This window comes from Phyllostomus hastatus, unplaced genomic scaffold (assembly GCF_019186645.2).
Source record: "Phyllostomus hastatus isolate PE091 unplaced genomic scaffold, TTU_PhHast_1.1 phas_scaffold_555, whole genome shotgun sequence".
NCBI classification, from domain to species: Eukaryota; Metazoa; Chordata; class Mammalia; order Chiroptera; family Phyllostomidae; genus Phyllostomus; species Phyllostomus hastatus.
In genome coordinates this window covers 6410110-6480499 of record NW_025334036.1, presented here as the reverse complement: position 1 = coordinate 6480499, position 70390 = coordinate 6410110, and the positions used below count along the sequence as shown (strand labels likewise).

At 52.2% G+C, this 70390-nt stretch overlaps 1 protein-coding gene across 2 annotated transcripts; it reads right to left on the bottom strand.

Moving 5' to 3' along the window:
* Positions 1–22665: 22665 nt before the first annotated feature.
* On the bottom strand, positions 22666–63466 carry ST8SIA2 (ST8 alpha-N-acetyl-neuraminide alpha-2,8-sialyltransferase 2). Of its 2 annotated transcripts, XM_045825036.1 has the most exons (6): positions 63369–63466; positions 40846–40908; positions 36940–37068; positions 33006–33263; positions 29764–30057; positions 22666–22951 (listed from the first exon to the last, which is right to left on the bottom strand). In XM_045825036.1, exons 1-6 carry the CDS (start codon positions 63464–63466, stop codon positions 22666–22668), a joined length of 1128 nt encoding a protein of 375 aa, XP_045680992.1. The 2 variants fall into 2 exon arrangements, with proteins under 2 accessions (XP_045680992.1, XP_045680993.1); XM_045825037.1 differs by lacking the exon at positions 40846–40908.
* Between the last annotated feature and the right edge of the window lie 6924 nt (positions 63467–70390).

The window sequence follows — 70390 nt, the reverse complement described above, 5'->3', positions numbered from 1 at the left end:
ACCCAGAACTATTTGAACTGAAATCTTACCGTGAGCCTTTTCAAATGAACCAGGTAGTTTGAATTCAGCCTGTGAACCTCCGTGAGTCCGATTTGTGATTACAGACTGTCATGGGAGATGGTTTCCTCTTTACTCATCAGAAAGGTTTCAGACACGCCATTTCCTCGTAGTCCTCAGAGGGGTGGGCTCATTCCTACATCACTCTTGCAGTGAGGAATGGCTTTCAGGGTCCCAGCTTTTTGTTGGGGTCTCCAGTTACACCATCCACTCTGAGGGGGCCCTGGGCTTTGCTCTGCCAGCTGGAAAGACACAAAGAAAATGAAATTGGGCAGGCAATGAAACCTGTCAGCTATAAATACTACCTGAAATGAAAGTCACGTCAGAGTAAGAGGTGTAAAGACACCCAAAGTGAGGAAAAGCAACGGCAGAGGAGTAGGGACAAAATTATGATAGCTTTACTTGAGGACATGCAGTGAGTTGTCTCTGAGGCCTTACACATCTCTTCCTGCATTGATTCACATGTCATTTTCTCATTCTAGAAACGTCCTTGAGTTTTGCGGCATGCTGGGAGAGGTCACCTAGTAAAGCATTTAATTCCTCTTCTTCTCCAAAAAAACATCTCCAGCCTGTGGTGGAAATATTACGGTAAAAATCAGCACACTCTAATTCTGCTGTGAGGAGACATCTGGGAGTGCCAGGCGTTGCCAGCACCGGCTGGTGGAGATGGGGGTTCTTTTACTGTATCAGTGCTCCACAAGCAGTCTTGTATATCTTTCTCGCTTGCTGCCCGGTGAACTGGTTAGGCTGCCTTATTAGAAGCAGAATTGCAGGGTCAAATATATGCTGGTTTTAATATTGGATATTATTAAATATTTAATATTATCTAATTTTCATTCAGTTACTCTCTCAGCAGAGCGTGGAAGTTCTTTTTCCTCCATACTGCAGTCAACATCGGATATTATTTTAAAAAATTTTAGCCTTTTGTAGTCCTGTAACAGTTGTTATAAGTTAGTTTTAACTCTCCTCTATTAAATATACAATGAAATTCAATGTCCAAACCTCCAGTGGGCCAGTTTTTGTCCTTTCAGATGTGTGGGTACAGGTCTAGGTGTATGTGATTTCACTGCAGTGAGGATGGTGGCTGGGTCATGGAGGAGTCCCTTTGCCATCCCTGGATTCCTGATGACTCCCCTGGAGAGGATCGTTGTCCTGCCTGCTCTCTGGGTATCTTACTGACATCTGCTGGAGGCAGGGTCTGGTTCTGTCCCTACTCCCATTGGCCAGGCCCTGCCTAGGTTCTTACTGGCCTGGGAGATCTTGAGTCTCACCACGCATTCCAGTTGGCCAGTGGCTTGGGCCAGTCCCTCTGAAACCTTTGCCTGCTGAGTCAAGACTCTTTCACTTCCTGCCTCTCTCACTGCGAGGCCAGGGTGAGGATTCTGGCTGGTCTTTCACTGGAGAAGATCCTCAAAATGTCCCAACTTACAGACGGAGGGAAGGCAGATACACTGCCCAGCCCAGCCCATAGTAGGAGCCCAGTGGCTCCACGTCCTTGCTGGAGATTGCCCTGGCCCTTGAGATTGCCAGTCATTTTGTTGAGACATCATTTTTCCCCTCTCTGCAGTAGGCAGCCACACGTCTGATGGGATCCTCTCACAAACCTAACATGCTGGAATAGTGGGTTAAACAGGAAGAGGAAACGGTGCTCAGAGTTAACCACTCCTCCTTTTCTGACAGATAGCCACCTGCGGACATTCTTCTGTGAATGTATATCTATTTTAGGGTTGGGGTAGAGGGAACCTTCCTTCTCCTGTCTTCGCGTTTCCAAGTGGTAGGACTTCCATTACAGTAACTCTCCAGCCTTTCTCTAAAGTCTCACTGAATCCTTTGAAGATTGAAGAAGAATCTGGGGCTGGGCGAGGAAGCTGGGCCTGGGAAGCTCAGCATCTGCCCTTTTCTGAGGTCTGTGGAGGGCTCGCATCCTGCCTCGGGGCTCCCTGCTGTGAGTTTTGCTTGGGCAGGATCTGGTTCTGTTGAGGGAGCCCGTGTCTGCCCCCTGTCACCTGTGATCCAGTAGGCAGGGCAGGCATTTGGGGGGTTCCATATTGGGAAGCCCTCAGTATTTCTTTCTGTCTCCCTCTCTCTCGTGTGTATTGTTGAATCCCGTGTGGATTGATCATTATGTTGTTTTCATCTTTCAAAACACAGACTTTGTAAACATTCTTTTTTAAAAAACATTTTATTTACTTATTTTTAGAGAGAGGGAAAGGGAGGGAGAAATAGAGGGAGAGAAACATCAATCAGCTGCCTCTCCCACACCCCCAACAGGTCCCAACAGGGGACCTGGCCAGCAACCCAGGCATGTGCCCCGACTGGGAATCAACCAGTGAACTTTTAGTTTTCAGGACGACACCCAACCCACCAAGCCACACCAGTCAGGGCTGTAACCACTCTTGTATGTATTTCTGTCCTGCTTCTCTGATGTGCTATTAGAATGAAATCACTGCGTCAACCGGATGCTGATTTTAGATTTGGAAAGGTCCTACCTGATTTTCCTTCAGTACTCTGTCATCAGCAGAGTGTGGGTGTTCCTTTTCCTCCAACACTGGCTATAATTAACTTAAAAAAAATCTTTGCTCATCTGCTAGCTGAAATATTGTTTTAATTTCCATTTCTTTTATTACTAGTGAGCTCGAACATCTTTTCCAATTTGTTTTCCTTCTTTAATTGGCTTGTGCATGTTCTTTGCAAAATTTTCCATTAGGGTGGGTTTTTTTTCCCCCTCTTCTTGGATTTGTAAGAGTTATTTTTGTGTTAGGCCATCTCAGTCCTTTGTTGATGGCAGATGAGTATAGTGGCTGAGAGCCTGACTTTTCCAGCTGTGACTTTAGCGTAAGATCCTAAACTCCCTTGTCACTCCTTCATCTCTGAGTTAGTTCACATTTCCCAGGGAGGAAGTAGCACCCTTTCCCTCTCACAACCCCCACCTCAACTGTACCCCTCCAGGGATGACTGGGAGAGGCGGGATTGGTAGCAGCCGGGAGAATTGGACGTCTTTCCATAATAGCGACATACCCAGAGAGGGCAGGGGTCACAAAGAGAAGAACCCGGCAACAGTTTGAAGGACAGATGTGGAAGATCGGGGGCAGCTGTTGCCCTCCGTGGGGTGCGGGGGAGATGGATGGGCTAAACATTTTTTTTGAAGGAAGTCTTTCTGGGTGTTGTCATCTCTCCTTTGTAGACTCTGATCCCCCCAACTGTTTATTAAATACAGTTCTTTTTTGTGCTTGGATTCAGGACTATATTTCTTTAGTGTCTGCCTCTGTGTGACACTGGATTTGAAGAGAGCAAGGCGACTTCCTTGGCCAGGGATTAACTGAGAAGGGGTATGTGAGGTGCATTTTTCAAAGCATTGTCCTAATCTGTTAGTAGTCTTTGTACTAAATTTATGGCTTTTTTCCATAAAGAAAAAAAATTGTTTTAACTTCAGACATTTTCAAGTAAAGTCTCCTGGGCTGTGTCAGTGATGATGTATTTGTTTCCAGGTAACAGAAGACACGGCGCAGATGGGCCTAAGCTGTGTCAGCTGTGTTGGCTCAGGCAGAAGGAGGTCTAGCAGTGGGGTGGGCCTCAGGGCAAGGACTTTGATCTTTCCATCTTTCTTATGATGCCACCTTTCCGAGTATCAGTGACATCATAAGGCTGATTTCTCGTGTCGTTATAGGACACCTGCCAGTAACAGTCAGGGTGTCATTCCCTGCCTCTTGTCCGTGTTTAGTGGGGAAAGAGGAAAAGAGAGAGTGTGGCTTGCTTGGTGGTTCTCCCCAGAGCGAAGGAAGTCTTTTCCCAATGACTCCCGTCGGACGTCTGGCCATTATCTCAGAAGGTGTCAGCACCCCATTTCCGAAGCCATCGTTGGCAAAAAGGAGAGGCTTGGGACACTTGGCTTAAATCTGGGGTTCTCAAAGTGAGGTAGCCCAGCAATATCAGCCCTTCTTTGAGAAGAAGATTCTCGGGATTCATTCTACATCCAGCAAATCAGCAACGCTGTGCTATCAGATTATCAGATTTAATAAACCTCCAGATGATTCTGATGCCCCCTCAAGCCTGAGACCCACTGGCTCAGGGCACCACCGCAGCTGAGCTGGTTTCTGTCGCCTGAACCACAGGGTCTGGTTAAGGGAGGCTCGACCTCCTGAGCAAAGGTGAGGTGCTGCGAGGGAGGAAGGGAGAAAAGGACAGCGGGCAGTACTGAAAACGTCCATGACATGAGAGATCCAAAGCCCAGATGACCCTTTAAACCTGACTTTTCAAGTTGAAAAATTAATACGTGTGCATAGTCCAGTTTTCTAATTGTGGAAAGATACAGGTGACACATGATGCTTGAGACCTTATGCTTGCTTTTTCATTCACTGTATCGGGGCATTGTTTTATATCAACACCCATAAATCTCTTCCACGCTTTCTAAAAGCTGTGTATTGTTTCATTCCATGAAAGTCCCATAGTTATCTCCATTAGTTTCCTACTGGTGGACTTTTAAATGGTTTCTAACCTTCTGCAAAGGATATCTACATCCACATAGATATTTGCATGACAGCAGATACGTACAAGTGGAGTTTTAGTTTAAAGGGAAATCCTTTTAAAATTTTGATAGATGCAAATTGTCCCTCACCAGAGGGGCGCTAATGTGCATTCCTGCCAGCAGTGCATGGGACCTGCATCCTACCAGCTCTAGCTATTACCGTACTTATCACATAAGCAAAAAATTATTTTAATGTGCATCTTTTTATTTACATTTAAATTGGCATTTACTTATTTATGAGGAAGGCTGGATTACTGTTTCATGTTTTCTTATGTGTAAAATTCCTTTTTAGATCTTTTCCCAAGGTCCTAGCCACACAGACATTCACATTTATGTGGTTTCCTGCAAGGTCTCTGGCTTTAACATCAGGCAAAGAAAGGTTTTCTCAACTTCAAGATTTTAAAGTCATGTTCTAATAGAAAAGGGATTAAACACAGCATCTCTGAGATGATTAAAGTCAGTGCTATTCCACTTGCAAAAACGGTCGTGTACCCTTCCGTTGAACACTTAATATAATCGTGTCGAGTCTGAGCTTCTGCTGGAGACCTGAGCTCTGTGTCTGTAGGCTGATATTTACAGTTCCAGGCCCTGTAGCTCCAGCGGAACACCCCCACAGGGTGCCCCCCTCTCTCCGCTGTCGTCGGAGTCCCGTTCCTAGGCCTAGTTGATCCTCTGTAGGTAGCTTTCAAATACCAGCTCCTCTGGGTCTTGTTAAAATACTTTATCAATGCCCATCTTTCTCGGCAGGGGTGACCTTTAACTCAGCGGTGCTGTCACTACCTCACTTGGATAACCTCCAACGGAAGGTTGCCATGGCGATCCTGCCTTCAGCTCAACCAAATCTGGCTTCTGTATCTTATTAAACGTTCCCTAAAAAGGAGATCACCCAGAGACACAGAAGACGAGGGTCATTCCCATGTTGCTGTAATGTTCTCTTGCCCCCTCCCCTCCCTGATGGTCAGTCTGTCCTCCTCCGCTGTGAGTCCAGTCATCACCCCTCTTCCCCTTTCCCAGTCGCAGCTGTCTTGGTAAATGCTTAAATTTTAGCGGGTGTAGGGGTGGGGGATGGGCATGGCGAATGTCAGTTTGCCTTTCAAAAGATATTTTTGCCACTCAGATCTAGCACCACCGGCAAGTGTCAGAAGTAGATGCATGATGAGGCCACGTTAGAGGCACCGATTGGATGGACTCTGTTTTTTCTTGTTTCTTTTTATTGTGGCATCTGCCCGCTTTTCCTGGGGACTGTGTTTTCATGAGACTGTGTTTTCATTAAATCTGAGGAGGTACTCTCCTTTAAACTACAAGCTCGGTGCTCCTTGTTCGGGAGGGGAGCCGGACTGCCCGGTTGCTGTGGGGGACTTTCAAGAGGCTGTTCTGGATTCTCCCCATGGTAGGAAGGAGAGGGGAGGAGGCAAAAAATCCGTGGCACTCAGCGTCTGCAGGAGGACAGGTCAGCTCTCCGTCCTCTGCCGACAGTCAGTGTGGCAAAGGGGTGACTGGGCTCCAGGGGAGTAAGGGTCACTCGTGGAAAGGGCAGGTGCTGCCATCAGCCCAGAGTGCCTCTGCTTTCAGGAGCAGATGCCGGGCAGGAGAGAGAGGGCTCCGCGGTGTAGGGTTGAGGGCCCTTGCCTCTTTCCAGAAGGTCTGTCCCACTGTGTTAGTTTGCTAGCGCTGCCACAGCAAAACACTACAGACCAGGCAGCTTAAGCGACGGGCACTTATCCCTCCCAATCCCAGAAGTTAGACGTCTGAGCTCAAGGTGTCCGCAGGGCTGGTTCTCCTGAGGCCGCTCTTCTTGGCTTGTAGACGGCTGTCTCCTCGCCATGTCTTCACGTGGTCTCCCCTCCTGGTGTCTCTGCATCCTAATCTGCTCTTCGTATAAGGACAGCAGTCATACTGGATCAGGGCCCATGCTAAGGGTCCTATTTTAACTCAATCACATCTTTTAAGGCCCTGTCTCCAAATAGTCACATTCGGAGGTCCGTCCTGGGGCTTAGGACTTCAACATACAAATGTTGGTGGCACACGGCTCAGCCCATAATAGCTACCCGCTCCTGACCAGCCCAGTTTTCCAGGCCACTCTTGCCCCATGCTGCCTTTTGGGGGCACAGCTAAAACATCCTTTTCTAGAAGCACGTCTCAGAAACAGACAAATGAGAACAGTGCCCCGAACCTTATTTTTTACTAGATGTCAGATGTTCTGATGGAATGCCGATAAAATTTAATGTTTAAATAATACAGTAATCTCCTGGTAAAAATGTACTGTTCCAATAAAATAATCAAAGTTGTAGTCTCAGTTGCTCATTATATTTTCTTGTAGCTCTTTGTTCTTCTTCAGCAGGGCCCAATTAATTCAGTGCCTGCAGAATTATTAGTTATTGTTCGTCTATTCCTGATGGTGGAAACTCCCAGGCAAGAACCACAACTGTTTTATTCACCCTGTATCCTGGCCACCTTGCATAAGGCCTGGTGCATACTTCATACAGTGAATACTTGAATTTTAATGCATTTTTATTTCCCCCTCTATTAGAAAATGCATGACTGCTGTATCAGATGCTTTTCTGGTTAGTGTCCAACCCCCATTCACATCTAGAAAACCCACTCACAGGTGATGGAGGGGGTCCTGTACTAGAGAGAGAGCCCTACCTCCTCCAGCAGCCTGTTTTGGCGCCAGAGTTCAAAACTGGTTTTTGCCCACGTTTTCTAAGGGACTAACAAAGACATTGATCTGTTAGGAAGACTTCACCACGGCTTGAAGGAATTACTTGAAAGAAAACAAAGCTTTAACACTGGCCCTGGGATTTTACTTCCTTCAGAGTGCATCACCCCTGTGGTCTCACAGGGCTCTAGCCTCTGTCTCCCTGCCACAGCCACCGTAGCAGTCTTTTGTTGAGCTCCGGGCTTGTCCCCGAGTTACGAGGCCTGTGATTCCACAGCTGAGTCAGTCTGGTGTTCTCATCCCCTCACCCCTGCTCCCACCTCAGGTCTAGAGCCTCCAGTCTCCCCCTGGCCAGGTCAGATCCAGCAGACATTAGCTAGTGCCCAGATCATCTTTGGATAGGTACCCCCTCGCTACGATGAAGACTGCCAATTACATTATCAAACCTGGAGATCCACATCCCTATGGGAACGTTTGCATCCAGGTTGTTTGTCAGGCTCGGCATGTCCCCGTTCAGGACACATGCATGGGGACTTGTGTCTGCACCCTCTAAGAGAGTCACCCCCAGAGAGGTCTTTCCCAGTGCCAGAGAGGGCCTGAGGCAAAGAAAGGCCGCAGCTTCTGGCCCAAAGCCATTAGAAATGAATGCTCCGGGCTTTGGCTGCTAGCCATCCGAGTCCTAGAAACATTGGGGTTCAGAGTCTGAGATCCTTGTTTTGCAGATCTCTTTGCCCATAAACTAGGGCCCTGGTGACATTCTAGGACATTAAGGGGCAGTGATTTTGCCCAAAAGACTCAGCTGATAGCAAGGGACAGTAAGAGCACCACCGAGGATTGGTTGGCACAAAAATGGTCTGATCTTGGGCCGCAGAGGCTTACCTGGGTGAACCAGAATATGCTCCACTGACAGGCACAGTGGAGTGGGGAGGGAGAGAGGGTCCCAGGGTCAGCCCCAGGTGGTCACTACTCTTCCCACACCCTCCCTTCACTCCACAAGCCCAGGACAGAATCAGGGTCCACCAGGTCAGGTCATAAGGACAGGAGCTCCCTGGGGACAGAGACAACGGAGGCCCGTGTCCCTCGGAGGAGGAGGGGAGGGAGTCTCGGAGAAGCCTCCCCCAGGCCTACCTGCGCAGGAAGAGAGACGAGGAAATGGGCTGGGGCGAGGCTGGTGGTCGTGAAGGTGGAATTAACTGAATTCTTTGCATCATTCGCTCTCCCCATGTGCCAGGCACCATGGTAAGAATTTTATAAAGGTTTTTGTCCCATTCTTATAGGCCCCTGTGAATCCACAAACAACCAAGTGAGAGCTTCCAAGAGACCTAGATACACTGCCAGGTTGAGTCGTGGCAAGAATTTGAACCCAGATGGCCTGACTCTAAAACCAGCACCCTCAACGACTCCGGCCCACGGGTTCACCTCCTCTCCCACAGTGGGCAGGGCAGCAATGCATGCACTGTGCACCAGGCCACGGTGGGTGGTCAGGATCCAGGGCGAAGCAAGAGGCTGTGGTTTTGGCCCAGATAAAGAGCGTGCATCACCAGATGGAACTCCCTGTCCCGTGCAGGTGTGGAAAGCACACACCTGGAAGGCGAAGACAGAGAAACATAAAAGGCTTTATTGTAGTCGCAGCTGCGACCTCAATTCCATGAGTCACTGGGGGACCCCAGGACTCTCAGGGTGCCCATCCTGAGCACATAGTGCACGTTGTGTCAGATGAAGGAAGGTGCCAGCTGCAAGGGTTCCAGCTTCCTGAGGAGCTCGGCAGGCCAAAGGCCTGGGACCCTGGGGAAGACTGGCCCTATCTGCATGGGTGACATTCTTTCCAAAAATACCCATTGCATGACCCCCTGACACACACTACCTGGCCTGCTACAAAAGAAAGGCTGCTCCTGACCAAAGGGCTCCGGTAGCACTTTTCCTTGGAAATGATTTAGGCTGGGGTTCCCTAGAACTCCACCTTCTGAGGCTTTCTGGGATGGTGTAGTGCGTATAATGCATGCAATGATGGAAACAACTCCTGTCAACAACAAGCCTGGCTGCTTTCCGCCACAATTCTGCAAGCCGCTGAGGGATGTGTCCATGATGCCGGGCCAACCGGGACCCTTACAGGTAGAAGGTAAAAAATGAGCCTAAAACTGTGGCTTGCTGGCGGTGATGCATGAATCCTTTACATTCTTTTGAGTCGTCAGTGTTTGTCCTGTAGAAGGGCACAACCCTCCTGGTCTCCCTTCAGATGGAAGGGTTCTGTTTGCCAGTTTCACCTGGGGGAGAAAAGGTGTATGTTGCCGAGACTGGTTTGAAAACCATGTGACTGAGAGAGCTCAGAGTGGATCATTAAAGTACAAGCCTTCGCTCCATAAGGAAAGATGGGCCATGTGGGTTTGTCAGTGAACTCTGGCCTTTGATCAGGAGGTTGGGTGTCTTGACCTAAGTCATATCATGTGTTAAGGAAGTTAGTCCTATCCGGGTGGAAACGATGCTGTGGAGGTGTTCACAGGATTCTGCCCCGTATTGCTTTGATGAAGTGTTACGCTGACAGAGTAGTTGCCTTTCTTGTCGGCCCTTGTTTGAGTTACCTAGCACTTTACACAGGCTTGGTTGTCCCTCTGAAAGATGCAGCAGCTTAGATGGCTGTTCAATGCAGGGTAGCCGTGCTACTGTTTCCTGTTTGATCTCAGCACAGGCTTTGGGGCAGGAACACCTGTGTTCTTGGTCTGCCATTCACTAGCTCTGTGACCTTGGCAGCTTACTTTTTGAACTTCGTCCTCTCCCTCTGGAAAGTGGGGAGGACAGAGCCTACTTCCTGACAGTGGAACCAGATAACTCACATGTAATGTGGAGCGTGATGCCTGGCACAGAGCAGGGTCTCCCTGCATCATTCCCGCCATCATCACCATCATTAGCCTGGAAGCAGATGGACTGTGTAGGTCAGTGACAGAGCAGTGTTGGAGCTGCGTGTGAGCTCTCTGGGACATTCAGGGTTGAGCTCCAAGTTCCTCCCACTGGCTCTTCTGATGACACGTGGTCCTTGGAGATTTTACCAGTGGGGCACGAACAAGATAACTCCATTAGGCAGCTTTTAGGAGAGCAGCTTCTTGCACTCTCCCTCACAGCCTGGTCTTGGCCCATGGAAGTAGGATCAGCTCTGCCTAGTGCCGTGGACTTTGTGAAGTCTGGCTCGTTCTAAACGCCAAATGCTTAGTGCATGTCCTTAGGGGAAATGGCACGAAATAACAACAGAGCGTGGCTTGAAAGAAGGAAACAAGGCATTTTGTTCTTTCAGGAAGAATGCGGAACAGTCCAAACACCCCCGTAACTAATTCATTACTTTACACCAACCAGACATCTTTTAAATGAGGCAGAATACAAATGAGTCTTGTTTTGTGCCATTAATTTCAACGGTTCTTCACAACATTTGAATCCCTGGCTTTTCTTGTGCTTTGGAGGCAGACCAAGTCAGGCTGAATCTACTTGCATTAAAAACCATTCATGGGGCCTGGCCAGCCCTGTCTTGCAGATGGAACACCATATGTTTTGGCTCAGTACCCCATATGGAGCAGTAATGCGCCGTCCAAGAATAGAATGCACCATTTCTCCACATCTGCATTTCCGGTCACCTCTAACCCTCAAGCATTTTCCATTCTGGACCTAGGTAGACAAAATCATCTGGAAGAGATTCAGAAAAGATCCCGTGATTCTGAAGGAATGGTATTTGTTTCCTCTGGCCCCTTCCAGACTCAAGACCTCGAATGCAATCGGTTCCAGGATTTTCAGTGCATCCATAACATGGTACTTGGAAGCATTCCATTTTCACTCTTCCAGGAATACGTTAGGCCCTTTAACTTGAAAACATAACATTGACTTTTTGTTAAGGTCAGCAGGCTTTACAAGTAACGAGTTAAGTGGTTCTACTCCATTCAAAGCCATTTAAACTGAATGTGATGCTTCTGGCGGGGAACCTCAGCATGGAAAAGCAGAAAGTACTGTGGCTCAGAAGAGACTAATAAATATACATCTGCAACGAGAATAAACTTTGAGTGTTTGGAGAAACTTGATGGGAGAGATTAACCAAAGATAGGTAAGAGGGAACCATTCATTTCCCCATTTATCCAGGTCAGGTGGGGAGTTTGGTCTTTTCTCTGCTATTGACCGGCTCTCTGACCTTGATCAGAGGCTAGGATGATGCTCTTTACCTACAAAATAAGGGAAGTAGGTAGAATTGGGATGGCAAATGGATTTCATCTCTCATGCCCTCCTGCATTGATGGGTATTGGCTGAGGCTGGGCTTAGTGGGCAGGGTGGTGAAAAATTACATGTGAGCCCAGGATCTGAGCACACTTATTTGATTCAGACTTGAATGTCTCTGAGGTTCCTCCCAGCAATAATGTTGTGTAACTGTGATTCAGTCTGTTCAACAGTTGACCTTAAGAAGCCTGAGCACCGTTTGGAGACCTCTTGGTGCCTGAAGAAGGGCACTTCAGCTTCCAAACCATTCTCTTAACACTCTGTACAGACTCCCATGTCCATCCGCCCATTGCTGTGAGGTTTTACTTCCTGGCTGGGGAACAGTTCTAGCAACAGACCATTTGATGTCATGGAAACACAGATACAGCTAATCTGGAATTCTGATTTTAATGAGATTGTAAACCCGAAGCAAGGGGCAGATCATGGAATTCCATCTTGTTTCACCTCGCCCGTCTTCTTGCAGTTCAAGTTTCAGTCAGTCATAATCATGGCCCTTGAGTTACCAGGTGTCTTATCTTCTAGGTTCTTGGAGACTGAGCTCTAAGAAATCCAGGGCTCCGAATTGCCAGGCCCTGCAGGCTAGGCTCTCACGCAAGCAGCCTGGACCATTACCTGTAATAGTGTATTAAAACAGGACTTTCTGCCTCTCTTTTAGCTGAGATGTCCAAGGCCAAGAACAAAACAAAAGCAGAGAAGCAATCTCATATTCCAAAGCCAGGAGCTGGACATCCATGCATGGCTTGCCAGGGGGGTGGGCCTAAAAACCAAAGGGTGCAGACCCTTAGCCCATCACCTGGCTCAGGGGTATGAAATCACTGACACTGGCTATTGGGTAGAGTAGATGTGCTGGTGGAGAGCTCTTGGTGTGTGGTGTGACCTGCCCCATACCCCGTCCCACACTGTAGGGCAAAGGGGGCAGAAGAAGTGAGAGAAGCCATCTGGAGGACCTCCTGGAAAGCTGTTCTTCTCTGGAACCAGGGACACAGTGGCCTCCGGCCTGAAATATGTCTGAGTTAGAAATGAAGGCACCACAGCTGGGAAGACCAGGGCTGCTGGGAGACAGTGTTGTGAATTTCCCACGCGTCAAACGGACATGAGGAGGAGATGGGACCTGGGGATTCCTTAAAAGGGCGGTAAGTAGATTTCTTAGCTTCAGAGCATTTTTGGAGATGGCAGACCATGGTTATTTGAAGAAGCTTGGCGGAGTAGGACCAGTGCGTATAGAAAGGGACTTTTCTCATCATCCAGAACACAGTCATCTACCGAGTATGTCTTCAGCACCACAAAGAGTTGTGCCGTGACTGGTACCGTGGCCTTCTGAGTGAAAGGGGTAGCATAGTGCGGCTCCATCATGGACTTTATTTTTTTTTAACTTAGGAGAGGAATAATGTCTTTCAATGTTTTGAGAGTTCATTTAAAGGCTTGTTTACAGCTCGAAGAGAGTGCACTTTGTTCTCTCTATAGAGAGTCATAAAAGGCTTGATACACAGAAACACGTTGTAATGTGGCTGTTTCTTCCTCGGAGACTATGGCAGAATAAAGGGAGACTCGGGGAGCATGGGGGGCACGAGGACGGTTTGTCAAAGCTGCAGCCTGGAATAGGCTTGTACAGGGTTTGTATTGCTTCCTGCAGAAATGAGCTGTTGTCTGTGCTTTCCAGAGGGAGCACAAGCAGATGCTTTGTGCTGGGGGTTTGACTTCTGATCCCCACTATAGTGTTTGAAAGATTACTGGGGCTCAGTTAATCAATGCTGCTTTAAAATTTATTCTGGGTACACGAGTCCCCATATATATATATTTGTATGTGAACATTAGATGTTATTCGGCCCTCTGGTGTAGACCTGAGGCCCACCTGAGGTAAGCTCTGGTGGCAGCTGCCTACTGTCCTGCGCAGGGGCCACGGGCCGGAGTTACAGAGCCAGCCAGCCTCCTCCATGCCATCCAGGCCCGCCTCCTGCCTCCAGCACGTGCAGGAGGGGCTGTTTGGTTTGAGCCTAGCCTCTGATTTGGTGTTTCCTTGGAAAGCCTCATTGCAGTTCTATAATGGGAATCGCATTGTTCTTAAAAATCTCTCTCAGGATGGGCAAGGACAATGCCTGAATCAAAAGCAGGCTGGGCTCCTCTCTGTGCCCCAGCCCTCGAGAAACCCTGGACTCCACATTGTGCATGCTGTTTCTAAAGAGACTGAGTTCAAAGTTACCATCTGGTACCGGCAGAAGTGTAGCTTGTGTCTCCATTCGGGGGTGACTCAGGCAGAAACTCTGTTGGCATCCACATGTCTGGGGTGAGCATATAAGCACCAGTGAAGCGCTATCGCTTCACTACATCTTGATTCCACCTTGCTTCTTCTAACACATTTTCATCAGCCTTAATGATTGTCATGTCAACTTATTACCCTGAATATTTTTGAAAAGGCACCACTTTGTAGAATGAACTTTTCCTCTGTCTTCCACCTCCACCTCCAGATATGATTCAGGGTAGATCCTGTTATTAGTTTTTCTCCCCTTCTCTTTTTTTTTAAATTCAATTTAATTTTATTGTTGTTCAGATTCCCCCTTTCTTTTTAATTGAGGAAGGAAAATGTGAGGCAGCCCACAATTCACCTGGCTGCATTTATTCCTGCCATTCACCTCTCCCTCTTGTACGTGGGGGCAGGGGAGGGGTGCGTGCTCTGACTGAGGGCCTCGTCGCACACCCTTCATACCTGTGGGCAGGGTCATAAGGACCATGCCCTTGTTCAGGATGGGAAACGGAGTCACCTGGAGACTGTGGTAACCTCGGTGGGATCCTGACTGACGCACCATTAGGTGTGGAGACCCTGTACCTCCTATCCAAGAAAGAGTACAGGACCCGGCCAACCCATCTCGGTGACGTACAGAGCTGCCACTTCTTTCCTTCTGAACTCCTCTTCTCTGTCCAGTTTGACTCCCATTAGAAGGTGCGAGAAAGTTCTAGTGTCCCTAGGAAAGACCAGGAGACATCTGGGCCGCATCTGAATGGCCTGTGCCGTTGACAGCAATCCTGGGCGACCCTGCAGTGGTTCCGGAAGGACTGCACCGCAGAACGGCAGACCTCCAGAAGCCACCCAGGCCTTCTGAAGAAGCACCTGGGAAGTCAGGGTGGAGGCCTGCCGGGGGGACTCCCCCTCGGTGCGCCAGCCTGGGAACGAGCAATGCCAAGTTGACGGCGGGCAATCCCCAGACAAGGGAGTATCTGTTGGGACTGATAGAGGACATGTGGGCAGCCAGCATCTGGGCCGCCTGGGGTAGAATACCGCTGGAGAAGGGGAGACAGTGCTGTGGGGAAATGTCATAAAATAAGGACACCCAAGCTGGCTGCCCCTAGGTGGGGGAAAAAATCTGTTCCTGGCAAGTTTCTGGAGATACAGCACAGGAGGGACAATACGGGTTACAAAAGTTACATCCTAAACACTGTCTGAATCAGGAGAGTGTTGTGGAAAGAGCAGGGGCTCAGAAGTGAGATTAATTATCACTTGTTGGTTGTATGTCCTTGGAAGAATTACCCAAGATGTCTGAATGCCATTTATTCGTGTAGAAAATGTGAATAACGTAGATAAAGCTACTTATATAATGCGGGGGAATTGTGGCTCTTAGTCTGTCCGTGACACTGAATGAGCTACCGGAGGCAGACACACGCGGGCAGGGGGAGCCCGCTCCTCACCCTGAGGTTACCGGGAGACTCCTCCTGGGGGCTGTGTACTTTGTGAGTGAACTCCCTCCCGTGGCCCAGCAGCCGGAGGGCCACCAGGCTTGGGGGGTTGTGGGAGGCTGGGGGCCAGAGTGTCCTAGCCCCGCTCGCCCTTGTGGTCCACGTGTCCGCAGAGGGAAGGGGAGCTGCCTTCACAGCACAGGGACCCAGGCCCTCGGGCTTGGTTCACAGCTCTGCTCCCTCCGTAGTAAAGTCGTCATAGAGAGAGTGGACGAGTCGGAGAGGAAGGCGCTGACGTGAGTGACTTGGCGAACTAGCGGCAAGGAGAACACTCGTTTCTGGTCGGAATGCAAACACCCCCTCTTCTCTGCATTGGTGGTTTCACTTCTTGTTTCCAGGGTGGCCCCTGCCAGAGGGCAGTTACACGTTTTTCTACCAGCCTGCTGTTTGGCTGTCCCCGTGTCATCCCCAGACACTGGGCCAAGTGGCCTGGCATGTGCACAGGGAAACGTCTATCTAGTCCCAACTTCCCCCCGAGTTTGGAAGGTGGCAGCTACATCCAGCCAGAGCCTGTCAGTCACACAGTAGTGAGCATTTCTGCTCAGTGGACCTGCAGGTGTGGGGAGGGGCTGTCTGCCGAAATGCAGGGGGAGCAGCACCCATGGGCCCCAGCCGGGTCACTTGCTGGCAGGGCAAATGCAGTCCCCAGGGCCTTGGGGTCTGCCGATCAAGGTGAAGGTTGGACCTTCCTGTGCCACTTTGGGACCCGAGGACTAGGGTTCAGATCCTCGCTCGATCCCTTTCTAGTTCTGAAATATTAGGCAAGTTAATCTCTTTCCCTCAGTTTCCTCCTCTGTGAAGTGGGAATAGTAATAGCACCTGCCTCAAAGGGGTGTCTGTAAGGATTAAATAAATTATCCTGCATAAGCCATTTAGTGCTCAATACAGGTTATCTGCTCTTTCCTGGTCCTCTGCCATGGCCTCTGTTCCCAATCTCTCTCATACTCTTCCCCTGCCTCACAGGCACTATTCAAGGTGATCCTCTGCATTGCCAGCCCTGGCTGACTGTCCTAAGATGCCTCTCCTTTATCTCATGCCTCTTCATGCTTCCGCAATTGAATTTGCAACCTGTATCACACGAGCTACACAGAACATCTGCTCTGGGTCCAGGATGCAAAACAAGAGAGAGGAAAGCCAACCCCTTTTCCAGGCTCAGCTACCATAGAAACACCAATAAGATGAGTCTGGTGTCCTGCCCAGTGGTCCAAGTGCCCCCAAAGTCTTCCCACCCCTGGGCTCTTTCCTGGTATTTCTGGGAGCAGCGGTGATATGCAAATTATTCAACAACGCAGAGGGGCCCTGAGGACTTGGAATGGACCCTGGCTGCATGCAGCACCGGAGCACAGAGCACTGGGGGTGCTCAGGGCGGTAGCTCTTGACTGACTGGCAAGAAAGCATTTTAACAATTGACGTTGCTGCACAGATGTGTTGTGGGTCTTGAGTGGCAGGCTGTGTGTCATCTGGTGCCCATCCCAGAGCTCTAGCCCAGAGATGCTCGTGAGGACAAGAAGCAGCCATGGTTGTTACTACAACAAGTAACATCTCGCCAGCCTTGGACATTGAAATGGGAGAGCACGAGCTTGGCTTTCCTTGAGCACAGCAGCTGACCCCAGTGGTCGTCTTTGCAATATCCAACTTCCATTAAGCTGTAGTTATTCTGATGAACCAGTCATCCCTTCAGATGTTGTCCAGCAGCTCCACTGTGACAACCTCATTTTAGGAATGAAGGCTCTGTGAACTACACTGAAGGGGCGTTTTGCAGAGCCAGCCCCTCGTCATGGCTCACTACAGTGTTTGGCACTGGAGTCTGGGTCAGCCCTGCTCGGGTCCATGGGGTCCAGAGGGCAGATTCCCCACTGCTTGGCTGTCACCTCCTCATTTGCTATCGTGTTGCCAAGGGCTGGCTGCTCACAGCTGATGCTGGGTCCATTCTGGAGGAGCTGCTTCCGTATTTGAACATGTTGTCATGGCTGGAGCATTTGTGTCTTTCTTGACATAGTTCTTAGAACCTTTAGGGAACCCCATTTCCTACCCCTGTTTCTAGGGGGAGGTGGGATGGCAGAGGAAATGGTGAGAAAGACTGAGAAACACCACAAGGGACCTTTAGCGTCCTCGTTGGTAAGTTCTGTTGGGTTTGGTCAAAGACAACTGGGGTACTTCTAGACCAACTGGGTGACCTGGGGCTGGATGGCTCCATTCAGTGCGTGTGGGAACTTCCCTGCTCCCTGGACTGTTGTGGTAGTCCGTGGCCACCCACGAGAACAAAGCCCCTAGGTTTTGCTTCCTGGAGGGGTGGATAGAGTGCTCCCTATCCTCCTCCCACCTTGTTACCTCCCACATTGCCCCAGCTCAGAGCTTGGGTACCCAAGAGGAGCTGCAGTTCTCTGAGATCACCCTGCTCTTGGCAGATGCCCCGGGGAAGAGCCCTGGAGAAGGAAAGCAAAAAGATAGGATGAAGATGGGAGAGGTGTTGCCACCCAGCAGCACTGGTGAGAGGCAGGATGGTGGGGGTGGGCTGTCGGCATCAGTGGGGTGCTGTGAGGGGCATTTAGGAGGCAGCGCGCATGTCTGAGTCCTATGTGACCAGCATCACTCATCCCTGTCCCTGGTCCATCCGTCCTGGACGGGGAGCCTTCATTAGGCATGAAGGGATTTATCGAACAGCAACCCTTGGAACTGTTGGTCTCTTTGCCATCTGGGCAGATGGTTCCCTACCCTGTGACAGCAGCAGCAGGAATGATTTATGAGGTCCCACAGCTCCACCCCATGGGCCTTGTGAAACCTGAATGGCTTTTGTCCTCCCCCCAAAGGGGTGCAATTTTGCCTGTGTTCATGGGCACAAGAACTGGGGCTCACAGTGAGGTTCGCCTGGCTATGAAGGTGATGCCTAGACCCGCAGCAGCCAGGACTGTGCTTAGTTAAGGTCAGTGTTTAGTTTACAATGACCAGCCCACAAGGATTAACAGTAAAAGCCCTGGTGTAGGGGGTAGGGAGACCTGGATGCAAACTCTGCTGGTCTGTGTGCCTTCACGTCATTTTTTGCCTTGGTTTTATGACCTATACAATGAGGATAATGATTTCTGCACCTGCCCAGCTCACATGAGGTTTTTGGAGTTTCTTGTGACATTATAGGTGCAAGATAACTCCATTAATTTCACAGCCTGAGACAGACATTAAGGATTTAATCCAACAAACATTTATTGAGCAACTGCTGTGTGCTACGCACCACTCCTGGTGCTGTGTTGGACACAGATGAACAAAACACAGTCCCTGCCCTTGGCGAGCTTCCAGTCTAAGAACAGTCATATAGGACAAGTGCACAGTAACTATAATACAAGGCAGAATATGATAAGTGCCATGAGAAAGGTACAAATAAAGTGCTATGGTGGTTCAGCGGAGGGGGAGATCCCAGTGGTTGGTAGATCAGGGACGGCTTCGTGGAAGATGTGGCTTCCGCATGGGTCTTGAAGGAAACAGAGGAGAGCATTCCAGATGGTGAGGACATTCCAGGAGATGAGAACAGCGAGACCAAAGGCACAGAGACAGGAAAACCGGGCACCTCCTCCAGGACCGACAACGGGCGCAGGGTGCAAAGGGAGAACGGGGCCTTATGTCTGTCACGTCACCATGAAGACTTGTACGTTACTTTGCGGGACGGGAACTTTTGAAAGTGTGAGGATGGCTGGAGGTAACAATCGCTCTGCGTGCTCAGGTTGGACTGGAGAGGGTGCACGCGTGCCCAGAGGAGACCTGGGAGAGGAGACTGCTGCCGAAATGGCCCACGTGGCAGGGAGGCCAGGCCAGTGCTGGTGGGGAGGAGCGGCAAGGAAATGCGTGCAGAAGAGCCGAAGATGCCTCGAGGGTCTCAGAACTGGGTGGTGGAGGGGATCCGGGTCTTGTAACAGAAAAAGGAGGGACCGTGGAGGAAGGGGAGGCAGAGATGGCCAACCTGGCTGCAGACGTGTGAGTTTATGGCACTGCCGGAGTAGGTGGGGCGAATGTCCAACCAGGAATGTGCGATCCAAGCCTGGAACCCGGGAGAGGGGCTGGGCTGCAGGGAAGCGTGGACCCACAGCAAGGTGCAGGGCTGCTGATGGAGAGCGGAAGGAGGTCATGGAAGGGGACTGTCTGTGTTGTGGGCGAAGCGGAGAGGCAGCAATCATGGTCAGATCTACCTTGGCTCCTTTTTAGGTTAAGGTGAGGGCATCAATAAATAAATCATAAATACATAAATAAAGAAATACATAAATAAGTGACAAAGCAGCACTGGGAAAGGAGGAGAAAAAAACACAAGGACGTGGCAGCCTGGAAACCAAGGGGACAAGGAGTGTCCAGGAGGGGTCGCTGTAGAGCCAAGTGATGCGGAGACCTTGCTGGTGAGAAAGGGCCTTTGGATGTGGCACTGCGTGGGTGCCAGGGCCGTGGAGGCCGAGTGGGCTCAGGAGGGAGGACCGTGTACGCCTGGAGATGCCTTCCCAGGGAAAGGCTGTGGGAGCAGGCTGGATGGAAGGAGTGTGTGTCGGTGGACAGAGAAGACAGAGGCCACAGAGGAGTGGCTGAGGGTGTCAGGGAAAATGTCACTGGCCGGAGGGTGGATGTTGCTTCCTCCGAAATGGGAGGAAAGTAGATGAAAGGAGGGCTGGGGAGATCAAGAGATTTTTGAGGAGAGACCTCATTTCAGCAAGCTCCATGTCTTTAGCAAAGGAAGAGGCAGATAGTGGGGGTCATTTGGGGGTTTGAGGAGAACGGAGAAGGTTTGAGGGGCTTTAGAGGAGGTGGTATCAGGGCAACTGGGGGTTGACTGAGGGTCCACAGGTGGTGACCGAAAGGGCCCAGGGTGGCTGTGTCCACTGTCATGACGAGACAGCAGATCAGGGTATGAGGTGCAGGGGACAGGCTGGGCCGGGACTTCTTGGCCCCCACCTCCCTCAGGCTAGCTGGCTCATGCTGGAGGCTGTGGTGGAATCTCACTCACACTGAGCTGTAAAGAGGCAGAGAAGGAGGGGTCACCTCCTGACTGTGTGTGCCCAGATGCAGAAGGTCAAGGAGAGAGGGGAAGCCAAGTCCCCGGGAGCACCCACCATCCCACGGCCAAAGCCTTGTGGCAGTGCAGGACCCGTGAGTTGGGGGATGGTGCCGTGTGGGTCGTCCGGGGTCCCCAGCCTCTCCTTGGAGGGAACCCGGAGGCAGGTTGTACGGGCCTTTCCACTTCTTCTCAGTGTCAGTTTAAGGAGCCAGGATGGGCCCGAAAGAAAACCGTGCTTCCAAAGAGGTCTGGCCCTTAAACTCCCCAGGGAGGGGTGCTGGCAGGTAGGTGGAGTTCAGGGCCAACTCCAGGACCTGACCTCAGGGCTCACCATTGACATGTTCTAGAATCCAAGACCGTGGTTCATCCATGGAGGCCCTGCTGGCAGTCTCGCTCATTCCCCACAGCTCCACCAGCTTCAGAAATCAAATGTCTCCTGGGGCCTCTGAGATCCTCAAGATGAAAGGCCCCAAAGAAGTGTAAAATACGATACTAATTATTCCCACCTCTCATGACGAGTCCAAACCACTCAGTTCCCACGGAGGCTGTTAGGGATGGTGCTTTCTTAAAGATTCATTTTATCCTGCAAATCCCAAACCTTAGGTTTTGAGCACACACAGGAACAGCAGGGGAAGAAACACGGAGATGCAGAGTCGTAATCCTGGTCTGGAGCTGGGGTGTCCTCGTGCGGGGTTGAGGGTCCTTAGTATCCTCCACTGGCTTCCCGTCAGCCATTGATTAGGGGCAATTGTCCTGTGCCCAGCTGTCATTGATTAATTATGTCCGGTCTCATATGCTGGGGAGCAGATCTGGGTTATTTTTCTTAACTCCCTTCACCTTCAAGATAATGGGTTTTTACTTATCTTTCAAATATGTTTTAAAACACCATTATTTATCAGGCAAGAAAACACACCTAACAAACCAAGCTGGCTGATGCTTGTCTCTACGTGACCTGTGATGCCAGCCCCTAAGTTATTGGCATCCAGCCCAGGTTGGCCCTGGGGACGTTATGTCCAGTATTTGGATACTGCCTTTGGCTTTGGGTTTAAAGAAAGTCTTAACTATTTATCTTAATAAAAGGGAAAACAGATTTTGCAAAATCCTAAAATCCTTGCCTCTGGCAGGGGAGGGGGTGGGGGGGGCACTGGGACCGTCTCCCCGCAGAGTTGCAAGCCTCAGTGTTGGAGCTCAGTGCTGGCTAGTGTGGCCGTCAGGACAGGAGAGTGGCAGGCAGTGAGGCGGACGCAGCAGCGTGGCTGCAGAGCCCCGTGGTGCGCACGATGTGGGAAGCAAACGGAGCGCTTGCAGACAAGTGGAGCTCAACGCTTCCCATTCTTTCAGGCCTCCCACTCCGGGGCTCCGGGGCCCCCCAGAAAGGCAGTTGTGTATATTTGCGAAAGGATGACATTTATCTTTGCAGTGCCCTTTCAAGATTTCACTGCGGCTTCCCTGGTGGCGGAAGGGGACAGTGCAGTCCCTCGCGTCACATTCTAACAGGGCAGGAAGGAGGCTCACTCTGAGGATGACGTCTCAGGGTCCCTCCCTCCTCAGTGGACTCAAGTCGCTTCAGAGAACATCCATTACGACGATCGTTCGGACCCTCTTCTGTCTTACGCTGGAGGTGCAGTGCTGAATCTTAGCAGGTGGTCACCATTTTTCAGAAACACAGTTTGCAACACCCCACCTCTTTAGTGTCATCTGCCTGCCCCGTCCTGGGTTCTTGGTGGCTCTTGCGAAGCCAGAATATGACCTTCCCACTGTGTCTTCTCTAGCCTTCTCTCTGGAGTGGTGGAGGCCCGTCTGGAACCGGCGGGTCACCTGCAGTGCGTCCCTTGAGCGTTTAAACTCTACCTGCGAGGGAAGGCCTTCAGGCTCAGGTGTGGCCTCTGCTACTTGTTGTCCTTGTGCTCCTTTGCCAGCGGAATGGGACATTCCCTCCTCCGTGAACAGCTCTGTTTTAGACCTCAGTCAGATTGTCTCCTCTGGGTCTCGGCTCACCCAGAATCCACATTTCTGAGGCTCGAGGCAGCGGCCAACCGACAGGTGGCTCTCCACCCACCCATGAGCCCAGAGCTCCCTCTGGTCCAGGAGGCAGTTTGTTACCCAAAGTCCTGGGACTGGCTTCTCTTCACGTTGAGTCCTCGTGCCCCCAAAGGTGGACCGCGTCTCAATTCTGGTGGGTTCTCCACACCTTCTTCCTGTGGCTTATCTGCCTAATGCTAGATGAACACCACACAGTTATAAATACTCAGGTCAATATATATATGCAGATATAGATATATATATTCTGGTCACTGTTTTACACTTTAATAAAGAAAACCACTAGCCTGCTTGTTCTAGAGTTTGTGCCACCCCGACTCCCATCTGCCTGTGGTACAGCCGTCAGGAAATGTGAGCCCCTGAGTCCTGCGGGGCGCCCACTTACGTGGCCCCGTCACACTGGCCCACAGTCAGTTTCAAAGCCCCCTGCTCGTGCAGGCTCTTGAGGGCCTTGAACTCCAGGGGCATGGTGTGGGGGCTGGCCTGGGACGTGTAGCCGTACTTGAGGCTGTCGTAATAGTGGTACTTGACGGGGCGCTGGTTCTGGTCCAGCGGGAAGGGCCAGAAGCCGTAGAGGTAGATCTGGTTGCAGAAGCGCGTGGCCAGGGTGTACATCAGGAGGCCAGTGGTGGGTCTTTTGATGTGGACTTTGTTGGTCAGCCAGTATCTGAAAAGAGAGAAAAGTGACCAGAGAAACAAAAAGCAGAAACATGAGTGAATGAGTCATCCTTTCCAGGAAGAAGAAAAGAGCGTCCTGCTGTTCCAGGGGTTGTAGAGACTGGTCAAATGACCGTTTCCCAGCTCCCTGCACAGAGGCACGACACCCACCACTCATTTAGCAATGGAGCCAATGTCCTTATGCTTTCACGTGTGTGATTCAATGGAAACAAGACGAGCCTCTTCACAGACACGAGTGCAGAAATGAGGCTCTGAGATGAAAAGTGGCTTTCCCAAGGTCACCTGGGTGACCTCAAGCTGGCAGTGTATAGAACGAGGACTCCCCTCCAGGATTTCTGACTCTAAGTTCATATTATTCCCTCTTCATAACGAGGCCCAAACAGATACGGGGCAGCCGGGGGAGTGTGGCTGGTCTAATGGACTGTCTGGGGCTATCCCATGTCATCGCCTGCTCATACATAGGAGGTGCTGGCCAGGGCGTGGGGGGCAGGATGTTTGATGCTGAGGTTGGGGCATCCTTAGAAAAGGGGTCCTTCCTCAGACCACCTCCATACACTCTACACTCAGAGAGGATACGCTGGGCTTGGGAGGACCCTGGGACGGGGGCAAAGGCAAGGTGAGAGCGTGGAGGCGGAAGATCCCAGAAGAGCAGCAGCTGCTGTTAGGATCCCTCCACACATCCTGGCCGAGCGCTCGTCCCCCTTGGCTTAACCACCTCCAGTAGCAGGAGCTCAGCACCCCCTGAGCAGATCCGTTGCACTGCAGCTCCAACTCAGTGGTTGTCAACCGGGGCTGCGCACTGGAATCCCCTGCAGCTTTAAGAAAACTAATGCCCGGGCCCGACCTCGAGGTGTAGCCCGAACACGAATTTTTAAAACCTCCTCCAGTAATTCAGATACTCAGCCAAGGGTGTAAACACTTGCTCTAGCTGGTAGGTGGCTGTGCCAAAGGAACTGAAGAATGGCACATGCTCAGACAAAAGGAGGAAAAATAGTAAGCACGTGGAACAGTCATAGAGCTTTAAGGATGATTGGGCCTGGAGAGTCCTCTAGCCCCGTCGTGGCCTGGCGGGGGATGTCACTGAGTGAGCTGGGGGGTGGGACGCATGTAAGGAAAACTGACACGTGAACTCAGTGTTGCTAAGACAGTAAGGAGTGGTGGGGACTGTGGCATCCAAAAGGGTAGCCAGTTTTACTGTTGTCCAGTGTGGTGGTGCCAGATTTTTCTGCTTTTCATCAAGAGTATCAAAAATCTGGATTTTTCAATGTAAATTCTCCAAATGTTTAAATGTTGGCAACCAATTTACAAAAATTCCAAAAATACCACCTGCGGCCCCATTGGGCGGGTCAAACAGACGATGTCTGTGGGCTACCCGTGGGTCTCCTGGGTGGAATCTGTCCTCTTTCAGACAACAGGAGAAAACACGGGGGTCCGGGGTGACTTGCCTGAGAAGACTCCAGCTTCTCACGTAGCTGGTCAGCTAGAGCGCAGATGACGTGCAGCTCCTCCGTGCCCGTCTCCTGGACCTTTTCCACCCCGTGTGCTTCTGGGAGAGTCGGGGCCGGGAGGAAGCCGGCTACAGCTGCCTGTCGACACCATCCAGGGACATGCAACCAGCTGGCAGCGTCTCTGCATGATTGCATCTCACTGACCACTCCCTGAGCCGATTCAAGCCCTGGCACCGGCCACAGGCCACATTAGGGATTTGTGGTTTGTTTACTTTCTGACAGTAAGGACGAAGCAGGGCAAGGCTTTCAGAAATAAATTTCTTTTCAGGCTGTCAGTGCTATGCCCGGAGGTGGGGAGGGAAGAATTTAATCTGCGGCGAAACAGCCAAGGAGCTCCTGGCTGGGTCTGGTTACACAGACCTGTGATGTGCCTTCCCATAGATGAGCCTTTCCCTCACGTGTCCCCTCGGCGAACTCTCTTTCTCTCTCTTTTTTACCCCCTAGAACTAAGCACATACAGTACATCACGTCTTCTTGCAAATGTTCCCTTTGCTCTGTCGTCATCTCTCTGGCTCAAAGTGACTTAATCATTTCCACATTATTATCAAGAGCTTTGTTTCTGCTTCTCCCAATGTGCTCAGCAGCCTGGGCTGACAATCCATTGCTGTGTGGGTTGGTCTCCCATACGAAACTGCACTCTGATCTCCTCAAGGGCAGGGGCCATGCCTCGTGCTCCTGTGTAGGGGGTTCAAAGGCATGTGCTCGGTGCCCGCTGCAGCCAAGGCTCCATGGCAGACAGAGCAGTGCTCGGCAAATACTCCATGTGGTCTCCTGTCTCTTTCAGAATTCCTCGTCATTGAGCTGGGGTCACATGACCAGTTCTGGACAGTAGGCTCTGACTACAGATATGTTCCTTCTGGGCTGGCGTTGCCCACGATCAGGTCCTCACTTTCTCTCCTCCTGCCTTGGAGAACTCCAGAGCCTCCTGTAAAGATGCTATCAGTTTAAGACGGACAAATCCTGGATCCCCGAGTCACTGGTTGGAAAGGAGCCCCTGCCCACACACAGTACTTTGCAAGAATGAGAAACGGACTTCTGCCATGCTGGCATGTGAGGGTTCCAGGGTCTGTTGTTGCAGCCCAGCCTCGACTCGAGTCTCCTGACTTCTCCTGCACCCAGCAAGTGTTCGACTCCAATAAAATTTTTAAAAAACGGGACGAAGAAGAAAAGGAGAGAGGAGGACGTGAGCAGTGCACGCAGCTTTGTAACTGTGGCCGGCTGGGACAGGAATAGAAAGCCCAGCCTCTCCGATCTGTGCCGGGCTCTTCACCCGGAGTCACTCACTGGGAAAGGTGTTAACCGCAAATGAGGCTCTGGGACGAACTGAGAACTCGGCGGCGTGGAGGGACTCGCTTATTCCCTGTTCTGCGTCCACAGGTAAACAAGAACTCCCGAGAGACATCTGACAGGGACACAGGGCGCTGGTTAATGAGCAGCTTGTAAGACAGGCTGGCCAAGTTCTGCAGGAACAAAACACTCTCGAGTCCCTTTATATCTTCTCAGTTGCTCTGGCCAATTTAGCGACTGCGTGCTTGGCCGACTTGGAGACCGTTTCTTTCCTTAGGATAGCAGCTGGGTGTTAAAACACCAACTAATTAATTTTGCCCTCCCAAGTGCGGTTAGCTGGGTGCATCTGGGACATCGTATTGACAGTGCACCTTTAATGGCCCAGGCTGGAGATTTTAATTAGAAGGCGAAGTAATCTCAAAGAAGGCAGTAATTATTTTTTCAAATTGGTTACCCCAGTTGCCAAAACTATTAAGCACCGTATTTTACGAGCACGGACAGCAACAAATGAGGCTTGACAAAATCGTCTCGAAAGCGCGTTCGTCCTTCTCCCTGGACGCCCGGGCTCGATACGTGGCGAGAATGGGGGCTGCCGATGTTGGAAACGGAGACCACAAGGGCTTTCTCCGAGAAGCTGAAAGCGCTTCGTGGGATGTAGCTCATTTCATCCTTCAGGAGCCGCAGTGCCTCGGAGGCGGCTGCCGAGGGACCGTTGTTGCTATTTTGTGTGCAGTCAGCAGCGAGGCCAGGAATGCAGTGCTGGGGCTCCCGCATTCCCATCGTCAGCCTTGGCCCCGTTGCCGTCCCGTCCTTGGAAGCATTCTGTTTAAGACTCTGCTGTCTTGGGGGGACCTGTCTGGACAAGGCTGCCCAGCTTTGCAGTAACGGTAAGCTGGGCATTTTGTCTCACACTTTGGGGCCAGAGTGCAGAGCTGCTCAAGCCTGGGGATGCTCGAAGCTGGTCCCTTGTTCCTAGGTCTCCATGTTTAACCGGTTAGTCAGCTAGCCTGCAGTCTGACCGTGCCACCAAGAACCTTCCAGTAACTCCGGGAATCCACAGGGCGACAGCCGATGGCCTCAGCCGGGATTGCAAAGCCCTGCAGACCTGGGCCTGAAATCCCTCCCACCAGCTGGTAAGCACCGTCACGTTGCCACGAGGGACTCCTCGGCTTCCTCCAGGACCCCATCGCCTCCCACGACTCCCGACTGGCCACCCCTCCTCACGGTCTCAGCTTCCATGTCACTTCCTGCAGGAACTCTGCCCGGACCTGCCCGGAGGGTTTCTCGTTCCATCTGCTGTTCTTTCCCCATCACAGCATTCTTGTCCCGCTGCGCTGTCATCACTTGTTCACTCGTCTTTCTCCCCTTTGATGATTTAAAATTCTGGGAGCAAGTGCATTGGCTTCCACGTGAACCCCAAGATCCCAGCATAGTGCACGCACCAAGAACACGCACAAAGCGGGTGCAGCTTCACACGCCTTAATGAAACAATGAATGAAAATGAGCAAGCAGAGGCTGGTGGCTCCCCCTGAGGGAGTGGGCAGGGCCAGGGAAGGAGATCACAGGAGTTCTGTGTGGGGGACCAGCCCACACAGGCCTGGCCTCCCTCTCACTCTTCTAGGCAGCCCTCGGGTCTGCACGTGTGAAAGGCCGGCTGACAGTGTTCTAGACAGCATGTCGCCAAAAGGAAAAAGGGAAAACATGATGCCGGTTACTTGAGGGGTTCCCCCTGCCATAGGGTGGGACCCCCAGGGAGTCAAGAGACTGTATAGGCCCAGCCAGACCGTTTCTTGGCGGGTGGGGTGTGGGGGGTGGGGAAGCTTAAATGTTTTGGCTAGATTATGGGATTTAAACGAATGCCACTCCCAACTGAAAAATTATATTCACCCTCACCTGTAATTAAAGGAATCTAATTTTAAATAATCAGATGCCGTTTTCTACTGGATTGGCAAAGATAATATACCATGTTGGCAAGGTTATAGAAAAACAAGCTTTTTTAATAATCATAGGTCTAACTTGGCGATATCCATAAAAATTAATAGTGCATATATCCATTTCTCTTGTTAGCCATGACCCTTCTAAAAAGCAAGCCCATATGCAGAAATACGTGTGCAGGTGTCCGTGAAAGATGACCACTGTCGTACTGGTTATACCAGCAAAAGGTTAAAACACCCACTAAGTCCCCCACCACCCGTGGCTTTGCTCATGTTAACTATGGCCCAGACTTGGTGGGAGGCTAGGAAGCTGAGAAGTAAGACAAGGTGGTACCTGTCAATGTGGAGTAATTTCCAGGATTTAGCAAGATGTGGGTGGTGCTTAAAACATGCTTCCTTATGTGTGAAAGGGGATTTTTCTGGAAGGACACACGGACAACCAGTTTAACAAGGCTGCCTCTGTCGGGGAGGTCTTTTCACTTTAAGTCCTCTTACACTATTTGGGGTTTTACTATGTGCATTGCTATTTTAAAAAATTCCTTTTACTATGTGCATTGCTATTTTAGAGATAATCCATGAAAAATGACCAGATGCTACTAGCCATCTGTGCCACAGTAGCACAGACCCCTCTCCTTTTCTCCATCATGGAATGCCCCCGGGGAACACACTTCTACACTCTGTGTCCGCCGGAGAGGACGGCACCCAGCTCCTGTGACTGGTGCACGGGACGTGCTGTTTGCACTGCGATGGGCATGTCTGGTTGGGGACACCCCCGACCCTCACTGGTGTCCTGTAGTCTCTGCAGTGTGCTTAACCTCCCACTGCCGGGCCTGCCCTCTTCTGGTCCTCAGTCCTGCTCCCCACTGACAAGCGGCACGGCCTACTTCGCTGACGCGCCGCTCCAGCCCTGGCAGGGATGCCCACTGGATCAGTGCCATCCCGGGGCCTTGGCTCAGCACTCCTGGTGCCTAATTAAGCACCAACTCACAGGCCAGCTCTGCACCAGGCCTGTGGGCTGGGCAGATGAATGGGCCTGCTTTCCTGCCCTCTTTGTGGGTCACAGCCTCCCCCGTTGTTGTAACTGAATTAGAGCCATTCACTAGCAGCTGCTGACCAGTGTCCCACTCCCCGGGGGCCACACTCACTGCCTGGAGTCTGTGCCCTCAGTTGCTCACCTCCCCCGCCAGCAGCCAGCTGGTGCTGTGCCGGTTTGCAGGCCGGCAGAGCTGGAGTCCCTTGGAAGAGCCGCTCAGGCCCAGGCAGGGGCAGTAGGAGTTGCAGGGCAAGCCTTCTGCTCAAGGTCTCTGGACCATGCTGCCCACTCTGCAGTGCTCAGGCCCCTGAACTGTCTCAAGTGGGCAAGAATCTTGAGAATGCTTGGTGCTCAGGGACTCTCCTAGCACAGGGGCACTGAGTCAAAGACTCTGAGTGGGAAAGCGGCCAGCTAGCCCCAATGCTGTGTGGAATTCAACCTCCAGTACCTCACAGGGTGACCTTACTTGGAGATGAGGGTTCTTGACAGAGGTCATCGAGGTAAAATGAGGTCCTTAAGATGGCCCCGTCCTTAAAGTCAGGGGAAGTTTGGAGAATGCACGCACACGGAGAGAATGCCGTGTGAGCATGAAGAATGGCCACTGTCAGGGCACAGTCGGAGGCCTGAGCGAGCCTGCCCTCAGAGCCCTCAGCAGGACCCTGCCCTTCGAGCCCCCAGAACCGTGAGACGACAGGTTTCTGTTGTTCGGGCCATCCAGCTGGTGATACTTGGTCACGACTTTGGAACAGCTTCCCAGTAAATATTCCTGCATCCATGCTTGCCTCCTTATAGCTTACTCCCAACACTGCTCTCCAGGCGGGCACTACCAGTCGGTCAAAATTGCCATGGCAGATGAAACCCACTTGCCAACCCTCTCATTTCTCAGGAGGGGAGGGCTCAGAAAGGCCAGAGGTCATACAGCTAGCAAGCGGGGGAGCCGAGATGGACATTAACCTGGGAAAGGAGTATTGCCTGCCAAGCACTGAGCCCCCGCCCCACACTCTGTGATGGCCCCCATCCCCAGGGAGGGGCGGCTCACCCGCGGACGGCGTGCAGCAGGCGCAGAGAGGGGTAGGCCGTGCGCACGTTGACGCGGTGCTTCAGGATGAGCTCGTTCACCCACTCGACGCGCTCCTTGCCGCCCCTGGCCATGAAGGCGGGGATCCACAGGATGCTGCCGTTGAGGCTGTGCAGCCGCTGCAGCAGCTTCTCCCGCCACGTGGCGTTGACCAGGTCCTCGAAGGCACGCTGGATGACGGAAGGGTTCATGGTCACCAGGTCTGTCTTGAGCCCCACATCCCGGGCGTACTCTTGCACCGGGGCCAGGTTGCACCTTCCAGAGAAAAAAGCAGCATGGTTTTTTTGGGAAAGCTGAGACACCTCTGCTTGTATTTCACTTTATCCACCCTTTGCTTGCTAACACAAAGACCCATGGCAGCCTCCGGCACCCACAGGCTCTCCTGTCATCGCTTTTCCTGCCATACATACTTACTAGGCTCCTAGCGTGTGCACAGAACTTGACTGCACCCTGAGGATGTCAAATACCTGCTTCTGGAGTTCAGTGTCCAGCAGAGGAGGAAAGAAGCAAGTCAGCCATCCCTCAGCCCACAAGATGACCATGCGATGAGCAGGTGTGACCTAGCCACGTCAGGTGCCTGAGGGAGGGCTCTGAAGGGACACTCCCAGGTTCAGAACCCAGCTCTGATTCTGTCTCTGTGATTCTGGGCAACCTGCTCAGCCTCTCTGTGCTTCCTGAGAGCTCTCTCATGGGGAGGCAGTACCCACAACAGTTTCTTGAGCTGTGATGGAGGTCACAGCAGCACACCTCCCAGGCCCTAGAGGAGTCACTGTACACCCAGTCCTTAACACAGTGCTGGACCACAGTAAGGGCTCAAGGACTACTGCTAGTTATTGTAACTATTGTCATTATAATTATGGGGGGAGGAGCATCAGGTGGTCTTCCTGGAGGTGGTGACCCTGGAGGGAATCTAGGAGGATGGATGAGCAGCAGTCCAGCAGCGGGAAGGGCACACTAAGACAGTGTTTCTCCACTTTGCCAGGCAGAAGAATCACCTCAGTCACTTGTTAAAAATACAGGTTACCCAGGTCCATCACCTGGAGATCCCGATTCAACAGGTGAGCTTAGGAATTAATATTTATTTTCACAAGCTCTTTAGGTGGTGAGTCTTATAGCCAGGCAGTTTAGCAAACACTATAGTATATGGCATTTTTGGTGTAAAATTTGTGTTCAGAGGCACAGGTGTGGGAAACTGTGGGTATTTAGGGGAAGGTAAGTAATTTGGTGTGGCTGGAGCCTATGGCATGGAGGAGATAGGGCAGGAGAGGCAAGAAGGGTGAGATAACGCAGGACCTGTGTGCCAGTGACTTGGTTCCGATGGTCATGGGGAGCCACTGAAGGTTCTTGAGCAAGAGTGTGACACGGACAGATTTGCATTTTATGCAACAGTTAGACAATGATAAGATGAAGTTGTGTTTATTGGAGGGGACAGAATTTGGTATCGGAAGGCAAGTCTGCAGGTGAGAGAAGCAGCTCCCGCCCGAGGCCCGACACTGGCCAGAACTAGCCATGCGACCACTTCTGACTTTCTGTACCTCGGTTTCCTCATTGCAAAAGCCAGGGCACAGTCAAACGTTCCTGACTGGGGTGTTGGGAGAACTAAGCAAGTTAATAAATGCCGTATCAAAGGGCATTTGTTTACATGATTCTCCCTATGAAAGGGTATGTGCGTGCACGTGCACAATGCAGTTTTCATCCCCAAACATCTGGGACTTGACTGCACATATATACTCTAATGGCAGTCTCCTGAACCTGGCACTGCAGCTCCTGGGGACCCTGTGGGGACCAGCAGCACCTTAGGCAACCTGTGCGTGGTCCGGCCACGACCTCCGTGGCCCACGGAGCTGCCTTTCCTCGTGCTGGTTTCTCCACCTCAACCTTTCCTCTGTGTTGCCCACCGCACCCCACCCTCACCCATTCTCTGGCTCCCCATCAGACTAACCTGCCGCATTTTCTTTCCCTTTTCCCCCCTTCCTCCTTCAATCTTTATACTGCAGGGCTTTGAGAGGTGGGGGCTGAGCCACTATAAAGGCCAGGAACAAATCATGAAAGAACCTGGCAAAAGATGAGAAACCAAAGCGGGTTCGGTGGCCAGGCCGCGGTGGCGTCTCTGTCCCAGTGGAGGCACAAGTAGACACGCCGTCCAGTCTCACGTTCCGAGGTTCAAGGAGCTCTGGGACGAGACCACTTCCCAGAGCCCTGGGACAAGGGTCTCTGTGCTCGGGGACAATCCCAGCAGAAACGTGAGACGCGGCATCCAGTTCCGCCAGGGCCAGGACACCGTTTGGGGTGAAACCCGAGACTCTGTGTGCCCTACTTTTGACCAGGGGACAGCAACACCTTGTTTCTGAGTCTGTCTGGCTGAGGGGTCGGGTGTCAGGGCCCCGGGTAACTATTTCCAGGTGAGTCCCAGGTGACTGAAAAGTGAGAGGTGATATTTTCATGAGAAGAATGGCCGAGTACAAAACTCAAGTTTCTTTGTTGCTCTCTCACTTCCCCGATTTTGACTTCAGGATATAAAGTTACTAGGAGAATATAACCTTCTCCAGTGCCTGAAAGAGTTTTTGCAAACTTGGACCAACCAGGAGATTTTCTTACTAATCTTTTGTAGCAGGTTCTATCCAGAGGTCAGCAGACGCTCTGTATAGGGGCAGATTATAAATACTTTAGGCTTTGCAGGCTATCTGCACTTTCCACTGCAATGGTTCAACCTTTCCCAACTATACAATACTACATTATAGTAAGAAAGCAGCTACTGAAGATATGGAAATGAATGGGCGGGGCTGTGTGCCAATAAAACTTTATCGATAAAAACAGGTCATGGGCCATGGACTGCCTACCTCTGCACTAGACCAGCAATTCCCAACCTGAATTATGTGACAGAATTACTGGGCTCCCTGAGCCACATGCCCCCCACCCTCCAGATCGATGTAACTGGTCTGGGGTGCAGTCTGGACATCGGGATTGTTAAAAGTTTCCTGAGTGATTCTAATGTGCAGTCAGGGTTCAGACCAGAGGCGTCGATATTTCTTTCTATTTTACATGCATTTACTCCATTCTACTTACACTGCACCCTTGTCATACAACCTGTAAGGCTGAGACTAACCCCACTGGTGTGCCTTGTTTCGACCTCTTGGGACGCCCGGTGACACCCAGCTTCGGCATGCCTGCTGCTCTGGACCCAGAGTCCCTGCTGTGGTTACCTTATGACGAAGCTGTGGGTGTCGATCTCCGGCCCGCAGCCGCTGTTCAGCAAGACCCCCGAGTTGCCCACGATGGCGCAGGTCCGGAAGTGCTTGTTCTTCAGCGGGGACGTCCGGGGGAGGAGCTCGTAGAGGTTCTGGGACACGTTCATCGTGCTGTCCCGGTCGAAGATGTAGTGAATGATGTCCCCGGGCTTCAGCGTCCCCTTGAGGACAGAAATGTCCTTTTCAGCATCCAAGAACTTCAAGATTTGTTTCCTACAAGAACCAAACGTACACGAGGGTAAGTCTCCCCGGTACAGGCGGCCCTTTGCCAACCCAGCTTTTCCTGCCCCGCGTCACCCTGCCGGGCTGCTGGAGCCCAGCACACAGGGGCGGAGCCGAGAGGTCGGATGCCCTCAGAGGTTCCAGGCAGGGCCTGTCGGAAATCGCCTAGCAGCGATTATGGTGGCGGCCACTGTGGTCACCCTGGTTACACCCACTCCCCATGAGGAGTGCAAGCTTGCCACAGGGGGCGGGCAGGCCCGCATCCTGGCTCTCCCAGGGCTGCCTGGTTTCAGCAATGCCCGGGAAACCCTCCATCTCGGGAACACCCAGCAGAGGGCACACTACTCCCCTTCCTTCGGCAGGATCCAGGGCCCTCATCTGGCAGGGAGTCCCGAACTAGGAGCAGAAACTGGGATGACAACTGTCCCTCATTCCTCAGGGATCTGTTTCTTCCATGGAAGCCTTCTCTGGCCCGGGGGCCTTCCAGGGGGCAAATGTGAATGTGGGTACCATGAGGTCTGTCAATCACTCTCCCTCGGAGAGACTGAGTCTGCAAGCTGTTCTGTGTTGTGGGTGTGATTTCCCCACCCCCTAATTGCTGCCTAGTTGGAGGTTTGTGAGTAGTGATGCTTCTCCAGTCCCGCAGAGCGTGGTCGCTTGGTGTTGCTTCAGAGCAAAGGTGATCAGAAGACAGCTTGGTAGGCTCTTGGGTGACTCTGCTTTAGGGGGAACGTTCTAGAATCATCTAGCATAAGATGTAGACATAAAAAGGATGGGTGTCCTATAAGAAGAACCAGAGAGTTTTACTCAAACCGTGCAGGCCTGGTCCCCCAGGAATCAGAGGTTTTCCTTTCTAAGTCACCCAAAAAATCATTAGAAATGATTCAAGTCAGAGAGAGAGAGAAATTTGGTACCCAGATCAGCTGAAACGAATTTCATGTCCTGCAGTGAGCTCCCATCTAGAACAGATACAAGGATGCCTTTTCGATACAAAGCCTGCTTTTCCCCAGAGTCCCAGAGGGACGGAATCTTCACACGACGTGCAAATGAGAGAATTTGCAAGATGGGCACCCCATTGTACAGGTGGTTGCACGGCCGCCCCAAGGCGCCTGAGATGCTTGCAGCCCGTGGTGCCTCCCAGTGGGACGCCCAGGTCTCAGCACACTTTCTAGAGCTCCACCGGTGACTTAACGTGCCCAGGCTGGGGCACCCCCGCTGCAGCCAGGGGCAGCTAGATGGCTTGGCAGGCACCACGCTCTTCTTCCTTCCACTCATCTCTCCTTATCAGTGACCTGGACCTCTTGCTCTCCTGCTGGGGAGGCCCTCTGGCTGAGTAATTCGTACCTCTTGATAGAAAACAGAGGCATTGTTTTAACTTACTGTGCTTTACTAAGTGTTATGCAACTTGACAAACTAATACAGTTTGGGAAATGCCAAAAAATCCTTTGTAGTGATTTATCCCAATGCACTTAGAAGCAAAGGGAGCCTCCAGAAAGCCCATAAACAAACACCTGAGTAGATTACTTTCTAACTAATTATAAGGAATTACTATCAATTATTAAACACCATTCCAAATATCTCACTGCATCTTTTATTACAAACAATTTTGGTGATTAATGGAAGTTGAAGGGAATTCTCTTCTCCCGTGGGTGAGGGCACGTGTTTCCTGTGAGATAGATCCCCACGAAGGCCACAGTCTGGTCTTCTCTGGAAGGGGTGGGGGTTCATTTCTCCACCCAGGTGGTGGGGTGGGGTAAATAGTGGCCCTCCCCAAATATAGGTCTACCTCCTGCCCCCTGGAACCTGTGGTGTGGCTTTAGTTGGGGGAAAAACATCTCTGCAGATGTTATTAACATTAAGGTTCATGGGACGATAGCATCCTGAATTACCTGGATGGGCCCTAAATCCAGCGGCAAGAGTCCTTATAAGAAAGGCGAGCAGAATACACAGACACAGAGGAGAAGATCACGTGACCACAGAGGCAGAGGTCAGAGCGATGTGGCCACAGGATACAGACAGACTGCAGCCACCTGAAGCTGGAAGGGGCAGGGGAGATTCTCTCGGAGCCTTCGGAACGCTGGGCCCCAGAACCAAGAGGGAGTAAGGGTCTGTTGTTGTAAGCCGCCGGGTCGGTGGGAACCGGTTACGGCGGTCCTGGGAAACCGAGAGGTGTCCTCACTGGTCCCACGGCGCTGCTGATCCAAGGGTCAGTATGCAGGCCTGCCGTTGTTCGGGCGGGCGGCGTGGTGAGGGTGGAGAGTCCACCCAGGGGGCTCAGAAGAGGTGCTCAGTGAGGGGTGGCAGACGGTGGTGGCAGAGGTCAGCTCCTTCAGGCGGCCTCAGCTGCCAGGTCTCAGGTCCCCCTCTCTATCCCCGACACTCCCTCCTCTCCCAACACTAAGCCCCGAGAATGAGGGTGTGGGGGCATTTCTGTTTTGACAGTGCATGTACCCGGAGGGGACACTTCCCTGCTCTGTGTGGTGACACTTTTGGCAGCCCCGGGCAAGGTTGACCGCTGTGCTCCCGCCCCCTGTTCTCTGCTCCCTCCCGATGGTTATAGCCTGGGAAGGTCGCCGCCACAGTCAAGGCGTTCCCTCTCTGGTCCTGGCTACCCCACCAACTCCCCACCCCACTCCCTCCCTCCTGCTCCGCGTGCTGGCAGCACTGAGCACAAACACCAGACCTCAGACCGCGTCCAAGCGATACACTGCTTGGCAAGTCTGGCAGACTCCTAATCATCCTTCAAAACCCACTGCCCCCTTCCTGCCCAGCCCCTTTGGTTCTCTTACAAAATGAGGCACTCTCTCCTCACATGAGCTTTTTATCTCTGCCTGTTTATAAAGATGCACTACTGCCTATCGTGTGTACCACACCATACCGTCCTGTCTTTGCTTATACTGTCTCCCCACTAGCTTGCCTGATTCATGTCAGCACTCCGGGCCCCCAGCTGATGCCCGGAAATGAGTGGTTGGATTACACTGACCAGTCTTTGCTGGGGCAGGGACAGCTCCATCAAAGGCGAGTAGCCACAGTGCGGAAGCTGAAATTCCCACGTGGCGGGTCCCCACGCCCACCACCCAACAACTGCAGAGCTCTGCCTTTGCCATCAGGTGTCATGCCAGCTCCCGGGCCAGCCAGCCAGTCCGGCTGTGGCCTTTCATGTCCGTGTCGTTGGGAAGGCAGCCTGCTCCGGCCGCAGGACTGTGTGTCTGTGTGTCAGGCGGGGAGCTCTCCCAAGACTCTACAAGTGGGAGGGCCGGCACCTCAGAAAAGGGCACAGATGCCAGGTGGTCTTAAGCAAAAAATGTCTCCTTATCCAGGGAAGGAGACGTTTCCCTGGACCTCCTTCCCTGGTCCCCTGGGAGAAGCCTCCTGTGGCCTCCACCCCCCAGGCTCTCGCTGCTGCTGACCCGAGAGCCCCACTCCTTCCAGCCCCACGAGCTCGGCTCCTGCCGCCTGCCACCCTCTCCCCTCCCACCTCCTGGTCGAGCAGGGCCTGCCGAGGGTTTTTATTTCCGATGGACTATTTACAGGCGAAACCTGCCTCAGTGGGAGGTAAACATGTTATTTCTATCCTGACTCCTTTGGGTGACAGAGAGAGGCAATTTATGGGCTTGTGCTGAAGAAGGGCGAGCCTGTCTCCCATCCTAGAGGTAATCGCCACTACCTGATCCTCAGAGAGAGCGTCTGGTTGTGCCTCCACTTGGCCGAGGCCGGCTGGATGTTGTGTTTAATGCTCTCATTACTTCTGTCAACCACAGCTGGTGATGAGGAGCCATTTATTACAACTTCAGCTCTGGAAGGGGAAAAAAAAGGAGGAAGAGGGTAAACATGATCTGTTAGCATGCCAACGACAAGTCTAATAGTTTTGTGTTTGCTGGTGCTCGGATGTAAACTTTGGAAGAGCAAGATTGCAGTTATTACTGGAGAAGGGGAGGAAGCCTATTTATCTTCTAGAATGCACAAACTTTCTCCCTAAGGCGTAACCCACGTATATTCTTGGGAGCAGGAAGGGGGTGATAAACTGCCTCGCTCCCACCCCACTCCCAGTGTTTCCTCCCAGTGCAGCCTAGCGGCCGTGGTCAGAATAGTAATACTTCTCCAAGTTACTTTTGTAAAACTCCAGGTAGCAGTTGCATTAGCAGCCTGGTGTCATGGTGGTTAACAAACTTAATGGAGAGAAAACACGAACTTGTATCCTCCCTGGATCCCACCACTCCATCCTTCATAACTGAGATGCCACTGCAAACATCTGCCTTGTTCGAGGCATCGACACTGTGTCTCTCCCACTAGACTGTAAGCAGGGGAGCTCCCTCTCATTGCGGGTGCTCAGTAAAAGGGTTTGCTGGATTCAGATTTGAATTCTGTCTGGTGGGGACAGGGGGGTCCTGGATAAGAAGCTGGCAGGCTCCGTACGCCTGGGGCAAATTGTGGTTCTGGGTGCGCACCACCTTTCCACCCAGCCCAGGAACCCCGGGCACTCCAGGCCCCGCCTCCATTCAGAGGCTCGAAATCTGTGCTAGTAGGTTTCTAAGAAACTAGGTTACAATTACATCTCCAAAGGCAGGAGCCACCTGCCTCTGCCAGCAGCACACAGATGCATGTGGGTCACGCCAGACACTCCTTTGTCTGTGCTGACAGCGAGCGGGTTCTCCCAGTTCCAGCGAGGACTGGATTTGGGATGCCCAGCTTTGGAGCTTTAAAGAATCCCAACCATGCATCTCCATCCTTTGCATTTACCTTGGAACGGCCAATTCAAAAAAAGATGACAGCTTTTTAACGGGGTCTAAACCCAGCGCTCTGTTTTGCTCTTTGCAGACAGAGAAGAAATTCACTTGGAGGTGCGCATTGTGTGCCTTCTCCCCATTCCTCAGTACTCCTGACTGCTCTGGTTGGTACCCCTTGTCTCGGGTTCAAATAGGGTAACTGTTGCAGAGGTTGAAAAGAGTTTTTGCCTCCTCTCTAGCATGCAGGCTAAGGGAAAGCCTACGGGAGGTATGGAGGACCTGACCCTTTGGAATTTTTGCTGCTTTTGTGAAAGGAAACAGAAGGTGTACTGGTAAGATTTCACGAGCTGTGTGACTGTGGGAAAAACACTTCACCTCCCTGAGCCTCAGGGTTCCCATTTCTAGAAAAAAGGTATAGGCAGAAGCAGAAGATACCCAGTGCTAAGGTTCTCGAATTCTATACGGACCACCAATCACTGGTACCCATCACTGGCTGCCATCCCGTAAGGCTCCGGTGGGAGCTGCTTGTGGCTGCGTTTCTGTGGTAGCGCTGCTTTTGTGTAAGGCCACAGGTAGGAGGGGTGACCCTCGGGACCACTGATGTAGCTGCTACACCCCAGACCCCAAGCTTCAGCACAGCTGCGTCAGTAGGTGCACGTGATAGAGACGCTGCGGTATTTGTGGTGAGGAGATGTCTGCCTAAGAGGTGAGCTGATAGTCTCATCAGAACCCAGTGACGGGGCCTCTTATGGCTTAATTTGGATTCAGTCTTGGGCGATGCTCCTCGGAAATGAACACATTGGGAGCCCCTGGGCGCGCTCAGTGGGAAGGACGTGCAGAGGTATTCTAGCACGGAGGCTTGTGGGGGCGCCCTACTCAGAAGCCTGCAGAATGGGTTCCGGGCTTCTCTGGGACACAGGCGATGAGGGTAGGGAAAGAGAGAGAAACGTTGGCACAGACAGTGGTCAAATTCCATGTCTCTGTCTACTTCCTAGCAAAACCTGGACGGGATCCTGCCTAACCATCCACAGTTTTACTGAGCTTGAACCCTGGCTCTGTCCTTGTCTTGCTGTGGTTCTTGGGCAAGTCTCTTTGGACCCCTGTCATCTTATCTGTAAAATCAAGGGGTGGATTTGGGGTGTCCAACCTTTTGGCATCTCTGCGCCACACTGGAAGAAGAGTTGTCTTGAGCCACACAGTAAATACACTGCGACACGTAATCACACACAAAAAATCTCATCGTGTTTTAAGTAATTTTGCAGTTTTGCATTGGGCTGCATTCACAGCTGTCCCGGCCCGCGGTTTGGACACCCCTGGTAGATGACCCCAGGGACCACCTCTGTTCACTGGTGGTTTGTGCTCTGTGCTGCACAGACTCGGCTGGATGAGTGAGTTGAGAGAGTCCTCCTCAATGAACACGTCCTCCTGCCCCTAGCACCCTGCCCACCCCAAGGACACTGGAGTCTCATGTCAGGCTCACGTTTCTCCACCCGTCTCCTGATGCCATGCGTGCATCCACAGCGACAGGAGTGCACGTCAGCTGCATGCCCTGAACACATCAGGCTGGGCTAGAGCCTTATAGTCACAGGTTCTCATCCTTGAAACACCCCTCGAAAAAGATGTGTCGTTATTCCAACTGAATGAGGAAACTGAGGCTTAGAGGGGTAAGATGACTTGTCCAAGGTCCCTGCTAATGCACCCTGGGGCCGAATCTAGGTCTGCCCGGCTCCCAGGAAGACTGCAGACCCTGCCCCCGACCCCAAGTGACCACAGGCCAAGGGACATCCTGCTCCAGGGGCAGGATCTTCCTTTTCAAAAAGGAGGCATGTTTCCACAGTGGGAGAGGGTCACGTGGTATGTCTGCATTTCATCAGGCGTTAAGAGCTCATTCCGAGATCCAGAAGCAATGGTGTCAGGGACAGAGAGGACAGTTTCCTCAGTCGGTCCTCTAGGATCAGGAATGGCCACTGTGGGCAGGTGCCATATGGCCTGGAGACCTAAAAACATTGGAAGGGCAAGTCATATACCTTACTCTGAATAACTGGGCCTCTCATCCCCAGACTGACCAAAACAGGATATTGAGAAAGTAAAGCAAGCTCTCTGTTTTGAGTAGTGGCCTTCGTTTATGTCAAATAACTTGGTATTCTCTTTTTTCCTTCCATTGCCCTTAAGCTTGGGCTTCTAAGACTCCAGGTCAGAGCTATGGGGCAGTTGTCACTGGACAATGGGGACTCAGAGGCATGGTCCAAGCATAGCCAATGGCAAGCCTGGATCTGCTGGCTTACAAAGTGTTTGCTCACTGCCCTGCATCAAGCTGTCCCCTGGCCAAGGGCTGTCATGGGAGGGAACAGTCTCAGAACTTAGAAGATGCATTCAAGTTATCAAGCTGACATTGCTGAATCATCTCCCTAATGTTTTTAAGAGTTCTCAGCAAAGTTTCTGAATGTTTTCTTTTCCACCTTAACATCCTGGACAAGTGATCTACAGTGAAACTGGGTGAAAGCCCTGATTCCATTGAGAGTCTCCATTGCCCAGCAAAAATGCAAGTTACGAATGTGCTCTTTGGTGGCCCGAGTGCTTCAGAGTGGGGTGGACTCTTTCCCAGAAAGTGACTCTTAGCGTCTGAGTTTTCCATTTCTGCAGCCTCCAGACCTTAGGCCATCTCATGGACTCTTTTGTGGACAGTTCCCCCAAACCCCCCAAAGGGATTAGGGCGATGCACAGCCAAAATGAAACAAAACAGATCTCTTTGCTAAGTAAGAAGGGCACCATCCAGCAAAGAGGGGAAGCAGATTAATAGCTGCCTTACAGCAAAAACAAATGAACACAAAATCTAATTTACAAACCTATTAGATTTGCTATGTAAGCTGTTCACAGCCGATCTGATTGTACCTCTGCCTCCAGAATCCCTGCAAGACAAAGGCAATGCATTATTTATAAACCCAGTTCTTCTTTTCAAAGCCCTCTTCCATCACCAGGAGATCCCGCAGCTGGCCTTGCAGAACTGGAGAGGGCGGGTGAGATCTCACTCCAGCCTCTCCGAGATGGGCAACACCTTGACCCAGCCACAAATGCAAGCGTTTTACACGGAAGTAGACCTCCCAGATCCTCCCCTGCCTCGCACGTGAACATTGTGTTAATTCACACCCAGGTTCCCACTCGTGACTTGCATTTGAGTCTTGAGGCAAAGTCCTTTGGGATTAATTTCCTCCGGTTAACCCCACAGGACGCTGTTCCTTAGCATGTCGCGGCATCTGCTCCCTGCCTTCTCTGGCTTCCACTCATGCGCGAAGATGCTGGCCATCACATTTTCCCCCAACTCGAGACACCAGAAGTTCAACAAAATGTGATAACACTTTGGCTTTGGGTGGCAAGAGAAGTTAACGTTAAGCGGTGTCACCTTGTAAGGAGCAGGTGGTGGGTGACCAGTGGAGTCCTTTGCTCATTCCTCTGGGGGATGCGTTTGTGAAGTAAAGGCATGCTCCAGCCCTTTCCGGCTCCCCTGTCCCTTCAGTTCTGATGAATTCCATTCTGTGGACCCAGGCTATTGGGCCACGAAGTCTCACCCCTGGGCCAGGGGATGGATGACTCCATCTTGCCCTGGTACCTTGCCCACTTTGTGCCCTGTGTACTGGTTTTTTAAAAGTTGTATGTGAGATTAATTATTTTAAGGTGAATTATTTTTTCCTACTGATTATAGGATGTGTGGTTTGAGAATGTACGTTTTGTGGTTTGTGGTTCTTCATACTCTCCTTGTTTTTTTTTTTTTAAGTTCTACCTAGTCTCTCAATCAAAGTGTTGATGCACTCCGAAGAAACAGTTAAAATCACTGGGAAAGTTGTGTATTTTAAGGAATAATGTGATTTAATGAGAACTCTCAGGGGGAGGTTAATGACTATTTCCACACTGGTTTTAAGTCTGGATTTTTCTATCAGTCTTCTTTAGCCTTAGCATACTTGTAGATATAATGTGAGTGTGCATGTGTGTGTAAACACATATACATGTCTTTTCCTGGTAGACTTAAATGTCCTTTAAACTCTTTGGCAACAGGCAATATTCTCCCCTTTCACAGACAGATGACCACACAACGGAAAGGATGCTGTGACCTGCCCAGCGTCTCAAATTTCATCCCTCCCAGTCTAGTTCTTAATTATACAGAGTCATTGGTTCTTCCCGCTTTCAGTCAATATCTAGTATTTCTTTTCATCCTTCCTATTTACTCTTGGGACAGTGGAGCTCTTGACTTCTCACTCTGGGTCTGGGAATGATTGGCCAGCCCTGGCTCTGTAACCGTAATCCACACGGGCCAGACCCCAGGGGCTTTCCTGGGCGTGCTGCTGTCCACATGTCACTGGCCTCTGACGTCCCCTATGCTGACCCCAGCCCTCCAAGTCAGCCCTCCTTGCAGGGAGGGAAGACCTGCTGGGCCAGACATTAGGTCAAGCGCAGTGATTAAGAGTATGATAATAGCTCAAGACTAATGAAAGGTTAATGGAACAAAAAAGGGTCTCCAGACATGCTGCATGTAAGAATTGATACATGATTTTTAGAAATCATTATCAATGGGAGATTCAGTAAATGGTTTGGAGTGGTCGGTTACAATCTGGAGGCGAGTTTTGGGGGATCAGTGGAGTGTTACCCTAGTCTAGACAGCCAAGTAAATTTCAAGGGGGACCCATCTGATGTCTCCCAAGTTTCGGTAATTTTTGTAACCCCATTACCCATTGGCTGTCTTTGTTAGTCACCCACAGTTATCCACATGACATTTAAAATGGACTCATCTCTAAAAACTTGAACTAAGCAAAGTTATCTGTGAAAACATAGGTTTGGTACCATGATTATGTATACTCATTTGCAAAAAACCACAAAATCATTAAATCACTAACATAAAAATGTTTGTGTCAATGGAATACCCAAAATCATCTTCTATTATTACCAAGACTGTTTATAGCAACCCTCTGGGAAATACTGAATTAAATAATGTTTAAATGACAAAGACATTTTAACTAAAATTATTAATAATATAGAATACATTGTATAAAATACATGTTAACTATTAATAACATATAAACAATATAAAATTTATAAATAAAATTTTAAGTCATAGAAATTATAAATTAAAAATAAAGGAAGGCAACTTATAAGAAATTAGTAAGAAAATGGAAGAGAAAGTTTATCAAATTTTTGGTGAGCTGTGAAGAATGTATGTGAAGACTTTTTAAATTCAGAAGCATAAGAAGAAATTGTCATAGAAAATGTAGACGAATTTGACTTTATGGAAACTTAAAACTCTGCTTATACACAGAGAAGCTCAGCCAACCCTGGTCAGTGTCCTTCGTGGGTCTGAGCGGGCTCCGCTGTGTGGACGCTTCTGTCTGCAGCAGTGGAACCGAGGCAGCAGGTCCCTACAGGCAGCCACCGACGGTCCTTGGGGTGCCCCTTTCAGACGCAAGCCCGCCCACCTGGTGCCCATACCCCTGCCATCTCCTTGACTGGGGTCTCACACCCAGCCCTCCTCCCCCTGGAGCCAGGTCCTAGACAACAAGGGACAGCCCCTGTGCCTCAGAGCCCTCTGGAATTATTCAAACTGGCCAACCCTTCGCCTTCTTACTCAGCCTCACCCTCCCTGCCCATGGAAACCACAATAAAGGCTCTTGACCACAGCTCCCCCTCCCCATCTGCCTCCTGAGCGGCCTGGGGCTTCTCCAGGTGGCCCTGCATGGCGTGGCGTGCCCCCTGCTCTTGTGATGGAGGAACACAACAAACCGTCTTTCCAGCGGCAGCAGTCTCCTCCTCTGTTGGCCTGACCACACCTAAATAACAATAAAACCTGCATTAAAACCAGGGGTCTTGTTATCCCCTTAGCCTGGCACAGCACCTTGCCCACTTGGGGCTCAGTAAATCCAATCTGACGCCAACATTCCACGGGACTTTCCGTCCCGAGTCCTCCCCGCAGTTCGCACGCCATGTCCCTGCACGTCATTCATGCCTGAACCAGACAAAGTGCTACCTCAGACATCCACAGGCTGGGGCAGGCTGTCATTCAAAGACTCTCAGGCTGCAGATGTCTGGCTCAAAATGAATCACTTGAAGTGGCGAGGGATTTTTTTCCCTAATTAGCTTTTGCCTCCAGTGTTATTAAAATAAGCGTACAGCCCTTGCGATGGGAGAAGGCTGGTACCTGCTTGGTTGAGTGACAGAAGGAGATGATTAAGTGAGAAAAATTTGCTGGAGATAATGCGTTACATGCTGAAGTCACAGGAATGTAGACGCCCAGATCATCCAAAGGAGAAAGCACATGCGAAAGCCCTTGGCGTATTATAAAGAACTCTGTAAAACCAGGCATGATAGGTGACCATCTGCGTCACAGCAGCTTCAGCTTCAGAGGCAGCGTGTGGTACTTCCAGTGTGGTGCTTGCACCAAAGTTAGATTTGTTCCCAGTGCCACCCCTGCCCATCACCAACTTGTGTATCTTCCCCAGTTCCACCCCTTCACCTAACTTCTTGCTCGTCAGGTCAGGCCTAATAGCTTCATCCTTGTGCTTAACAGTCTCTGAGACGCCTTTGCCTACACAGCAAGTCTTATCATTGTAGCAAGGCTCTTGAACTCCATGGATGCTGAAACAATGCCGGGCACAGAGCTCTGAAGAGACCTCATAGGTTCCAGCCTTGACAGTGGTGTTTCCATGGCAACTGGGCTTCCATGGGTGCTGTAGGTGCCAACAGGGAGGGTTAAGTCAGCAAGCTCACGGGCATCTCTCTTCGGCCCCCGAGCTGCCCTTACCAACTGCTCAGCTCCTTTCTCTGCCATCTTCTCTTCCTTCATTTGAAATATTAGCTTGATTTGATTTAGCCATTTGCTTTGATTTCGGCAAACCTGTGCTTATTAATCAGCTTCCATCAGAATATGAAAAGGTGCCAGTTCACCCAAGGTTCTTCCCTCTGCTCAACTTCAGAAAAGTGAGGGTGCAGGGCTTTGATTAGGTTCCAGCCAATGTTGCTGGTCTTTCTATAAAAGTCCTTACAGGCATCTGCACATCAAAATGCAAGTAAACAAGTCACTTGGATGCCAAGCTTTTCCTACCATATTTATTCCTGATCCTCTCTCATCACGAAACTGTCACCTGTACCCAGGGGGGACCAACTAATTTATCATCCCAACCAGAACACTTTCAGAGTAAACGGAGGCACCGACCTGAGGACACACACCTGGGATGTCAGAGTCATGTGGGACTTGCAGCCTTCCTGCCCACTGTCTTAGAAAGGAGACATACTCTGTGTACAAAGACTTCTGAGAATGCTGCATCCCCATGTCCCGACCGCTCAAACCCCCAGAAACAAAGCAGTTAAAACCCAGAGGCAATAGACGCTTGTGCTGTGGGAGCTGGAAACAGTGGGAGCTGTCGGTACAGAAGACTTCTTCTGCAAGGCGTTCATGGCCACAGAGCCTTTTCTGAGCCTCCCACCCCATTCTGAAGACCCCACCCCGGTGTCCTGGTCATACCTGCAGCAGCGTGCAGCTTTACCTAGCACGTGGCTTCAACACCAGCCTCCTGCCCCACTGCACCCCAAGACAGGGGCCAAGCATAAGACAGGGTCCTATTCATCTCTGTATTGCCATGCCAGGGTGGGGGGAGCGGGCATATCTCCTGCACACCAAACATGTTTAGAGGGGATTGTGAGTGCATAGTTGAGTCAGACGAGCTGAAGGCGCCCGCTTCTGAGCATGGCCCAGCATGAACAGAGGGAAACAGCAGCCTCAGCGCCACCACCACTGCCCACCCTGCCTCACCTGCCAGGCATGCCCCAGGCTCACTGGCTGTTCCTTCCCTAGAATGTTCCCCCTACAGACATCTCCGTGGCTCACTGTCCCCTCCTTCAAATCTTGCTCAGATGCCACCTTCTCAGAGTGGCCTTCCCTCCCCACTCCCATCTCCTTGTATCTTCTGGTCACCGTGTTCAAGTGTTAAGTGCGCTGCCCCACTGCAATTGAGCTCCGTGACGGAAGCGTTGTGTCTGTCTTGCGGATGGCTGCACCCCTGGGGTTGAGCGCAGTGCCTGGACATCGGAAGGCTTCAGTGAACATTTGCCAGTGGAAGGGCTCTGCCTCCTCCTTTCCTTGGTTACAGCAGAGGAGCCAGCTGTCCTCTGACCGAACTCAGGATCTCCACCTGAGCTCTGAATTGCATCCCGTCCTGCATTTTGAGACTCGTGTTCTATCAGCTGGATCTTCTCTTTCCCATATATTCACAGTTTCCTTGCAGCTGCGTGAGCATTCTGCCTGGACCTTTCTGTCGAGCTCTGTCCTACAAATTTTATACTGTTCATTTAAGCCTCACATAGCCCTCACAGGCAGCAATGGCTATCTATTTCTACCTGAGAAGAAACTGAGGCGCAGAGAAGGCGACAGGCTTGCCCAGGGCTGCACAGTGAGGAGGGACACCAGCAGGCTGACTGGCTCAGGGGCACAGTTCCTAATCCATCTGCCCTCTCGCCGGCTCACCCCAACTAGCATTTATAATGTTTGCTTTTCTTATCTTAAATAAACTACTCAATCTTCATTCCGTATTTCCTTCAACCACTTCTCTCTCTCTTCAAAGACCCATGTGTGCTAACTGTCACTCTGCCCTCTCCTAGTGCCACTCCAGTCTGGCTTATGTCCTGTCACTCTATCCCAGGAGCTCGTGTATTAACGCCTTGCAGTGGGCGTTTCTGCAGGGGAATACGATGAAGGGTCCCATCGTATTCAAACCCCATCAGTGTTTGACAGCGGCAGCCACTTCTTCCTTCATGGCTACGTTAACCCAGGGCCTCCTAGGCCTGACAACAGGGTGGCCCTGGCCAGACCTCCACCCTCTGCAGGCAGTGTGCTACTAGGCAGAGGGGTGATGGATGAATGACTCCAAGAGGTGGGCTATTTAGCATCCTCGGGGCATCTTTAATATTCCTTCCGTCTCAGAAAATCTGTTATTTTAAGTCACCTCCTTTCAATGCTTCAAATCCCTCTGTGAGTCTTACTGTTCCCCTGGCAGAGGGTGCCCCGAGCTAAAAGTCTCAGTTTATCTCTATATTCACGTCCAAAGAAGATGCAGATCATGGTCTGTGTGGAGTCGGGCCTCCTGGGCCTGTAGAACACTGGGCCCCGCACCCTGCCCTTCACCTGCCGCAAGGAAGGATTCAGTACGCAGAAAGAGAGGCCCCAGAGAATTAAGAGGAAGCAAAGGTTGCTCAACAAGCAGTTGTGACGCAGTAGGCGAGCCCATAGGGAAAACACTCATGTTAGGTTCTCCACGTGCACCACACCAATAAGGATAAAATGCAATCCAGCCATTAAGAGCTATGCTCAGGCACAGTTTTATGTGAAAATCCATTTGGTTCTCTTGTTTTAGTCCATTTGGGCTGCTAAGACAAATATCACAGACCAGGTGGCTCATCAACACCAAAAAGTCATTGTTCCCAGTTCCGGAGGCTGGGAGCCCGAACTCAGGGAGCCCGCGTGTTAAGTGGGGCTGCCCCTCGTATCCTCGCCTGGCAGCGGGAAGAGGAGTTCCTGGGCGTCTCTTTTATGAGGGTGCCAATCCCATCGCAAGGGCTCCGCCCTCATGACCCAGTCCCTTCCCCAAGGCCCCGCCTCCTTCTGCCATCACAGAGGGAGCCAGGGTTCCAGTGTGTGACTGCAGGGGACACAAATATGTGAACCATAGTGCCTCATTGGCCAGTTAACTTAGTGCCCATTCCTGACAGTTACTGGGGCTCCTGCTGCAGACACAGTTAACCCCGGACGTTGTTCTACCTTTGTGATGGTATTAGAAATATACTACTGCAAAGCCGTAACCCAGAGCTTGGCAGCCCTGAAAACTCCTCATTTCATTCACGTGGCACAACGTGGATGAATCCGTGGTCTTTAAGGAAGGGCAGAATGCCCACCCACAACTCCTGTGTGCCGCGCTAAGCTCCCGGACCTGCCGCGCCAGGACTTGAAAGGCCTCTGCCTTAAGCCAGCCTTTCTTCTCTCTCTTTTGTGCATTTCTTGAGGGGCCGAATTCAGACACAGTGTCCCCATTAATGCAGCCCTTTCCTGAGAAAACCCCTGGAGGGCACCCAGGAAGGGGAGGAAGCCTTTGAAGTTGCTTCTCTTCTGGGTGTTTGATGTGTCTCTTCCCCACCCTGCCCGGTTCTGGATAAATGTCCGCTCTCCCTGCCCAGCAGTGGACAGCAGACAGACAGGCCAGCGGGGCGGGGGGACTGGAGTTCTGGCTCCTCATGGGCTGTAGCTTGGTCACCCTAGACCTCTCTAGACCTTGATGTCCTTCCCTTACAGCAGGACCACAGCGAGGAGCCCGGACAGATGGGGGCGTCAGTTGTGGTGGTGGTGGTGGAAGCATTGGCTGCTGCTCTCCGGGGACAGAGCAAACCATTGCTGCCGGTGGGCGCTGCTGAGCTCTTTGAACAGCTGCCCTTGGGGAGGTTGTGTTCCTCACTGCTGCCCATTAGGGAGAAATAAGGAGGGAGGGTGGAGGAAGAGAGACTGTGCTCCCTGTGATGGAACCACTATTCCTGCCGCTTTGCTGATGCATTTATTGAACCAGGCCCCGAGCTGGCTTTGGTGTCACAGCGGGGACAGAGACAGATCACCTCCACGATGAAGCTGCTTAAAATCTAAATTTGGAGATAGGAAGCCCTCACAAGAAAGACAGACTTCCCAGCAAAGGAGTAGAATCACAAACACCAACCCGGGCAATGGTGCTAAGAAGAAAACAGGAGTGGTAACAGAGGGTTGCAGGCAGAGGGTGAGCTCAGGAGTGAGCAGGGGAGAGCTGTTTGGGGGAGAGCACTGTGTCGGGACCCTCTGTGGGGGGCACTGGCCTCACAAAAGGCTGTGGGAAGAGCATCAGGCAGAGGGGTCTGTACAGGCCGCAGTCCCAAAGGCAAGAAGATGGGTTAGTGGATCCCCAATCTTCCCTCGTTTAAACTTCACGATGTTCCTGGGCCCTCATCACCCCAGAAGATGATCTGTGAACCTTCATCTCTCCTCTTCTCTCCCCACCTGCTTATTGGTCCCCCTTTCACCCAAGATTGTGGTTCTGTCACATAACCAACCCCTCCTCTCTTTTCCAGCTAAGTCCTTGGACCCTTCCTACAGGTCCCACCCTGATCCTGGCTCTTCCAGAAAATGTCCCTCTGGTCCCCTGTGCTTTGTGAGGACTCCCTCCCTCTTTGGAGCTCTTGGGGTGCAAATCATCCGTATCAGTAGCACAGCGTCGTCATTTTTGTTCTTACTCCACGGCAGGGCTCACACTGAGGACAGGGACTGCCACCGGGTGGATGTGCTGCACATGCCAGACATTTGTTGGAGATAAGGAATCTCTCTGATACCCGAAGGGAGAAGGCTTCCCAAATCCCCCAACTTAGCTGTGTTTGATGACAGATTTTCCATACATTACTACACATACCCACGTGCTTTTCTGAAACCTGGTGTACTGAGCATAACAGCAACCTGTTGTAACAGAGCGCTTCTCCTGCTGGTGCCGAGAGGCAGGAATAGCAATGCCGTGGCGTCTATCTTGCAAGTGTATCAAGAGGCTTCATGAGTCGTGAAGATGACTTTGGCAAAGCCTGGCACGGAGCAGGCACTCAGTATGTTAGTTTGCCTTCCTCTTCTTTTTAATGGCCTTTTTTTTTCTTTTCAATGTAGAGCAGGTGGTGGATGAAAATAGATCAGCACCTATTTACTGCCCTGCTCTAAAATTTCAGAGCAAGGAATTTAGAGGCAAAGCAAAAGGAGTTGCTGTTTCCAGTGAATCTGGGCCCCTCTAAACAGGGAAATGCACTGAGGGTGTTGCCCCGCTGTGATGCCCGGAGTAGTGAGTTAGAGGAGACCTGCCCTTCATCTAACCCTCCTTGCAGAGGTGGGGCAACCGAGGCCGGGAGGGCTGGAGCTTGTGCGTAAGGTCCTGGGTCTGCTGGTGGCAGATTCCCATGACAAGCCCTGATCTCTGAACTCTGACTCCAGATGTGTTTCTCTTCATCCCACAAGAGCTGTCTCCCCCACCAGACCGCGAGTTCCTTGGGCACTCTCTCTGTGCTGCCTTCATCTACGCATGTCACCAGCATCTTGCGCAGGGCTTGTGAGCACCTGTGTCTGGCGAAGCAGATGCATTCACTCACGCAGCTCTGCGGTGACCTCGGACCCTCACGCTAACTGTCACAGAGCTTGGGTTCCAGGGAGCTGTCCTGAGGCTTTACTCCAGGGGCCTCTGTGAGTGCCTGGTAAGGCTCTATCTGATTGGAAGCAGATGGACTTTTCCAGCACGCTGGCCCCTGGCAGACAGTGCATGCTGGTTATGCTGAAATGCTACATTCAGGAAACGGTCATGAAGCACTTGCCAGGTGCCGTGCACTGGGTATACAGCGACAATCAGGACGGGGATGGGTCCCTCCCTTATGAGAAACCACCTTGTATAAGATGCAAAAAAACTAGAACAAAAGTAAATATGCCAGCACCAAGTTCAGGCCGGACTACCCTTTCCAGTGGCTAATTTCCACCTATTTCCAAGACAGCAAATAAAAACAACACTGCACAACGGGGCTCTGATGAAGACCCCAAATCCAAGAGTCAATATATTTTACTTTATTTTATCTCAATCGATCTCAGCTCCCGAACGTTTCAGCTTCAAAAGGTAAGATTAAGTGCCATTAAGCCAGCCAGACCAGCACTGATTTAAAAACCCTCCTTGATGCCATAGGACGGAGGAGCTTGGAGGCCCTTATTAATCTCCTTGTTATCAGCTTGATCTCAGCCTGCCAGGAGCCGGCCCAGCTGCTTCCGATTCCGGCCGCATCCCTCCAGTCCCCTGGCTACTGTGCGCCAGGCCCCCGAGCCTGTATAGAACCATGCATCACCCTGCTAACAACACCTACTCTGTCTGTGGGCCGGTCTCTGTGTGTGGAAGGGGGAAAGGGGGAGTGGCTTCATCTATGACCAGGGTGGAGCTCGGTGGATTTCAAACCAGACGACTACGTGGGAGCTCACATAGCCCACCACATTGTCTCTCCTTCCGCCATGGGGAGAGATGCAGTTGACCCTCGAACAGCACGGGCTTGAACTGTGTGGGGCCACTGATATGCAGATGCCTTTTCAATACTGTAAATGTATTTTCTCTTCCTTACGATTTTCTTAGTGACATCCTCTTTTCCCTGGCTTATTTTGTTGTAAGAATTTAGTACATAATACACATAACAGAAAATACATGCTAGCCAACTGCTCATGTCAACTGGAGGCTATCAGTAGTTGGGTTTGGGGGGGCGGGGTCAGAAGTCATACCGGGGTTTTCAACTGTGCGGGTGCTTGGTGCCCGTAACCCCCGAGCAGTCCAGGGGTCTACACTGTAGAAACAACTGTAGAACCCAGGTGGCAGGGGCCTTTCTGAGTCCCCAGGAGTTAACTCCCTTCTTCCTGGCCTCTCTCCTTCCCTGCCTTGTTCTCCGAGCCAGCACGTACCCTCTGCCAGGCACCGTGCAAGGAGCTGGAGGGGCAGCCCAGCTCAGGTCTGCAATGGTCCTGACCCTCTTGGGGCTGCCATCTGGCAGGGAGAAGGGCGCTGAGTGAGAACCAGGAAGTGTGAGGGGCGGTGCACAGGCAGTGGAGGGGGCCGGGGGGCGGGGGGGGCGGCCTGCACAGTAGGTGCCGACCCCGTGTGCTGCTCGGGCGGGAGGGCCTCTGGGCCTAAATCATCCCGGCCTCTCAGTCGTGCACAGGAGTGTTCGACTGGAGCGTGCTTTGTGCACTGGGCGCCTTCCCGGATACAGTGATAAATTAGATCTGGTCCTTTTTCTGGAAAAGATTAACTGGCTTGCGCTCTCTGGAAGTTTTGCAAGGAGTTGTCGCAGCTCTGCTGCCCGTGGGGGCAGGTAATGGCCGTGGGGCAGACGGCAGGCTGACACGCTGTCGCTGCCTAGACTTCAGTCACTGTCCTGGCCTGCCTTCGTGTGCCTGGTGCCTTTATGGACTTAATATTAAATCTTCTTCAAATCGAGTCAGTTAAAAACGTAAACGAATTTATCATAGAAGGAGTCTCCATATCACTAACGTAAATAGAATACCACTATCCCTTGCCCTAAAGAGAAAGTAAAGGCAAAATGAAATAGAATTACGTTCTTGGCTTCCGGCCTGCAGAGGCTGCCAGCCTGCAGAGGCTGCCTGTATCCGAAGGGGCAGACCGGTTCTGAAAGGGCCCCTACACTTGCCTTCACTCGCCCCTAGAGGCCTCCCTCTCAGTTCCTCCGGTTCTCCATGACTGAGAGTGGGGTTTGGAATGGGACTGCAGGCTGGGCAGGCCACTGAGACCACTCGGGGACCCCGAGAACTCTAGGGAGCTCTTACTGTGTGTCCCAGCTGTGACGTGAGGCCATCGCTTTATAAATGATCACAGAGGAGTGCTCTGCTGACCAGCTTCCCTGGAAATTGCTATTCTGCGTTCCAGCCCTGGGTCGAGGGTGTTTCTTGTACAGACGCACGGCAGCCTCCTTAAACTTGAATACCTCGCTCAGGATGTCTCCTTGCCTCACCTCCTGCCTCGGGCCTCGTTTGGGAGAAGAGCAGTTCAGTCCCAGGGCTGAATCCCAGCCCCTGGGAAACGGTGGTTAGACCTTTACAAAGCTCAATTCTTTTCTCTCTATTTATTAAGAGGTTACTTCACCTAAGTCTCAATTTACTTGTCCATAAAGTGGGTTTTATTAAAAAGGTGTGAAATAATATGTGGAAAATTCGTGGTATACACATGGACATTCAGCACGTGACTATAATAATAATAATAATTATTACTTTTCCCGACATCCATTGGAGGGTCGCTGTGGGCCGACTCTGTGATGGGCATCAGGGGTCCGGTATCGGGAGGGCACATACAAATTACCTGGGCTCTTATTATGATGCAGATTCAACTTCCTTAGGTCTGGGTCTGAGGTGAGGCCTCAATGTTGCATTTCTGCCAATACTCCAGAGGTTGCCCATGCTGCTGGTCCGAGGGCCACACTCTGAGTGACAGGACTCTAGCCCAGTGGGCCCCCCCAACCCCGGCCCAGTGCGGTCCTCAGAAGGACCGAAGGCATTGGCATCACCTGCAAATCGGTGATGCAGAGGCTCAGACCACTGCATCCAGGCCTGCTCAGTCAGAACCTCGGGGTGGGGCCCGCATGGCCTCAGCAACCTCAGACAGTGCTGAGCCCCAGCTCTGGCCCACCCTGCCCCTGGAATCCGCAGCATGTGCTCCCCTGTTTTCTTCTGGGAACCGAGTAGCATGAGCCTAAAAGGAAAGAGACAGGTAGCTCAGCATTTTCCAGCTGAGCAGGAGGCCAATCTTGGGGTCAGCATTTTGGGACCCTCCTCTCTTTTTAGATTCACCCTAGAACTAAACACTAAGGGAGGCAGGTGGTAAGGAAAGGGGTGGCGAGGAACCTGGATCTTGGAGGGAGGGGTGCTCTGGGCTGTCTGTGCCCTTGGCCTCCAGCCTCCCTCCCCCGTGCCTCTGGTCCCTGCTGCTCCGTGCCTTCCACTCGTGCAGTTCAGGCTTTCATGAGACCCATGGGCCCCTCCACCGAATGTGGACAGGCCAGTGGGCCAAAAGCATGTGCAGAGTACCCACAGAACAGTATGGATGTGCATGTTCCACAGTCCTTACTCCCAGGTGCTGGCTACTTGAGCCACTTCCAGAAAGTGTGTCCAAATATACTCGTAACAAAAAATGGTTATTATTTGTGTAATTCTAGTTTGTGTCCTTTCCTCCCTCCACTCCCTCCCCACCATGCCTCTTTGTACTGTTCTCTTTGTTGAGAAGATGTTGTTTTGTTAAAACCAAAATTACACTCTTAGATCAATGTGTCTTGAGCCAGGCACTGTTCATATTGATTAGGGTACAGTTGAGGCATTATCCAGACTTTAAATACAGTCAATTCCCAAACTTCTGGAACCTCAGAGGTGCAGTGGGAGGAGTCTTGCAGCTTACAGGAGAAGAGCAAAGGAAAGTCACCCACGCTATCAATTTACCGAGTCGCTTTCTCCGGATATCTTATGTCTCCTCCTTTCATTATTTAAGCAATGCTGGCATTTACTGAGAAAGGTGTGAATGAATCCTGGTTATCGTTCCTCTGAGCACAGCCAGTATTCTTCTTCTTGAAACTGGAGATGGGGAAACCTTATAACAAGCGCCCACAGCTCCCTGGGCTGCGTCCAAGCGAGGCCGCCCCTTCCTCGGCATCCACTGAGATGTGGTTCTCCAGGCTGATGGCCACCACTGTGTTTGGGAGGCTCCTCTGACCTGCCTTGAGTCTTCCCCGTAGTCGCAGATGTGTCCAGCGCCCCTTCACAAACTCTCTGCATGGTACAGAAAACAGGACTGAGAGTGTGGTGGGCCCAGGGCAGCGGGAGGAACAGGAGCAGGCAGCCAGTGACTTGAGTGCACAGAGGCCGCTAAGAGCAGCGTGAGCTGTGGCGTCAGGCAAACCAGGTGAAATCCACGCTTCTTGTTTCCTAGCTGTGTGATCTCAGCAAGTCCTGGAACCTCTCTGAGCCTGTGTTTCCTCGTCTGCAAATGGGCAGACAGGGTGCTGATGAGGGTTAAGCAAGTGACCCAGGTGGCCCTCAGCAGAAAGGCGGACACGGCGTCAACCCTGGGAAACAGGGCTCACTGTGCCGGTACAGCCTCCCCGGAGACGCTGTCCCCTCCCTGACCGAACCCTTCCTCCTTGGCCAGGCTCTGCCAGGCCCGAACAAGCTGACTGCACTGGTCCCAGAAGAAAATCCCTCCAGGCGTTAATCATTTGTGTTGTCTCTCTCTTCCTTCAGTGTGTTTCTCTCTCCCTCTCCACTAACGAGATGGTCACACCAACACCGTGCTCCAGCGCCATTCTAATGAGCCTCGGCAGGGGCAGGAAGGTGGCTGGAGGAGAAGGCAAGAGAGAAGGCGCAGTGTGTGCGTGGTGGGGACCCTGTTCCACGACAAGGCGGTCCGGAGCTGACAGCCCTCAGCTGTACCGCTCTTTCGGGGCTGCCGTGTTCCATCACAGCCCTGCTGTAGCACGTGGTCCCTGTATGTCGCTTCCAGTGTTGCTGCTCCCAGGTCCCTCCCCCAGACCTTCCTGCTTCCCAGCTTCATCCTTTGGAAATCTGAGCATGCATTGTTTTCCCCTCTGGATGTCATTTAGCACATCATTTCTGAACAGTTCTTCTTGTTCTCTGGGGCCTGGGTTCAAACCCCAGCACTGCAACTTACTAGCTGTGTGACTTTGGCTGAGTCGCTTTACTGCTCTGGGTCGTAGCTTCCTCATCTGTAAATTGGAGATAATAACTCAGACCTCGTGGGGCTGTTGGGAAGATGAACAGGCTTATTTAGGATATCATCTGGCACACAGCAGGCATGCCAAAAAAAAAATGACTGTTGTAATTCTCTGCCGACATCAGCCTCCACAGGGAAAAGATGTGTGAGATGCTCTTCCAAGAGAAACTCGGAGCCAGACAATTAGATTTCAGGGGCCAGCAATATTCCCGGAAAATTGGGGTTGGGGAGTCACAGGTTAACCAACCTCTTCAGCTAAGGGAGACCATCACAAATGTTATCTATCTTCACCCTCTTTCAGGAAAGAAAGAGTATCAATACCCAGAAGAAAAAAAGAACATCATCTCAGAATACAGAATAGTTAGTTCTCAGGAGATGACAGCTGGCAACTTGAAACTGACATAATTGCCACTGACTGCATTGTGCTTTTTAATTTTCCTTCTTTTTCCCTGGGGATCACCCCCTATCTGCAGAGCAGCATCTGGGAGCCCCCGACCTAAGGGTCATTTCTGAGAGGCTAGACGAGGATGAGAAATTGTAGCCCTGAGCCTCAAAAAGGGACCAGGGAGCAGAGCCGAGCACGTCTGTAGTCTTCCAATAATAACAAAGAAAAGTGCTCGGGAAACTCTCCGACAGCGACAGCGAGAGCTTCATTTTCACAGAGCAGTTCCGGAGCTCAAACACACCCACAAGCAAGGCAGGAGCTGAGTTTCGGAGAGCAGCGAGGGAGCCGAGATTCCCCGCACAGGCATGTGGGGCGGGGCCATGCCTGCTGACCTATAACACAGATGTACGTCTGGTCGGGCACTCTGCGCTCTGCCCAGCTGGAGCAGTCCCTGTTGCCGCGGCGGAGTCTGTGGCAGCTGACTCTGAGACAGCGCTGGGACAAACAGGTCCCGTCAGGACACTAGGCAGCTTCCTAGCCTAGTGACGAATTGCAGGCGACTGGGGAGAATTTAAAACCATCCCAGCTGCCACCCAGGAGAGTGACTAATCCCAACACTTAAGGACAAGCCCCAGACCGGCCATCATTCAGACACAGGGGATGCTTTCCCCGGGCACAGATGGCACCTAAGTGTCTCACCCCGGGGCTTCTTGGGGGGTGATGGGCCTGTCTCCTGATGCACCGCCCCCCGTGTTGTTCGTGTCCCGCCTCCCACCCCGCCCTGGTATTTTCACTGGTCTTTCCACCTGTCTGTCTAGCTCACTTTTGCTGAGACAGCTGAGAGGTACGAGGCTCCTCAGCTTACGCAGGGCTACACAGCTACCACAGGTCTCGACCAATCCATCCTCGTCCCCTGGTTTGACTAGTGTTTGAAAATCAAAACACGGCTCACAGGTGCTTAATAAAGAAAATCTCTGAGCTGACACACACAGACCTGGCCTCGCGTTTCATATTCCTTCGATGTCTCAAGCATACGACATCCAGCATCCCTCCCGGGGAGCGGCTCTTACAAGGAAACAACTGGCCCCAAGTTAAGTCTGCTCTCAAGGCTCGTAAGGAAGCCAGCCAGATGATAAAGATGGACAGAGCGGGCACTTTGTCTCCAGGCAGAAGGAGGGCGTGGCTGGGGACAGGGGCCGGACTAGAAGGGACTCCTGGAGAATGACGAGCTGGACAGAATTCGAGGCAGGCTTCCACATCTGCTTATTAACTGAACTGGCGGTGGGAAATACAGCCCTGGGTCCTCCTCTTTCACAAGCTAGAAAGGCCCTTTCATTTCCATCAGCGTGCTCCCCAGCATTCTGGGGCAGTGAACAATGCCCTTAACTGGGCCGTGCCCACCTTGTTGGAAAAGCAGTGGGCTCTCTGTGAAAGTGCAGGGTGTTTGATTGTTATTAGGATAGTCTCGACCTTTGGGGGCAGAGGCTGAATGCTTGTTTTTTAAAAAAAGATTTTATTTATGTATTTTTAGACAGAGGGGAAGAAGGGAAGGAGAAAGAGAGGGAGAGAAACATCAATGTATGGTTGCCTCTCACGCGCCCCCTACTGGGGTCCCAGCCTGCACACCAAGTATGTGCCCTGACTGGGAATCGAACTGGTAACCCTTTGGTTTGCAGGCTGGCACTCAATCCACTGAGCCACACCAGCCAGGGCTGAATGCCTGTTTTTGTCATGTCCTAGGCTAGAGTTCATTCAAAAAATATTTTATGGGCTTCATTTAATAAACCATATACTTATCACCAGGGGCAGGGGATAAGGAAGAATTAAAACCTAACTGGTTTTTTTTTAAATTTTTAAAAAGATTTTATTTATTTATTTTTAGAGAGGGAAGGGAGGGAGAAAGAGAGAGAGAGAGAGAGAGAGAGAAACATCAATGTGCGGTTGCTGGGGGTCATGGCCTGCAACCCAGGCATGTACCCTGACGGGGAATTGAACCTTCGACACTTTGGTTCGAAGCCTGTGCTCAATCCACTGAGCTACGCCAGCCAGGGCAAAATGTAACTGTTGAGTCCATCTCAACAGCTAAGGACATACACAGGAAGAGCAGCTACCCGAGGCTGTCAGAGGAGGGTCTGAGGTCTGAGAATGCTTGGCAAAGAGGGTGATATGAGTCCTTAGCCTGATAGGAGGAGTCACGGGAGGGAAAGATAAGCAGGAGTGGGAGTCTGGAAAGGACGGTATGTGCGAGGAGATTGTTCCCGAAAGGAGGAAGACACGTGCAAAGGCACTGAGGCATGAAGGCACAGTGCATTATGGGAACGGAGAGCAATGTAGAATGGCGGGAGCCGAGGACGAGGACGAGGGAGGCCAGGGCCGGGTTATGTATCACCTTGTTCACCGTGCTAAAAGCAATGCAAGCCTTTATAAAATCCCACTCTCTCTGAGAAGTGCTTGTAATTTGCAGTTTAGAATATCCTCAATTTGCAAAACCTAAACAATTTTAAAACCTAGCAACCCTGCTTTATCACAGGAGAGAGACCCTGAGTGGTGAATTGGTTTCTAAGATGAATGTGTATTTACTATTTAAATTTGATGCTAGGAACCATTGGCAACAAGGACTTGGAACAAGTGAGTTAAAAGCCAGAGTCTTTTTCTTTAGTATTTTATTCTCCAATGATGTTTATACTTGAGCGAAGCACCCAGGATTGAAGAGAAGAATGGACTTCAGAAAATAAGAAGTTGCATTGTCTCTTGCAAATACATGTGCTTCTTAGAGAGTGCCCGGCTGCAACTGCTCAAAGAAAAGGTCATTTTCTTTCACATCTACCTGGACTCACCCACTGAGGGTGCACCTCACTCACCTCACCCTCAGCTGATGGCAGTGGCTGCTGCTGGCTCAGGGATCTGGCCTCAGCTGACAATCACAGCTAGCCCCTCGTTACTTTCCTAGATAGGGCTCGAGGTCTGGCTGGGGGGCACCGGGACTCCTGGGCATGGTATACTGGACGACGTTGGTTCTGATCAGTTGGATGTCCATTCAACAGGTCGATGTGCAAGAGGGACCAGTTTTCAAATACCTTTACGCTCACCCTCGGCCCAGACCCCCAGATGCCTAGTCAAGGGGCATGTGGAAGTGGGGAAGGTGCGTCCCGTTGCGTCAGGTTTGCAGTGGGACGGGAGTTTCCCTGCCTGTGCAGCCTAAGGGCACACCTGTGAGCCTGAGCTGCTCATACCCACGGCAGGCAGGGCGTGTCTGGAAAGGCGGGGGGTAGTGCCATTCTGTCCTGTGGCATCACGCTGACCTTGACTGGGCCAGAGGGACACTTTGGGAAGGTGAGTCTGAGTCCCTCTCCAGTCCTCTTTATTTGCCTTCCCTCTTTCTGCAGGCGAAACTGCTGAGGCGAATTCTGAGCCTCAGAAGCAAACTTCTGAGGTGCGCGCTCCGAAAACTCGGGGCCTTTGGAAGAACCCTGGAGAAGGAGTTAGGAAGGCTGGTTCTGAGATCTAGTTCGTAATATTACCACAGAGGGGGCAAGGATTCAGAGGACGAGCCAGGCCAGCGTGGTGGTCAAGAGCACGGCTTTGGCTTCTTCTACAACTGGGGCTACTTGCTTAATCCCTAGCAATCTGCACAACCTCTCTGAGCCTCCGTTTCCTCAACAATAACCCTAACATGGCTATGGCACTTTGCTTAGTGAGGCTGGTGAGGAATGAGTGAACTTAAGCAGTTAGCACAGTGCCTGGCACCCAGAGCTCAAAAAGAAGTCACTTTCGGTGCTACTGGTAGGGGACCGTTACGAGGCCAGGAGGATGACATGTGGTAAATGCCCATAGGGCCTTTGAAATAGCTCTTGGCTCATAGCAAGTGCTCAGTAAATCAGTAAATGATAACTACCATCATCATCTTTATCTTTACCATTTTCCTGGTTACTTTATTATTACTAGTTACCTCCTCCCTAACCAGAGTTCTATAAACTCTTACACAATTAGAGGAGCTCATCTGTGGACTACATTGGGTCACAGAGGAGACCTGTGCAGGCCTGTCCCGTCCTTAACCAGAGGGTGTTGCTTCTCGAGGTGGAATTTACCCTGATTGTAGAGAGAGAGGAGGTGTCTTAAAGGGAGCCCTGGACTCCCTTCCCATCCTAAGGCTCCGGGAGTCTGAGCCTTGCCCAAGGACAAGTGTGTGTGCCCATCCCTGGGGCAGACCTGGGAGGGGGGGACATTCACCCACCAGATGTTCCTGAGTGCCTTCTGACTGATGGGGTCTGGGGACACGTGGCGGGCAAGACAGGCATGCCCGCACCCCACTCTTGGAGGTCACTCTCAAAACTAAAGCCCGAGGGACAATCAAGAAAAGACTTTAGCTTATGACTTCGCCCCACTGACTCTAAAATTGGGGGCACTGCACACGTCAGCTAATCAGGGGTGGTTTTTTTAAAGCTGCGCCCGACCCCGGATTCGTTTGGGCGCTTTGCAGAGAACTCATCTTTCTAAATTCCCTCTCTCATTCAGCCCCAAGGAAGTATTTCCACAAGCAAGTGAATTAGAAATGTAACATTTTAAATTCTTTTCTTTTTTTTTTTTTAAATTGAATTGATTGGGGGTGACATGGGTTAATGAAATTATACAGACCTCAGACGTACAGTTCTACATCACATCATCTGTACGCTGTACTGGGTGTTCGCCACCCGAGTCAAGTCTCCTTCCGTCACCATTTGTCCCCCCCTCACCCTCTTCCACCTCCCCCCACCCCTCCCCTCTGGCCATCCCCATGCTGTTGTCTGGGTAGAGACGTAAATCTGAAACCCATCCCCGAGGAAAGGAGATGTGTGTCTCGGGAAGACCCCTGGGAAGAGAGCCCTGACCCTCCCGACGCCGTCCGCGGCTTCTAGGGCGGCGCACGACCTCTGAGGCCCCCAAGGCCAGGGCCCCATCTTCTCAGAAAGGGAACCGAGAGCCTAAGGGAAGTGCGTCTCAGTTTTGTCCCTCCAGACAATCCAGGTGCAATTCTCCTCTCCTCTTTCATTTCTCATGCCTGCATCCCTGAGACATTCGCTCCAGAAAGAGGTTCCTTCCTTCTTTTCTAACAGAGCACAGGGTCCCGCTGCTCACTGTCTTCCGGAAACAGCCTTCCTTTCACACACTCACTGCTGTCTCCCAGGAACCCACAGAGGCAGGTCACCTGCAGTCCTCCACGGCGCGGGGCGCGGTCAAGTTGGGGAGGGGTGGGCGGGGCTGGTCCCACGGCACCGTGGTCTGCGGTATGGCTCAAGGCCTCCTGGAGAGGCATGTGGTGCGGAGGGCAGAGCGGGCACCCCTCACTGTCCCTCTGCCAGGGCACTTATCACACGGAGTCCCCCCTCTGGCTGCTCGAAGTTGGGGCGGTTACGAGATTTAAATAAGTAGAAAAGGGGCTGTTGGGGGTTCCTGTCCTCTGTCCCTTATCCTTCCTCCCCCAGGCATGGTGGCTCCCGGATATGCCTGCAATCCTCTGAGTTCAACATGTGGGGGACAGACTTAGGGTGCTGGCAGAGGTGGCTGTCTCCAGTTGTGACCGGTTAGGCTAGGGGTCAGCCTCAGGACAGGGGCCCCAGAACGAAGGACAAAGCCACAGCAGACAACACATTTGAGTGGTGTGACAATTTTCCCAAGGCTCGGCCCAGGAAGGGGTCCCCCCGTGAAAAAGTTCCCGGGAGCACTCCCATGGCACACGAGCCCTGGGTTTTAGATGTATATATAAGTGCCCTTCTTACCTAAGGTCTTGGAGCGGCTGCCTGGGTGCCCTGTTGCAACAGCCTAGTGTGGGGAGTGGGAGCTTTACCAGGCGTTTGGCAGGAAGGCGCAGCGTTATGTGCGGAGTGATCTCCTGGTTGCATTTTAGAAATGAGAAGTCCCTGGCACGTAGAAGGTATTTGGTGAAAGTTCAGCGAGTGGATGAGCAGGGGACGGCTGCATGAGTACACAGCCCTTAAGATGTTCTGTCGGAACAATGGGCAGCGGCTGGTCCCTCCCTCTCACAGTCAAGGTCAGCGAGTGGTCTGGGCCAGGCAGAGCCCATATCTGGGAGGAGAGGCGGGGAGTCTAGAGGAAGGCCCACCCCACAGGACGTCCATCTTCCGAAACTTGGCTAGCCCGTTTCCTTCCCTACCCACGTTTCTGAGTTGAGCGGCTACAGAGAGCTGTTCTCCATCTCCGTGTGGGAGCTGGTGGCACACCGTGTATTAACTGAACAGTATTTGGGAAAGTTGTGGGAGCCCTTGGGGGAAGTCGAGGATGACGAGGAGAAAGAAGCCCAGGAAAGGATTCTTGAAGTGCAGTCGAGTTCCCAGAAGGGATTCTGGGGGTTGCACAGATGGGGAGGGAGGAGAGAGTCCTGAGGGCCTGGCCATCTGGGCCTAGGATTGGCCCTTTCCCTTTCGAGGAAACTGTCAACATAGGGGCCTTCCACTAGCGCTGACATGATGAAATAACAAATCGGACAAAGGAGGGGCACACGCGGCGCGGGACTCGCATGGGGCGCCTGGCTTGGCACTAGCCCCCTGAAGGAAGGAAGAGACATTCTCTCTGCTCTGAAACCTCACCACCGTCGTGCCCAGGGTCAGGGAGCTCTCCTCTGGGCCACTCAGAATCTTCTCTGCCTCCCCACCAGCGCACGGTGGGTTGGAGGCTTTAAATGGCGCGGAAGCGAAGAGGGGCCGGTCCCCGCGTCCGGGAGGCAGCCTGGCGAGGCGCGAGTCTCAGCCTCGGGGACCCACGGCGGGTGCGCCCCATGCTGCGAGTGTGCGCTCCTGGAAGTCCCGCGCTGGGGCTCACGGCCCCGCCCCACCTCAGGAGAGATCGGGAGAAAAGCTAGGGCAAGACCGTGCGCCAGGGGGCCCCGAAGACCACCGGGAGGCGGTATAGACTTTCCAGAAAGGTCTCCGTCTCGGCGCGGAGAGCGCACGGGAACTCGGGGGTGCAGGGGGCGCCGTGGGGTTAGCTGCGCGTCCAAAGCCAGGCGAGGGCGGGGAGGTCTCAGGCCAGCCCCGCGCACTCCGCCTCTAAGCAATTTCAGCACGTGCCCCACCGCTGGGCTCCCTGGTCGGCGAGAGGGAGAGGCGCGTGTGCCTGTCCGTGCGTACTGGGGACACTCCCCTCCCGGGAGTCGGTGCCGAGCCCCCGCCCTCCGCTTTGGCGGGGAATCCCCTCCCCCAGCAGAGAGATCCCCGCGTCCCCTGCCCACTTTGCCAAGGCGAGAAAGCGGCCGAGCCGGAGACAAAGAAACTCCTGCCTCCTCCACTCTCTGCCCCTCCGCCCGCCCCAGACACTCCCCCGCGCCCTCCCTCGACCCTGGCGACGTCGCGCGTGTGGACTCTCCGGGGAAGGGGGGGAGGGTGGCAGGGTGGGCGAGTCTGCTCCCTGATGCGGGCCAGCTGGAGGCTGCCCGTGCTCCCTGCCCGGGGACACCCCATGGCAGCCGCGCCCCCGCCCGCCGCTCATCAAACAGTCCCGGCTCCACGGTACCGCCACCACCGACCGAGACGGTACTCCTACCTCTCCAGCAGAGCGACAGGGGGGCGCAGCGAGCACAAAGCCGGTGGGGAGGGCGGAGAGTACCCGGGCGGGAGCGACCCCGCCAGGGCTTGGCATGGGCCCGGGCGCTGCTATTTACCCGATTTCTTCTTCGATCTCCGAGATGTCTGCGAAGATGAGGAAGACCACGAGCAGCGTGAGCGCAGCCAGCATCCAGCTCCGGAACTGCAGCTGCATGGTGGCTTCGCGCCCACCGGGACTCGTGCGGGCTGGAGCGAGGAGCGGGCGGGAGGGCGCAGCGGCAAGCGCCGGAGCCTCCGTGCGCGGTGCGCAGCGGGGCAGACACCCTGCGCTCCCGGCGAGTCCGGGCCGGTGGCGGCGACAGCGGCAGACAGGGGCTGCTCAGGCGCCGCGAGCCCGCTCTCTCTCTCTCTCTCTCTCTCTCTCTCTCTCTCTCGGCTCCCGCCCGCCCCTCCTCTCCCTCCGCTCCCCTCCCCTCTCCTCCCTCTCCCCGCCCTGCGTGGGGCTCCGCGCGCGCAGTTTGACAGCTTTGCTCCGTGCTTCTGCTCGCCTCCTCCCACCCCAGTCAACTCCAGTGTCCAGCCGCCCGCCTTTGGCTGGCTTCTCTCAGGTCCCGAGGGCGCTGGACGTGGCCGAGCCTGCCGCTCCGCGCCGAAGGAGGCTGAGCTTAGGGCTCCGCGTGCCGCCGGTGCCGAGCTGAGCCCGGGGAAGAGCGCTCACCGCCTGCATACCCCACCGGCTGGCAGACGCCCTCCCTCGCCCGTTCTTTGTCCAGCGCCTCTGGTTTCTCGAAAAGTTTTCCCGACACAAAGACCCACACCTGGGGACAGCTCCCAGCGAGCGGCCAGGGGGCGGTTTCAGCCAGCCAGATGTTTCAGCAGTGGACGGATTAGGCGGGGAGGTGGGGGGAGGGGAGAGGGAAGACGAAATATCCCCGACAGGCCAACTTTGGTAGGGATGTTGATGGCAGTTTGTGGGCGAGGTGCTGAGCCCCAAGAACCGACCCTCCCCCCAACTGGTCAGTCACCTCGGTCTCCACTGAGAGACCCAGAGTGGGTTCTGAGAGGCTCCCCACTCTGCCTGAGGTCACACAGTCGTGGCTGGAACCCAGGGCATATGTGCTGGTGGAGTGGCGGCAATACCCACACAATGGCAGCCTCAGCGCCTGCCCCTCCATAGCCCTTGCGGTACTGACTCTGGTCTGGGCTTCATCGCTCCGTAGCCCTCTTCCCTGAAACCAGCTGTTCTCTCCTCCCATCCCAGTCCTGTCTTGATCTAAAGGCCTACGGAAAATACGGCTCCCACAAGGAGTATCACTCTCAGCCTGGTGCCTAATATTTTATGCTTCCCCAGTCTTAGTTTAGCTCAAATTATATTTTGTACCACCCTTTAGCCTGGGATGGGAAGGACCCCATTAAGTTTTACTGGAGTTCATAACTACCCCCCTTTTTTTTCTTTCACTAAGTATAACAATCCTGAAGTCAGGAAATGTGACTCTTCAGAAATGATCATCCCTTTTATTATGAAAGTATCCCTGGGGTGTGAGCAGCTGCATTGAATGTCCTAACTGCCTGGAGAGGCGTCCTGAATGAATAGGAGGGGCAGATTACCGGTGCCCCCAGGGCCACCCACCCCTACAGAGCCAGGTCTCAGAGGGCCTGGCAGTGGCTGAATCACTTCAGGGGGACCCTGGGAAGGTAGGAGGGGCACAAAAGCCTCCCCTACCAAAGCCTGTGCCTAGAGTCCTCCTGCCTGTTGGTGTGTGGGAAGGACAGGCTGGAGGGCGGCTTCGCGGCAAGGGGGAGGCCGGACAGCCCGTGGGAGGAGTTCCCACCACCTGAGCAGCAGAAGGAAGCTGCACAGAGACGCAGGGAAGCTCCGAGCTTGGGGAGCAGAGGTCTTTTCCCCAGAGGAGGGGCGTGCTAGGTCCCTTGTTAGCATTTCGTTTCACTTCCCAGTGCCTTGCAAAACTCAGGCATTGTTACAGTGAGCTCCTCCAAATTACTACTTAGTTTTCTTGGGCGAAGACTTGCTGGTGTTGAGCGCAATGTGGGACGTCACTCTTCCTGTCCCTTAGAGGTGGTAACAGACGTCAACAGAGGGTTTCCCAGCAGCACCCAGGGTGGTGTAACCGTCCTGTCTCCGAGTTTCCTGAATGAATGGCTGGGATACCTGAACAGGGGAAAGTAGGAGCAGGGTGAAGCTGTTAATGCTGCTCAATATTCCAGTCAGTCGTTCGTTCACTCCATCACTCAATATTAATTGAGCTCCTACCATGTGCTAGGCTCATGTGCTGGGGACAAGAGATGCCGACAGAGAGAGACACACGTTTCCTAACCTCCAGCGGCTCACGGTTCAGGAGGAAGATAGATGTGAAGCTGCGTAATTATGGTATGGGATGTGAGCTGCAATCCGGCTACGGTTTCCTGAGTAGCTTATAATTGATTAATAAGATCACCCAAGAGAGCAAGAAAAAGCTGGCTGGCCTCATTCTCCTCTGCTGTCTGCCTCTCTACCAACTACACTCTCCTTATCACGAACATCATGGGGGAGGTTGTGGTGATCCTAAATCCACCCCAGGTCAGATAAACCTCAATGCTACCGGCACTGCTATAACGGAGTCTATTTCCATTTCGCATTAGGTGACCCACGTTATCATCCAAGGCTCCGAGCCTTCCTCCTTTGGACCCATTTATGAAGAGTCATGAAGAGCAGCCAGGAAAAGTGGAAACTTATTCAGTGTTTCCCTTCTAGAGAAATCCAGCCCCGTGGAGCAACGCCCCCAAATGCATCCGCTGGGGAATAGAGCCCGTTTGGTACCGGAGAGGCTGTCCTTGCACCGAGACCGAGAGTCACTGGGGTGGGATTGTACTCAGAGGGTGCTCGGGAACCCCCGTGGTAGCTGACCGTGAGAACTCTCTGTAAGCGCTCACGGTGTGAGTCCACGCGGGCTGGCTGCTTTCACAGGGAACTCGGGCTCCACCTGGAACCTGGGAAGAGGAAGCGTGATCAGGCTGGCAGGGAGCATCCTGTCTGCCGAAGCTGGGTAAACAGCCTCGGGGACACACGCTTCACTCAGCCCCCCCGGACCCCTCTGTCTAAGCCAGTCCCTCTTCCTGCCTTGGTTTGTCCAAGTCCCAGGAAAGGGGACCCTCCCACTGTAATCCCTTCTGTAGGCTAAGTCAGTGAACGTTGGGGTTGGGATGGAGGAGTTGTATAGGAGTGGCAGCAAATTAAAAGTCATTACCATCCATTAACATTTTAACTCAGCAGAGTATATCAGCTATTCAGGCAAATTAGCTAATAAGGCCATGGGAAGTGCATATTGATGAGGGATGGAGGAGCAGGAGACTCTGCAGAGGTCTAAAAGGGGTTCCTAGGGGGACACGCAGCCGCCACAGCCCTTCTTAGCTCTGACACTCGCTACGGCCGGCTTTCCCCTCCCAGCTGCTGGCCTCGTGTGAGGAAGTTCCTGGAAACTCCAAAGCTGTACCTACGTGTCTAACTAGCCCTTGCCCCACCACCTCCTACCCCCCAGATATGCGGACTTTTCACCCGAACTGCCCTCAGGAGTGATGAAAGACCTCCTACCATCCTTCCCAGAGTCACCATTGCCTTCATTCGTAAATTCGAGGAAACTGAGGCTCCAAAGAGGCCACGTTGCCCCAGACGACACAGTTGGCAGAGAGGGAACTTGAGCTCAGTCATCCTCCCCTGGCCTCAGCAACATCTGCAACACGGGGTGGCCCCAGCCTCCTGCAGCACACCGGGCGGTTCCGAGTGGGTTTGGAGACAGGTCCTGCCTTTGGTCCTGCCTGTCTCCCCGCAGTTCCAGTGTGTCAGGGTTCAGGGAGCGAATTTGCCTTCGCTCACTGCACACCCTTCTGGACCAGGGAGACTCTAATCATCAGTCTCAGCTTTTCCCGCATGGACGAGACTAGTCTTTTCAGTCAATCCAACTTAAAAGCAAAAACAAGTTCAGTACTTTGGTAATAATTTCCTTATCTAAAATTCTGACCTAGCAGTACCCAACACCCTTGAACTTAACTCAGAAAGCAGTTTAGAACATTAACTACAAAGTGGTAATGACCTTGCTTTTTCCATGGAGGGGGAGCTATGCATAGCTACGGGAGGGCGGGGCGTGGGTGTCAGGAAATAGAATCTCGTAGTTGGGATGGAGTTATGAGCTGTTGTGTTTCAGCGCCTCCAATCACCGCGAGAACCTGCGTTCTCTTCTGAAGTTCACCCTAAGTTTGACTGTTCTCACAAACGTAACGTTCTCCCCTTCAGAATCCGAATCTGAGCAGCGAGAACACGGAAAAGTAAGTGGGTGCATTTGCATTCCATCCCTAGCTTTTGTCAAGAGCAAAACTTTATATTAGCCGAGGAAAGAAAAGAGAAGTGCCCCCAGACGGATGCTGTAGATGTCCCCGGGATTAGCGGCCAGAGGGCTTGGGAGGGACTTGGGCGTGCGCTCCGTGGGGAGGTGGAGGTGACCTCAGAGAGGGCGGATGGTTCAGTTTTTGTTGCTGGGATTTGTCCAGACTCTCCCGTCAGGATTAAAGCCGGTTTTGAACCCGAGCACAAAGTCAGGTACCAAACGGGGGGAGATGAAGGAAAACGCCTGTCCTTTCACGATTCCCGTCAGTGGCATTATCACTGTGAGCTCTGACTCAGGTTTCTCTGAATCATCCGGCCCAGCTTTGCACAGAGTCCAGCACGACACGCCCTGCCCCTGCCGAGAGGCAGCTGCGGAAGCCGGGCCACGCCAGCTGTCCCTGACGCTCTGTCTGGTTTGGATCGAGGCCCTCCACGTTCTCTGAGTGGGAAGGGGAGGATGCAGAGAGTGCATGCCTGTCCATTTCCTCATTCAACAAGTCCTGCCCCACCCATCACGCGTCTGGAGCTGTGCCGGAGGACGGGGTGCCGTGTGGGTCCCAGCCAGGCACGGTGCCTCCCCCGGTGGAGCTCAGATTCCTGCGGGGACGGAACCCCCTGGCACGGGGAGGCTTGCCCGCAGGAGTTTCAGAGCTGAGGACGGAGGCTGGCTGACTCGTCTCCTAGTTCCGTTCCGTTCTGGTTCTCCCTCACACGCACCTCTTCACGTTGTGGTGTCAGTGGGATTGTAAACTCCCAAGGGGCGGGGACCTTTCTTCCCTTCCGGTTGCATGCTATCTAGCACGGCAGAAACCCAATCAGTGCTTCCCACCACGGCCAGTTTCAAGCCCCTACCGTCACACAAATGAAGGCAGCCTTGGGAAGGGGTGCGCACTGACACACCAAGGTAGAGTGTTATACCGTATACACACAATAAATGAAATAACCTCAAGAGCACAGGTAATAGCAAAAGGCGGAAAATAACATTAGGGAGTGGTGAGTTGAGTGTGTGCTGCTGCCTTTGCTTTTAGTATAATCTATTTAATTGTAAGTTTATATACTTTAATTTTTAATAAGCTCTCTGAGTTCGTGGGCAACGCAGCTGTTTCTGGAGTTGAGTTTCAGATGGCTATATCTTTGTATTTCTCAACATTCTCCTTGGCTGCATTTATTTAATTGTCGTCCCCCTAGGAAGTTGGTGTAGTGGTTTGTATTAAGCAGACCTTTTTGTTCTAGTGCTTTGACACCTGGGCTTTGCTGGTCTTGGGAAGTACCCCTTTCAGGGCTGGGAAGTTCCTAGAGATAGTAAAAGGTTTGCCTGGGAATGTGTCTTTTCTATACAAACCAGCCAACGCAGAGCCTGCACCCCCAAATGCTTCCTTTATGAGCTCTCACACCCTGGGCGGTGGCCCTCTGACCTAAGCACCCTGATGCAGCTACCAGACATCTAGGGACAGCCCCAGTGCCCCTGAGCCTGCTGAGGTTAGCCATACCGGCCAATCCTAAGGCTGCTTAGCCTGCCTCCCCTGTTCCTTTCCACAGAACCCACAGTGCAGTTTCTTCCCCATGTTTTTTCCCCACTCCCTCTGCCTCCCCACAGCCCCGATGCCTCCCCTTGTGGTCCTGCGTGGCAGGGGGTGCCCACAGCTCTTGGGAACTGTGAATAACAGACTCTCTTTTCCATGGCAGCTGTCTCCCGAACCGTTAGCCTCGCCGTACCTGAATGTTAATAATTCCTGTACATAAAAACGTGGTTTAGAGCAGTGCTCCTCACACTACTCGTGGGGCAGGACCGATGGCTGACTGGTAGGCGAGTTGCTGCAGGACTCACTGGGGTTCACCCCACGTGCCACTCATGTGCTCGGCACCCTCAAACCCTCCTCATCAAGAGGGGGCACCGATGGCACATGTAGATGTTGCAAAGTAGTAGGTTCTTAATGCTCGTCTCCAGATTCTGTGCTTGTCTCAGGTTGGACCAGGGACACATGGTTCACCCACCAGCACCGGTCTGTGGACCACACCTTGAGTAGTTCTGGCTTAGAGCTGGTTTTGAGGTCACTGTTCAGCACTTAGCTTTTGGTGTGATCTTTAGCCTGAGTCTTCTTGATATCACATGGAGAACATAACCATACTTAACTCACGAGTGTCAGTAAGAACGGATGAGTGTGTCTCAAGTACTGAGCAGAACGTGATCATTACATATTGACTGTTTCTTATTAGTTAGGATATGCAAAAATAGAAAGGGTATAAATGAAGTGCAAACAGTGATTATCTCTGGATGGTGAAATTGGGTTGTTCTTTATTTTCCTCCGTACTTTTCTTCATTTTATAAATTTTCCTGCAATGATCATAAATTACTCTGTAATCAGAGGAAAACAGTCATTAAAATTTGTTGTGCCTATTTTCTCTGTGCTGAATTTTTTTTTCCTACCGGAGTTTAATGTTCTTTTTCAATAACCCAATATAAACACACATATTTAGTGAAGAAAATTGGTTTTGCAAGCAATTTCCTATCTTTCTTTTGATAAGCATCTACCTAATTTTCCTACTGCAATTTCCGATGAAGAAAAACAGTCAACGCCACTTTGTCCCACGGGTATCGGAAGCCCTGGACGTGCTTCCCTCCCCTGGTCTTCTCGCCTGACGTCACCTGGTCATCACCTAACCCGGACTCTGGTCGCTCCGGGTCACAGCTGAGCCCCGACTTCTGGAGCAGAGGGACAGTTTAGAGATCCAGGGGGAGGAGGCGGTGGTGGCTTCACA

Excerpts from the sequence above, each read along its gene's own strand:
- ST8SIA2 (XM_045825036.1), bottom strand. The coding sequence starts at position 63,466 with ATGCAGCTGCAGTTCCGGAGCTGGATGCTGGCTGCGCTCACGCTGCTC. Across the intron at positions 37,069-40,845 it reads TTACATAGCAAATCTAATAG|AGCTGAAGTTGTAATAAATG; the intron begins GTTTGTAAATTA and ends TTCCCCTTCCAG. Across the intron at positions 30,058-33,005 it reads ACCCACAGCTTCGTCATAAG|GTGCAACCTGGCCCCGGTGC; the intron begins GTAACCACAGCA and ends TTTCTCTGGAAG.